Source organism: Arachis ipaensis, chromosome B2, assembly GCF_059453495.1.
Source record: "Arachis ipaensis isolate K30076 ecotype BB chromosome B2, ASM5945349v1, whole genome shotgun sequence".
NCBI classification, from domain to species: domain Eukaryota; kingdom Viridiplantae; phylum Streptophyta; class Magnoliopsida; order Fabales; family Fabaceae; genus Arachis; species Arachis ipaensis.
The window spans coordinates 28639243-28711331 of NC_142437.1; the positions used below are offsets into that span (position 1 = coordinate 28639243).

A 72089-nucleotide genomic window follows, 5' to 3' on the forward strand; every position below is an offset into this window, starting at 1 on the left:
TTCCTACTATCTTCATCCAATCATTCATACTCCTTTCCATGGCAAGCTGTATGTTGGGCATCACCGTTGTCAATGGCTACATCCCGTCCTCTCAGTGAAAATGGTCCAAATGCGCTGTCACTGCATGGCTAATCATCTGTCGGTTCTCGATCATGCTAGAATAGGATCCAGTAATCCTTTTGCGTCTGTCACTACGCCTAGCACTCGTGAGTTTGAAGCTCGTCACAGCCATCCCTTCCCAGATCCTACTCGGAATACAACAGACAAGGTTTAGACTTTCCGGATCTCAAGAATGGCCGCTAATAATTCTAGCCTATACCACGAAGACTCTGATCGTGAATCAGGAGGCTAAGAGATATGCATTCAAGCTTGTTTTCATGTAGAACGGAAGTGTTTGTCAGGCACGTGTTCATAAGTGAGAATGGTGATGAGCGTCACATAATCATCACATTCATCATGTTCTTGTGTACGAATGAATATCTTAGAGAAGAAATAGGCTTGAGCTGAATAGAAAAACAATAGTACTTTGCATTAATTCATGAGGAACAGCAGAGCTCCACACCTTAATCTATGGTGTGTAGAAACTCTACTGTTGAAAATACATAAGAGATAATGGTGTTCATTGGCTTCGGCCCCAAAGAGGGAACCAGAATGACCAATTCTTATAAGTGGTCCGAAGACTCTAAATACAATAGTAAAAAGTCCTATTTATACTAAACTAGTTACTAGGGTTTACAGAAATGAGTAAATGATGCAGAAATCCACTTCCGGGCCCACTTGGTGTGTGCTTGGGCTGAGCATTGAAGCTTTCACGTGTAGAGGTCTTCCTTGGAGTTGAACGCCAGTTTGTAACTTGTTTCTGGCATTTAACTCTGCTTTGCAACTTGTTTCTGGCGTCTAACGCCAGAATAGGACAGAAAGCTGGCGTTGAACGCTAGTTTGCGTCATCTAAACTCAGGCAAAGTATGGAATATTATATATTGCTGGAAAGCCCTGGATATCTACTTTCCAACGCAATTGAGAGCGTGCCATTTGGGTTTCTGTAGCTCCAGAAAATCCATTTCGAGTGCCGGGAGGTCAGAATCCAATAGCATCTGCAGTCCTTCTTCAGCCTCTAAATCAGATTTTTGCTCAAGTCCCTCAATTTCAGCCAGAAATTATCTAAAATCACAGAAAAACACACAAACTCATAGTAAAGTCCAGAAATGTGATTTTTATTAAAAAACTAATAAAAATATACTAAAAACTAACTAAATCATACTAAAAACTATGTAAAAACAATGCCAAAAAGCGTATAAATTATCCGTTCATCACAACACCAAACTTAAATTGTTGCTTGTCCCCAAGCAAATGAAAATCAAATAGGATAAAAAGAAGAGAATATACTATAAATTCCAAAATATAAATGAAACTTAGCTCCAATTAGATTAGCGGGACTAGTAGCTTTTTTTGCCTCTGAACAGTTTTGGCATCTCACTCTATCCTTTGAAGTTCAGAATGATTGGCATCTATAGGAACTCAGAATTTAGATAGTGTTATTGACTCTCCTAGTTTAGTATGTTGATTCTTGAATACAGCTACTTTATGAGTCTTGGCCGTGGCCCTAAGCACTTTGTTTTCCAGTATTACTACCGGATACATAAATGCCATAGACACATAACTGGGTGAACCTTTTCAGATTGTGACTCAGCTTTGCTAGAGTCCCCAATTAGAGGTGTCCAGGGTTCTTAAGCACACTCTTTTTTTTTGCTTTGGACCTCGACTTTAACCGCTCAGTCTCAAGTTTTCACTTGACACCTTCACGCCACAAGCATATGGTTAGGGACAACTTGGTTTAGCTGCTTAGGCCAGAATTTTATTCCTTTGGGCCCTCCTATCCACTGATACTCAAAGCCTTGGATCCTTTTTACCCTTGCCTTTTAGTTTAAAGGGTTACTGGCTTTTTGCTCTTGCCTCTTGGTTTAAAGAGCTCTTGGCTTTTTCTGCTTGCTTTTTCTTTTTCCTTCTTTTTTTTTTTGCCTTTTTTTTCTGCAAGCTTTTCTCTATTCACTGCTTTTTCTTGCTTCAAGGATCAATTTTATGATTTTTCAGATTATCAATAACATTTCTCCTTTTTCATCATTCTTTCAAGAGCCAACAATTTTAACATTCATAAACAACAAATTCAAAAGACATATGCACTGTTCAAGCATTCATTCAGAAAAACAAAAAGTATTGTCACCACATCAAAATAATTAAACTAATTTCAAAGATGAATTCAAAATCATGTACTTCTTATTCTTTTGTGATTAAAACATTTTTCATTTAAGAAAGGTGATGGATTCATAGGACATTCATAGCTTTAAGACATAGACACTTAAACACTAATGATCATGTAATAAAGACATAAACATAAATAAACATATACAGAAAAATAAGAACAAGGAGATTAAGGAACGAGTCCACCTTAGTGAGGGTAGCTAGTTCTTCCTCTTGAATATCTTATGGAGTGCTTTAGCTCCTCAATGTCTCTTTCTTGCCTTTGTTGCTCCTCCCTCATAGCTCTTTGATCTTCTCTAATTTCATGGAGAATGATGGAGTGCTCTTGGTGCTCCATCCTTAGTTGTCCCATGTTGGAGCTTAATTCTCCTAGGGAGGTGTTGATTTGCTCCTAATAGTTTTATGGAGGGAAGTGCATCCCTTGAGGCATCTCAGGGATTTCATGGTGAGGAATTTCCTCATGCTCCTGTTGAGGTCCGTGATCTCTTGTTTGCTCCATCCTTTTCTTGGTGATGGGCTTGTCCTCATCAATGAGGATGTCTCCCTCTATGTCAATCCCAGCCGAATTACAGAGGTGGTAGATGAGGTGAGGAAAGGCTAACCTTGCCAAAGTGGAGGACTTGTCAGCCACCTTGTAGAGTTCTTGAGGTATAATCTCATGAACTTCTACTTCCTCCCCAATCATGATACTATGGATCATGATGGCCCGATCCACAGTTACTTTGGATTGGTTGCTAGTGGGAATGATAGAGCGTTGGATGAACTCCAACCATCCTCTAGCCACAGGCTTAAGGTCCGGTCTTCTCAATTGAACCGGCTTGCCTCTTGAGTCACCTTTCCATTGAGCTCCTTCCACATATATGTCCATGAGGACTTGGTCTAACCTTTGATCAAAGTTGACCCTTCTAGTGTAAGGGCGTGCATTTTCTTGCATCATTGGCAAGTTGAACGCCAATCTTACGTTTTTCAGACTGAAATCTAAGTATTTCCCCCGAACCATTGTGAGCCAATTCTTTGGGTTTGGGTTCATACTTTTATCATGGTTCCTCGTGATCCATGCGTTTGCATAGAACTCTTGAACCATTAAGATCCCGACTTGTTGAATAGGATTAGAGAGAACTTCCCATCCTCTTCTTCTAATCTCTTGTCGGATCTCCGGATACTCGCTCTTTTTGAGCTTAAAAGAGACCTCAGGGATCACCTTTTTCTTGGCCACAACTTCATAGAAGTGGTCTTGATGGACCTTTGAGATGAATCTCTCCATCTCCCATGACTCAGAGGTGGAAGCAATTGCTTTCTCTTTCCTCTTTTTTGAGGTTTCTCTGGCCTTAGGTGCCATTGATGGTTATGGAAAACAAAAAGCAATGCTTTTACCACACCAAAATTAAAAGGTTTGCTCGTCCCCGAGCAAAAGAAGAAAGAAAGTAGTAGAAGAAGAAGAAAATGGAGGAGATGGAGGGAGAAGGTGTATTCGGCCAAGGGGGAGAAGTGGTGTTTGTGATGTGTGAAAATGGAGTAGTGTTAAGGGGTTTATATAGGGGTGGGGAGAGGTTAGGTTTCGGCCATTAGGTTTGGATTTGGGAGGGAAAGGATTTTGAATTTGGAGGTAGGTGGGGTTTATGGGGAAAAGGTATGGAGGTAATTGGTGAAGGGTATTTGGGGAAGAGTGTTATGAAAAAGTGTGAAGAAGAGAGAAGAAGATGTGGGGTAGGTGGGGATTCTGTGGGGTCCACAGATCCAGAGAGGTCAAGGACTTAGCATCCCTGCTCCATTTAGGCGTGCAAAACGCCCTTAGAATGCATGTCTGGCGTTAAACGCCAGCTTGCTGCTTGTTTCTGGCATTAAACGCCGATTCCATGCTCTGTTCTGGTGTTAAACGCCAGTCTGGTACTTGTTTCTGGCGTTTAACGCCAGCTTGATGCTTCTTTCTGGCGTTAATCACCAGTTTGATGCTTCTTACTGGCGTTTAAATGGCAGTAAGCTCTTCCTCCAGGGTGAGCTATTTTTAATATTGTTTTTCATTCTGTTTTTGATTTTTTAGTAGTTTTTGTGACTTCACATGATCATCAACCTAAAGAAAACATAAAATAGCAATGGAAAATAAATAGATATAATTAAATAACATTGGTTTGCCTCCCAACAAGCGCTTCTTTAATGTCAATAGCTTGACAGTGAGCTCTCATGGAGCCTCACAGAAAATCAGAGCAATGTTGGGGCCTCTTAACACCAAACTTAGAGTTTGGTTGTGGCCTCCCAACACCAAACTTAAAGTTTGAATGTGGGAGTTTTGTTTGACTCTGTATTGAGAGAAGCTTTTCATGCTTCCTCTCCATGGTTACAGAAGGAGAACCTTGAGTCTTAAATACAAGGTAGTCCTCATTCAACTGAAGGACCAACTCTTCTCTGTCAACATCAATCACAGCTTTTGCTGTGGCTAGGAAGGGTCTGCCAAGGATGATGGATTCATCCTCATCCTTCCCAGTGTCTAGGATTATGAAATCAGCAGGGATGTAAAGGCCTTCCACCTTTACTAACACGTCCTCTACTAGTCCATAAGCCTGTTTCATGGATTTGTCTGCCATCTCTAATGAGAATTTGGCAGCCTGTACCTCAAAGATTCCTAGTTTCTCCATTACAGAGAGTGGCATTAAGTTTATGCCTGACCCCAGGTCACACAGAGCCTTCTCAAAGGTCATGGTGCCTATGTTACAGGGAATTAGGAATTTACCAGGATCCTATTTCTTTTGAGGTAAAGTGTGCTGAACCCAGATATTCAGTTCATTAATGAGCAATGGAGGCTCATCCTCCCAAGTCTCATTACCAAATAGTTTGGCATTCAGCTTCATGATTGCTCCTAAATACTGGGCAACTTACCCTTGAACAATGTCTTCATCTTCTTCAGAAGATGAATAGTCATCAGAGCTCATGAATGGTAAAAGGAGGTTCAATGAAATCTCTATGATCTCTAGATGAGCCTCAGATTCCTTTGGTTCCTCAAAGGGAAACTCCTTATTGGTTAGTGAACGTCCAGGAGGTCTTCCTCACTAGGATTCACGTCCTCCTCCTCCTCTCTGGGTTCGGCCACACCAAGTAAGGTTATGGCCTTGCACTCTCTTTTTGGATTCTCTTCTGTATTGCTTGGGAGAGTACTAGGAGGAGTTTCAGTGATCTTCTTACTCAGCTGACCCACTTGTGTCTCTAAATTTCTAATGGAGGATCTTGTTTCATTCATGAAACTTAGTGTGGTCTTGGATAGATCAGAGACTATGGTTGCCAGGCCAGAATGGCTCTGTTCAGAATTCTCTGTCTGTTGCTGAGAAGATGATGGAAAAAGCTTGCTATTGCTAAACCAATTTCTTCCACCATTATTATTGAAGCCTTGTTGAAGCTTCTATTTGTCCTTCAATGAGAAATTTGGATTATTTCTCCATGAGGGATTATAGGTGTTTCCATAGGATTCTCCCATGTAATTCACCTCTGCTATTGCAGGGTTCTCAGGATCATAAGCTTCTTCTTCAGAAGATGCTTCTTTAGTACTGTTGGATGCAGCTTGCAATCCATTCAGACTCTGAGAAATCATATTGACTTGCTGAGTCAATATTTTATTCTGAGCCAATATGGCATTCAGAGTATCAATTTCAAGAACTCCCTTTTTCTGAAGCGTCCCATTGTTCACAGGATTCCTCTCAGAGGTGTACATGAACTGGTTATTTGCAACCATTTCAATGGGTTCCTGAGCTTCTACAGGGGTTTTCACGTGAAGAGATCCTCCTGTAGAATGGTCCAATGACATTTTTGACAACTCAGATAAACCATCATAGAATATACTTATGATGCTCCATTCTGGAAGCATGTCAGTAGGACACCTTTTGATCAGTTGCTTATATCTTTTCCAAGCTTCATAGAGGGATTCTCCTTCCTTCTGTCTGAAGGTTTGGATTTCTACTCTAAGCTTGCTCATCTTTTAAGGTGGAAAGAATTTGGCCAGGAAAGCACTGACCAGCTTATCCCAAGAGTTCAGGCTATCTTTAGGTTGTGAATCCAACCATGTTCTAGCTCTGTCTCTTACGGCAAAAGGGAAAAGCATAAACCTGTAGACCTCGGGATCAACTCCATTGGTCTTGACAGTGTCACAGATTTGCAAGAATTCAGCTAAAAATTGATGAGGATCTTCCATTGGAAGTCCATGAAACTTGCAATTCTGCTGCATTAGAGAAACTAATTGAGGCTTAAGCTCAAAGTTGTTTGCTCCAATTGTAGGAATTGAGATGCTTCTTCCATAGAAGTTAGAAGAGGGTGCAATAAAGTCACCAAGCATCTTCCTTGCATCTCCACCATTGTTATTATTTTCGGCCATGTCTCTTTCTTTTTCGAAAAGTTCTGTAAGGTTTTCTCCAAAGAGTTGTGCTTTAGCTTCCCTTAGCTTCCTCTTCAGAGTCCTTTCAGGTTCAGGGTTAGCTTCAACAAGAATATTCTTATCCTTGTTCCTGCTCATATGAAAAAGAAGAGAACAAAGAAAATATGAAATCATCTATGTCACAGTATAGAGATTCCTTATGTAAGTAGAAGAAGAGGAGAATAGAAGAAGGGGAAGAGAAATAAAACTCGAACACAGAGGAGAAGAGTGGGTTTGAATTATGAGTAAAAGAGAAGTGTTAGTAGATGAATAAATAAATAGAAGGAGATGAGAGAGGGAAGAATTTGAATTTAATTAAAATAAATTAAAAATATTTTTGTTTTTATTTTAAATATTAGTTGTAATTCGAAATTTAAGAAGGGGAATAAAATTAAATTAAAATTTAAAACAATTAGTTAATGAAAAGAAATTTTGAAAAAGAGGTTAGTGATTTTCGAAAATTAGAGAGAGAAAATTAGTTAGGTAGTTTTGAAAAAGATAAGAATCAAACAAAAAGATAAGATTAATTAAAAAAGATTTGAAAATCAAATTTGAAAAGATAAGAAGTTAGAAAAGATTTTGAAATTAAGTTTTGAAAAAGATATGATTGAAAATCAATTTAAAAAAAAAGATTTGAATTGAAAATTAAAAAGATTTGATTTTGAAAATTAAAGTTGATTACTTGACTAACAAGAAACTAAAAGATATGATTCTAAAATTTAAAGAATGAAGCTTTCTTAATAGGCAAGTAACAAACTGAAAAAAAAATTTTTTTGAATCAATCACATTAATTGTTAGTAAAGATTTTGAAATTATGAAATGAAATTAAGAAAAAGATTTTGAAAATCATTTTAAAAGTTTTCGAAAATATAAAAAAAAATATGAGAAAGATTTGATTTTTGAAAGGTTTTGAAAAGATAAGATTTTTAAATTGAAAATTTGACTTGACTCATAAGAAACAACTAGATTTTAAAATTTTTTGAAAAAGTCAACTCAAATATTCGAAATTTATGAGTAAAATAAAGAAAAGATAATTTTTTGATTTTTTGAATTTTTTAATGAAGAAAGAGAAAAACAACAAAAAGACTCAAAACATGAAAATTATGAATCAAAACATACAATACATGCAAGAACACTTTGAATGTTAAGATGAACACCAAGAACACTTTGAATGTCAAGATGAACACCAAGAACTATTTTTGAAAATTTTTAAGAAAAGAAAAACATGCAAGACACCAAACTTAGAAATTTTCAAACTTTAGACATTAACAAATTGAAAATGCATATGAAAAACAAGAAAAGACACCAACAAGAAAAATTTAAAGATCAAACAAAGAAATTCATCAAGAACAACTTGAAGATTATGAAGAACAAATGCATGAATTTTTGAAAATTTTAATGAAGAATTAAAAAGATGCAATTGACACCAAACTTAAAAATTGAAACTAGACTCAAACAAGAAACATCAAATTTTTGGTTTTTATGGTTTTATTAAATTTTTTTGTTTTTTTTTTCGAAAATTATTTTGGGAAAAACGAAAAAGAAGAATTTTTTTTTTATATTTTTCGAAAATAAGAAATAAAAAGCTTAAAATTAAAATAAAATTACCTAATCTGGGCAACAAGATGAACCGTCAGTTGTCCAAACTCGAACAATCCCTGGCAACGGCGCCAAAAACTTGGTGCACGAAATCGTGATTGTTCATTGATGAGCGGATAATTTATACACTTTTTGGCAGTGTTTTTACATAGTTTTTAGTATAATTTAGTTAATTTTTAGTATATTTTTGTTAGTTTTTAAATAAAAATCACATTTCTGGACTTTACTATGAGTTTGTGTGTTTTTCTGTGATTTCAAGTAATTTCTGGCTGAAATTGAGGGACTTGAGCAAAAATCATATTCAGAGGTTGAAGAAGGACTGCAGATGCTGTTGGATTCTGATCTCCCTGCACTCAAAGTGGATTTTCTGGAGCTACAGAAGTCCAAATAGCATGCTCTCAATTGCGTTGCAAAGTAGACATCTAGAGCTTTCCAGCAATATATAATAGTCCATACTTTGCCCGAGTTTAGATGACGCAAACTGGCGTTCAACGCCAGCTCTCTGCCCTATTCTGGAGTTAAACGCCAGAAATAGGTTGCGAAGCAGAGTTAAACGCCAGAAACAGGTTACAAACTGGTGTTTAACTCCAAGAAAGACCTCTGCACATGAAAGCTTCAATGCTCAGCCCAAACACACACCAAGTGGGCCCGGAAGTGGATTTCTGCATCATTTACTCATTTCTGTAAACCCTAGTAATTAGTTTAGTATAAATAGGACTTTTTACTATTGTATTTACATCTTTGGAACACATTATGTAACTTTTACGTTCTGAGACCTCCATGAGAGGCTGGCCACTCGGCCATGTCTACCCTATTTTCACTTATGTATTTTCAACGGTAGAGTTTCTACACACCATAGATTAAGGTGTGGAGCTCTGCTGTTCCTCATGAATTAATGCAAAGTACTATTGTTTTTCTATTCAATTCAAGCCTATTTCTTCTCTAAGATATTCATTCGCACACAAGAACATGATGAATGTGATGATTATGTGACGCTCATCATCATTCTCACTTATGAACGCGTGCCTGACAAACACTTCCGTTCTACATGAAAGCAAGCTTGAATGCATATCTCTTAGCCTTCTGATCTACGATCAGAGTCTTCGTGGTATAGGCTAGAATTATTGGTGGCCATTCTTGAGATCCGGAAAGTCTAAACCTTGTCTGTGGTATTCCGAGTAGGATCTAGGAAGGGATGGCTGTGACGAGCTTCAAACTCGCGAGTGCTAGGCGTAGTGACAGACGCAAAAGGATTACTGAATCCTATTCTAGTATGATCGAGAACCGACAGATGATTAGCCTTGCAGTGACAGCGCATTTTGGACCATTTTCACTGAGAGGACGAGATTTAGCCATTGACAACGGTGATGCCCAACATACAGCTTGCCATGGAAAGGAGTATGAAGGATTGGATGATAGCAGTAGGAAAGCGGAGATTCAGAAGGAACTAAGCATCTCTATACGCTTATCTGAAATTTTCACCAATGAATTACATAAGTATCTCTATCTTTATTTTACGTTTTATTTATCTTTTGATTATTAAAACTCTATAACCATTTGAATCCTCCTGACTGAGATTTACAAGGTGACCATAGCTTGCTTCAAGCCGACAATCTCCGTGGGATCGACCCTTACTCACGTAAGGTTTATTACTTGGATGACCTAGTGTACTTGCTGGTTAGTTGTGCGAAGTTGTGACAAAGAATTAAGATTATGAACGTGCGTATAAAGTTTTGACGCCGTTACCAAGGAATGAACGATCACGATTTCGTGCACCATTCATTCCTTAGTAACGGCGCTAAAAACTTGGTACGCACGTTCATAATCTTAGTTCTTTTTCACAATTCTGATACAACTAACCAGCAAGTGCACTGGGTCGTCCAAGTAATAAACCTTACGCGAGTAAGGGTTGATCCCACGGAGATTGTCGGCTTGAAGCAAGCTATGGTCACCTTGTAAATCTCAGTCAGGCAGATTCAAATGGTTATGGAGATTTGATAATTAAAATATAATTAAAATATAAAATAGGATAGAAATACTTATGTAGTTCATTGGTAGGAATTTCAGATAAGCGTCTGGAGGTGCTTTTATTCCTTCTGAACCCCTACTTTCCTACTGTCTTGATCCAATCATTCATACTCGTTTCCATGGCAAGCTGTATGTTGGGCATCACCATTGTCAATGGCTACATCCCGTCCTCTCAGTGAAAATGGTCCAAATGCACTGTCACCGCATGGCTAATCATCTGTCGGTTCTCGATCATGCTAGAATAGGATCCAGTAATCCTTTTGCGTCTGTCACTACGCCTAGCACTCGTGAGTTTGAAGCTCGTCACAGCCATCCCTTCCCAGATTCTACTCGGAATACAACAGACAAGGTTTAGACTTTCCGGATCTCAAGAATGGCCGCTAATAATTCTAGCCTATACCACGAAGACTCTGATCGTGAATCAGGAGGCTAAGAGATATGCATTCAAGCTTGTTTTCATGTAGAACGGAAGTGTTTGTCAGGCACGTGTTCATAAGTGAGAATGGTGATGAGCGTCACATAATCATCACATTCATCATGTTCTTGTGTACGAATGAATATCTTAGAGAAGAAATAGGCTTGAGCTGAATAGAAAAACAATAGTACTTTGCATTAATTCATGAGGAACAGCAGAGCTCCACACCTTAATCTATGGTGTGTAGAAACTCTACCGTTGAAAATACATAAGTAATAATGGTGTTCATTGGCTTCGGCCCCAGAGAAAGAACCAGAATGACCAATTCTTAAAAGTGGTCCGAAGACTCTAAATACAATAGTAAAAAGTCCAATTTATACTAAACTAGTTACTAGGGTTTACAGAAATAAGTAAATGATGCAGAAATCCACTTCCGGGCCCATTTGGTGTGTGCTTAGGCTGAGCATTGAAGCTTTCACGTGTAGAGGTCTTCCTTGGAGTTGAACGCCAGTTTGTAACTTATTTTTGGCGTTTAACTCTGCTTTGCAACTTGTTTCTGGTGTTTAACGCCAGAATAGGGCAGAAAGCTGGCGTTGAACGCCAGTTTGAGTCATTTAAACTCGGACAAAGTATGGACTATTATATATTGCTGGAAAGCCCTGGATGTCTACTTTCTAATGTAATTGAGAGCGTGCCATTTGGGTTTCTGTAACTCCAGAAAATCTATTTCGAGTGCAGGGAGGTCAGAATCCAACAGCATCTGCAGTCCTTCTTCAGCCTCTGAATCAGATTTTTGCTCAAGTTCCTCAATTTCAGCCAGAAATTACCTGAAATCACAGAAAAACACACAAACTCATAGTAAAGTCCAGAAATGTGATTTTTATTTAAAAACTAATAAAAATATACTAAAAACTAACTAAATCATACTAAAAACTATGTAAAAATAATGCCAAAAAGCGTATAAATTATCCGCTCATCAGGCATCTAGTGGAATCAAAGGTGAATCAAAATTAGCAAATTAAGGCCTAAAAAGCATGTTTTCACTCTTAAGCACAAATTAGGAGAAAATCATGAAATCATGCCATTTCATTGAATAAATGTGGGAAAAAGTGATAAAATCCTCCAAATTAAGTACAAAATAAATCCTAAAAATGGGGTTTATCACTCATACTCAGTTCACACCTTCACACACCACACAAAATGAATATTTAAATTCACAAATTAATTCTTCGCATACTGTAAGAACTACAACTAATCAACCGGTTAATTAAGTGATTATATTGTCCAAATTAGATTCCGAAAAATTAGAGTGAAATTTGAGGATTTAAATATAATTTTTTGACTCAGTAGGTCTTTTTGAGTTAGAAAATGTGTTTCTGCGAAAAATCGTGAAAAACTGTGAATCGGTAGTTGAACCGGTTCAACCAGTTCAAGTCTGCCCGGTACCACACGAGAAAAGTGAAAACCATCAAAAACCTTAGAAAAATATTAGAAGTTGAAAACTGGACGTTAATTTTAAAGGTTTGGCTCGAAGTTGGGCCAAACGGGCTAAAAACGCTAACGGGTTGGACCGGGCCCAAGTTGGACTCAAGCCCAACATATAAAAGAGTTCATAAGTGAACCCATTTCAGCATAACACACATAAACACAACACCACACCAGCTGAGAGGAAGAAGGAGAGAACCTCCATTTTCACTATTCATTTCAATCTTCCGAAGCTCATATCTTGAGTTAGAGAGCTCCGATCGCCATACCGTTTGCGACTACGCGTTTCTTGTGAAGAGCTCTACAAAACACATACAAGAAACTGGAGAGGTAACCACGAAATCTTTTCTATTCTTCTCTCCAAAATTTCGGTTCATAAGGTTTGTGATTAAGTGAGTTTTTGTGATTTTGAATGTTTAGGTTCACTCTAATCCTTGCTTAGCATTGGATTTTGACATTCAAATCTGTTGAAAAAGGTAAGAGCCATTAAACCCTTGTGAAATTTCAAGTTTGATAAACCCTAGGTTGATTTGTGGTGATTTATATGTATATAGCTTGATTATTGTGAGTTTGGAGCTTGTTGGTGCTTGTTGGAGTTACATTGGTGGTTGGATTTTGGTTGAAAGCTCATTTGGTGCTCAATTTTGAGTTAAGGGCATATTGAAAATCGGCCAAGGTATGGTTTTGGTTTCCTCTATGTAGTATATAATATTCATGGACACTTAGGCTAGTGACCTATAGGATAGGTTGGATTTATATGGTTGTTGATGATAGTTGGTTGAAGTTGTATGCTAAATTGATGTTTTGTTGGGAAATGATGATGTTGAGTTATGATGTTGGATGATTTGAATGATTGTATGTGGTGGGATATTGATATAAGTATGAATGAAATTGATGATGAGAATTGATAGGAATAAATTGATGGTTGGTAAGTGTGTTGGTGGAACAATTGAGTTTAGTGTCACATATTTGGTGTTTGATGATTGAGAATGATGCAATGTGATTTAAAAGAGTAGATTATGCTAGAAATGGAAGTTTGGTATTGATCTAGTTGGATGTGGCTTGTGAATTTGGTAAATTTGGGTACATGTGAAAATTGGGTAAAAAGGGAATTTTGGTGAACTTTGTTCAATCATAACTTTTGCCTCGGTTTTCGAAATTGATTGAAATTTAATTAGAATTAAAGATCTCTGAAAACCCTTTAAATTGATATAAAGTTTGTGAAAATTGGAATTTCATAGAGGAAGTTATGATCATTCAAAGTTGTTGTTAAAAATCTGAAATTCTGCAAAGTTGCAGAATTTTATGATTTCTGATATGGGCGCACGCACAGCCTTGTGCGGATGCACAACCTGTGAAAATTTTGATCTGTGCAGACGCACACACCTGTGCACACGTACAGGCAGGGAAATGCGTTCTGTTTGCAGCACTAGCACAGCTTGTGCGCGCACATATCTAAGGAAGAATTTCAACCTGTGCGGATGCACACGTTGGGAAGGCCAGTCTGTTGGGGGTGCTGGCACAGGTTGTGCGAGTGAATAGATTATGTAAGTTTTGACACATGTTCATACGCACACCTCTGTGTGGACATACACCCTTGTGGAGACGCACACATTTTAAAACTCTCAGGAGCGTGCACGCGCACACCCCTGTGCAGCCGCACACGCCCTGTTTCTCAAATTTTTTCTTTGTTTTCAACTATTCTACCTTCCCAGCAAGGTTGTAAGCTTCTTTAACACTATTCTTAGACTCTTGGGCCTAGTTTTAGACTTTTAAAACATTGGAAAAGAATGTAGGGATATTAGATGACATTATTTGTAAAACTTAGAAAATGGAGGCCTAGGTTTCTGGCGTGCTGAGGAATGATGAACTGTTGATGTGTGGAAACTGAGATAGGAATGGACAGTGGTTGAGATGAGTTGGGGACTCGGATTGAGATGATGGATCCATGTATACTGAAAATATTTTCTTAAAACCATTGATATATTGTTTTTACTGAGATTATGAGACGCTATACGCCTGGCAGGGACGGCGGTTGGATCCCGCCTGTCGAGGTAGCGGCGGCGGCGTAAGGGCGGTGGTTCGTCCCGCTTGCGTTGAGATGTGAGGTCTGTGGCAAGAGTATCCTGCTTGCATCCCTTCGGATCTATAGAGCGTGCAGGCGCCGGTACCTGGACAGTGATCCGAGCACTATATCTCGAGGGTTCCCATATGAGAATTCCGAAGGGCGACGTCTCCATGTTGATGTGTCGGGTTGGCAGTTGAACCGACAATGTGATATCACAGCCAGCAGGGCAGGCATTCATCATATGTATTTTCTATCTGTTTGCATGCTTTGTCTACTTGTAATGGCTTGCCTATTTATATAACATGCCTAATTGCTATTTAAATTAATTGCCTTATATGTCAATACTTGTGTTTTACTTGCATTGTATATTATCTGTGTTTTCTACTGGGATTGAGGAGGTTCGGAAGGCGGTGGTGATGGGATCGCATGGAGGATAGGTTGGTGAAAGCTGTGGGACAACGGTGTTTGGTTAGAGTAGAAATCCCTAAGATAGATTACCCGGTTTATTTAAGTTAATGTTGTTATAATTGTGCTTATTTGTTTTAGAATGCTTTAAGTTTGGAAATCTTGTGATGGATATGGAGCTTAGGATTGCCTTTGGCGTCCCGGGGTCTTATATCCTACATCACTGGGCACTATTACCATACTAAGAACCTCCGGTTCTCATACCATATTTCTGTTGTGTTTTTCATATGCAGGTCGCAACCCACCTCGCTGAGTTGCTTTGGATGGTGACAGAAGCGGAGGATCTTGGATTCTTTTAGAGTCTTTTTAGTTTATCTTGTTTATACATCTCTCCTTTTGTATTTTGTCTTTGCCTAGAGGCTTGTACTATAAGAGAAAAACTTGTATAAGCTATTTTTACTGTCTGGTTCTTTTTGGTCTGTATCTGGTTAGCCGGCTTAAACTCCGTGAGCCATGGCTAGTTTCTTATGATATTACACTATTATATTTTGATATATCTTATCTATATCTTGTGCCTTAAGTTAGAAGCTTCGTTAGTACGTTTGTGCTTTTGAAATCCTGCTTTAAGCTATATTCTTCATTGGGCTTCTAGATTATACTATTCTTTATATATATATATATATATATATATATATATATATATATATGAGCTTAGAACTGTCGTAATCTCTGATTAACCTTTACTTTACGACGCGAGATAAGGCTTAGGCTAATTAGGGTGTTACACATACAAATGAAAGTGCTGAGGCAGTCTCTACTTCCCTTCTTCATGATCTTGAACCTGTTGTGCAAAGAAGGTCCACAAGAATCAGGAGTCGTCCTTCATATTTTTAAGACTATTAGTGCCTAAATGTCACTTTCAATCTTGGCCATTCCACACAGTCTCAGTATAAGTATCCCTATCAAACTTTCTGTCATATAACAAACTTTCACCATCACATAGAGCATTTTCGATTGCATTATCCACAATTATTGAACCCAAGCACTATGAAGAGGCAATATCTCAACCTTGTTGGAAAAAGGCTATCCAATCTGAAATTGATTCTCTAAATGAAAGCAAAACCTGGAAGCTCACTACTCTACCAGTCGGTAAGAAGGCCATAGGGTGCAGGTTGGTTTTTAAGGTCAAATACAACCCTGATGGTAGTGTTGAGAGACATAAGGCACACCTAGTGGCAAAGGGATATACTCAGGTCCCTGGAATTGACTATCGAGACACCTTCAATCCGGTTCTCAAGCTAACAAGTGTTCGCATTGTTCTTGCTTTGGCAGCAGCTAATAACTGATTTTTGAAAAAAATAGATGTGAACACCGCATTCTTTCATGGAGACCTAGATGAAGAAGTCTATATGACACCTCCACCAGGGCTCTGTGTTGATAAAGGTCAAGTTTGCAAATTGAAAACGTCATTGTATGGGCTGAAGCAAGCTAGCAGGCTGTGGAACAATAAACTCAAGTCAGTCCTGATTGAGCTTGGATACAAACAATGCCGATCCAATTATAGCTTATTCACCAAGCATTCTGATCATGGTTTCACAGCAATCTTGGTCTATGTGGATGATCTAGTGTTGGCTGGGAATGATATGCGTGAAATTAACATCATCAAAAGGGTGTTGCATGATCGATTTCGCATAAAGGATATTGGGGACCTAAAATTTTTCCTTGGATTTGAGGTGGCCCAATCAAACAGAGGAATTGCACTATATCAGAGGAAATATGTAGTTGATATACTCACAGATTTTGGGTTTATTAATTGTAAGCCAATCTCCACCTCCATGGATTACAGTGCCAAGTTGAGACAGGATAGTGGCACATTACTCCCACATGCTACAAGATATTGCAAATTAGTTGGGAAGCTACTATACTTGAAAAATACTCGTCCAGACATTAGTTTTGCAATTAGTAGACTTAGTCAGTTTTTTGACAAGCCTACCAATGTACATCTTCATGCAGCTCATAGGATTCTGAGGTACCTAAAGTCTGCTCCAGCACAGGGCCTCTTCTTCCCTACCTCCTCTGACCTGTGCATCACTGGCTTCTCAGATTTAGACTGGGCTACAAGTCCGGATACCAGGCGTTCTACTTCAGCCTACTATTTCTATCTTGGCTCATCTTTGATTTCTTGGAAGAGCAAAAATCAATGTATTATTTCGTGTAGTTCATCAGAAGCCGAGTATCGTGTATTGGCTGCAGCAACCACAGAAGCTATTTGGCTGGGGTATCTCATGAAGGATCTAGGAATGCCACTGACGAAGCTGATTAGCCTTTTCTGTGATAGTTAATCGACCATTCATATTTCTTCGAATCCTGTGCTCCATGAAAGGACCAAGCATATTGAAGTCGATTGCCATATGGTTAGAGATAAGTTTATAGAGGGATACATCCATTTGTTGCCGATTTCTACCACTAATCAAGTTGCTGACCTACTCACTAAGCCTCTATCTCTGGTGACCTTCTCCACCCTTCATCGCAAGTTGGGTTTGTTAGACATCTACACTCCCAACTTGAGGGAGTGTGTTACTTGAAAAGAAAGCTCTCACTCACCTTAACTTACTATGCAGCTTGTGTAGCTAAGTATAGCTCTCATACCTACACAATTGGTGTGACTAAATTATGCAGATTAGTTAGCTAGAATAGTTTAGCTACTCTTTACTGGTATATAAGGGACTCTACCCCCACTTGTATAGTTTAAGATCTTTCATTGTAATTGAGTATTTCATCAATTCCATTTCTTCTCCCAATTCTCCTTCTCTGTTTTGTGCTCTTAGTGCTTCACCAACCACACTTCAACACTTATAATAAAAATAAATTAGACTTCAAATCCAAGATATGTGTGTTTTTAGGCTATGACACTAACCACCATTGCTATAAGTGTCTTAGTATAAGGAAGGCAAATTAGTTTAATTACTTTGTTGGTCCCTATAATTTTGTGAAATTTTTAATTAGGTCCCTATACTTGTTTTCCTTTTAATTGAGTCCTTGCACTATTTTTCTTTGAATTGGGTCCCTATACTTTTTTTTCTTTTAATTGGGTCTCTGAACCAATTTTTTTTAATTGGGTCCTATAAAATTAAACCAATTACTGGCAAGAGGGACCTAATTGAAAAAAAGATTTAGTGCAAGAACCCAATTAAAAGGGAAAAAAAGTATAGGGACCTAATTGAAAATTTCGCGAAACTATAAGGACCAACAGAGTAATTAAACCAAATTTATTTAGCAAGAAATGTAGTGTTTAATGAGAGACTATTTTCCTATTAATAATAATACTAACTGTTCCACATCCACTAACGAATTAACTACATCTACTTCTAATGTTTATGCCTACTAACAATAATAAAGCAGACTTAATTTTGCCACAATCATCCACAAATCCTTGCTCCTCTAATCAAATTACAATCCCACCACCATCTGATTATACCTCTACTACTACAAACAATATGTTAGACACTCCAAATCATTCCACCTCTGTTCCAAATCAACAATGTAAAAGCTGAACTTCAAATGGTCTTATAAACCAGCTACCATCAAATCAAACTCAAATTTCAGGAATAGAGGCCCCTTTACCACCTCTTTCTTCCTCAAAAAAGACCCCTCAACCTAATACCAGCAGTACACACCCTATGGTGACTCATTCCAAAGCTAGAATCACCAAGCCTGAGACCTACATCAACACCAAAAATACTAATATTGATCTTGTCAATCACACACCAACTTCAATTCAACAAGCCATGTCATGCCAGCATTGGAAGAGAGCTTTGGATCATGAAATCAATACCTTACAATTGTGGAATGCAAGTGAGTCTTTGCTGTGAAAAGGAGCCCAACCGGAGAAATTTTGAGGCACAAAGCCTGGCTTGTGGCTAAGGGTTTCCATAAAATTGAAGGCAGAGATTATGAAGAGATTTATAGCTCAGTTATTAAACCTACTTCGAGTTATCATCATTATAGCATAACACAAGGATGGAAGATGTGACAATTTGACTTTGACAATGTTTTTTTAATGGACATCTCTTTGACCAAGTCTACATAAAGCAACCACTCGGGTATAATTCAACAGTCCTCATAAGGTGTGCCAATTATATAAGGCCATCTATGGCCTCAAACAAACCCCAAGAGCTTGGTACAACACTTTATCAAACACATTGAGAAGGTTTAGTTTCCAAAACACTACCTCAGATGTTGCTTTTTTTTATAAAGAAAACACCTACATAGTGGTTACTGGTTCAAGCAATGCTGAGATAGAACACATTATACATCAACTTAATGAAAATTTCCCCTAAAAGATCTTGGTCTCTTTAACTATTTCTTGGGGTTAGAAGTAAATTATTTGCAAGATGAAAGACTTTTTTTGTTTCAATCGAAGTACATAATAGACTTGCTCACACGGACATGCATGGATCAATCAAAATCAATACCAACCCCAATGATGTCTTCCCTCAAACTTCACATTCATGACTCAGAAAAATTTAAAGATCCAAAGAAGTATAGAAGCATAGTTGGGATACTATAATACTTAACAATAACTGGCCTAGACATAGAATATTCAGTGAACAAATGCTTCCAATTTATGCACTATCCGAGCTTTGAGCAGTGGAAGGCAATAAAGAGGATATTGTGATATCTTCAAGTTACAGTGAACCAAGGAGGTCTTTTCAACAAATGTTCTAACTATAGGATCTTATGTTTTGCAGATGCAGATTGGGATTCAGACATGGACGATAGGAAGTCAATAAGTAGATACTGCGTTTACTTAAGGATGAATCTAGTGTCAAGAAAATGCGGCAAGCAAACAAAGGTCGCAAGTCAACTACGGAAGCTGAGTATAGGGCTATTGGGAGTGCTCAAACTGAAGTCATGTCGATTCAATAGCTGCTGCGAGAGCTACAAGTACCACAACAAGTTCCCCCAACCTTGTATTGTGACAACCAGAGCACTTGCTTGCTGGCTGCCAACCCTGTCATGCACTCGTAGTGTAAAACACTTGAAAATGGACCTTCACTTTATTAGAGACCTAGTGAATCAAAAATAGATCTATGTGGTGCATATTTCTGTCATAGATCAGGTGGCAAATATTCTCACGAAGCCATTATCAATGAAGCTCTTTGAAAGGTTTAGGTCAAGCTTTGTCTAGGAGATAAACTCTCAGAAAACTTGAGGAGGGTGTTGAGGAAGAGAGTAATAATATAAGAATTAGTGACGTGAAAATTAAGTAACTAATTCTTATTATAGAGTAGTTGCTTTCAATTGCGTTCTGTTTTGGTGAGAAGAGCTTATGGATATTGTATATATAAGCCTTTTTCTATCGGTGTGAAAATACTAATCATTCATTTTAGGAAAACTATAGGAACTAAGAATGAATCTGCCAACTATTGACAATAATAATTATTTATTGTTTTTAAATTAAAATTAGGAAGGTATTGATATCAATTAATTAGAAATTTGAAAATTAGGATTGTAACCACTGGAAGTGTTTGCAACGTGAAGCAACAAGAGTCACGCTACCCCCAATCCTCTATTATCTTCTCCAATCATCAACAGCGTCCTTGAACTTACGCCGTCACCGGAACGTCGGGCACACCGTTCGACGCACTATCGTCTTCGTCATCACGTTGTTCCTCCTTCATCACCATCATCTTCACCGCCACGCGGAACCCCCTCCCCGTGGAGCTGCCGCTACTACGTCGCATCGTTAGTTGCACTACTCAGAATGCGGGCGGTGATTTGTGTCTGCACCACCACCACGGCCTCCACCCCAATGATCCTCTGAGCAGTGTCAGTGCCCTCCGCAACCAATTCCTGTCGCCGCAATGCGTGCTTTGCAAGCGCCATTTTCTCCTCTATAGGACCACCGCGGCACCCACCTCCTCGCGATCTGCATTGTCGCCGTCCATCGCAGTGCGCTCCTTCTATCTCGTTTCCACCTTTTCAATTCGATCAAAGACACATCCACTAAAAGACACATGCATAAGGAGACACATCTACAAAGACAACTCCAATATAAAAGACACATCCATAAAAAAGACACATGCCCAATAAAAAAATACTTCCATTAGAAGTCCGATGCAGCGATAATGGTGACCTTCGTGTGGAGCTACAATGGTGGCACTGAGGAAAGCGGTGGTAAAAAAAAAGTAGGAGAAAGTGGTAAAATATAATTCTAAAATATAGTAAATTTGAATAATTGAGGTGTATTTTTTTTTATGGGCTTTGAAGTCCAACCAACAAAAGTTAGCTAGAGTTGGTAGAATCCTTCTTGGTTACGTATCAGGATTGTTCTTTTTATTACTCTTGTTCTCTGTTTTTGTTTCTAAGAGCAAAGCTCTTTTCCTTGATTTCAATTCAATACATTCACAACAATAAAATTATTTTTCGAGAAAAAGATAAATAGATTCCTAACCTTTTAATTTGCAGACACATAAGTTCTTGACTAATTAAAAATAAAAAAAACATCCTTGACTTTCTAAAATATGAGACATTTAAGTACCTCTGTCCAAAATATATAAGGACAGATTGGTCCCCAAAGAGATTTAGATATCTCATGTTTTAGAAAATGAGAGACATTTTTGTATTTTTAATTAGTTGAGAACTTATTTATCTTCGAGATAAAAAGTCAGGGACCTATTTGTCGTTTACTCTTATTTTTTTCTCATTTTGCTAATAGTAGTTATAAAATTGAGATATAATATATAAAAATATAATTTTTTCTATTATTGTTTGAATTGAAAAATATAAATATGTATTGTTGTAAAATAAATAAATAAATAAGAAAAAAATAAATTTAACATAAAAAGTATAAATAGAATACTCTAGTATTAATATTCACCAATATTATTATTATTATCTCAATATATATATATATATATATATACACACACACACACTAATTATGTTGCATCTTAAAGAGAAAGAGAGGAGTGTTTGTTATGTATTGTTGTTATATAAAATGTCAGAGGCCTTGTCCCTATTTATACACGTACTAAACTCATATTTTCAAACTTTATTAATTTGATTTATTTGAAAACTTTAACCTTTCTTCTTCTTGAGAAAATGAGCTGCCCAAATATTGATAGGCATCTATATTCATCCTTGTCACAACACTCCCTCTTGGATGTCCATTAAGAATTATGTCTCGTTAAAACCTTACTAAAAAAAATCCAATGGAAAAAAACTTTAGTAAAGTAAAAAGAGTACAATATCCTTTATGATGAGAACTGCCTCGTTAAATACCTTGTCAAGAAAAACTCAATAGGGAGAAAAACCTAACCAAGGAAAAAAAGAGTACAGCCTCCCTCTCTTGTCGACATTATTTAATATTTCGAAATCGGCTCATCCTAATTTGATGTATCAATCTTTCAAAGGAGGATTCTGGAAGTGACTTTGTAAATAAATCTTCCAGATTATCGCTTGAATGGATTTGTTGGACATCAATTATTCCTTGATTTTGAAGGTCATGAGTGAAGAAGAATTTGAGAAAAATATACTTTATTCTATCACCTTTAATGTATCTACCCTTAAGTTGAGCAATGCATGTTGTATTATCTTCAAATAGAACAGCTGGAGCTATTTTTCTATCAGTCAGTCCACATGATGATAGAATATATTGGATTACACTCCTGAGCTAAAAACACTCGCAACTTGCTTCATGCATCGCTAGTATTTCAGCATGATTAGAGGATGTTGCTGCTATCGTCTGTTTCGTGGACCTCCATGATATAACTGTACTACCCAATGTTCTGAAAACCGAACTGGATCGGCCAGTTCGATCGGGTTAATTGAGAACTGGTCATTTGGTCAGTTCGGTTGAGATGTTAAATCATTCAGCAAAAACCCGGGTTAGGTTTTAGATGTAGTTTTCTATAGAGAGAGGCTCTCTCCTCTATCTAGGTTTTAAGGTTTTTAGGTTTATCTCTTCTCAATTTTAGATTTCTACCTTGGTTTAATTTAGGTTTCTTCTATTTTGATTAGTTCTATTGCTTTAGTTTATCTACGTCTTTTGTTGATTTCCTTATGCTATTAATTTAGTTTATGAATTCTTCTTGTTTCCTTTGTTTCATATTAATGCAATTTATATTTCATGTTTCTTATTGTTCAATTGCTTTGTTAATTTTATTTCTTTGCTTTGGTTAGTTTCGATTTTGCTATGTCTTGTTAGTTTTCCATGTTTTTATTTTGTGCCTTCCAAGTGTTTGAATGAAATGCTCGGGAGGATTTTAATTTAGATTTTTATGTTCTTAACTTGGATTGATTATTTAGAGACTCTTGAGTTATCAAAAGTATTTTGTTGATTGGTAATTGAGACTTGCTAGTTGGCTTAGGCTTCAATAAATCTAGTCTTTGATTAGGACTTGTGAACCTAAGATGATTTTGCTCACTTGACTTTCCTTCATTGTTAGAGATTAACTAAGTGAAAGGAAAAGGCAATTACCATCACAATTGATAATGATAATTAGAATAGGACTTCTAATTCTCTTTCCTTGCTAAGAGCTTACTTAATTATTAGTTTATTCTTCTTGCAATTTATATTTTCTTGTTCCTTATTTCAAAAACCCAAAAATATACCTTTTCATAACCAATAATAAATACACTTCCCTGCAATTCCTTGAGAGACGACCCGAGGTTTAATACTTCGGTTAATTTTATTGGGTTTGCTTAAGTAACAAACATTTTAAATTTGATTGAGGTTGATTTGTCGGTTTAGAACTATACTTGCAACGTGATTATTTTAGTGAAATTTTTTACCGACATTTTTCTTCCATTAAAACCCTAAACCCAGCCACCATCACTATCCTACCGTCACACTCTTCTCATCGTTCTTCTCCTTGTCGCCCTCAGTCGGTCGTCTCTTTGGATCGTTACTCTTCTCGTCACCGTTGGCCGGTCATCGTCTCTTTGGATCTCTCTCTTTGTTGCTCTCTTTGAGGTCAACATCTGTTACCATCACTTCTCCTCGACGTCGAGTCTGAGCTGTTGGCATCGCCACTGTGAAGGACTGCTCTGCTGTAATACCCTAATTAGCCTAAGCCTTACCTCGCGTCGTAAAGCGAAGGTTAATCAGAGATTACGACAGTTCTAAGCTCATATATATATATATATATATATATATATATATATATATATATATATATATATATATATATATATATATATATATATATATAATAGTATAATCTAGAAGCCCGATAAAGGATATAGCTCAAAGTTTGGATTTGAAAAGCGCAAGACGTACTAACGAAGCTACCAGCTTAAAACACAAGGTACGGATAAGATATATCAAAAGATAGTAGTATAATATCATATGAAACTAGCCTCGACTTGCGGAGTTTAAGCCGGCTAGCCATATACAAGTATACAGAACCATACAGAAACCTGACAGTTTAAAAACAGCTTATACAAGTTTTTCTCTCATAATACAAGCCTCTAGGCAAAGACAAAGTACAAAAGGAGAGATTTATAAACAAGATAAACCAAAAAGACTCCAAAAGAATCCAAGATCCTCTGCTTCTGTCACCATCCAAAGCAACTCACCGAGGTGGGTTGCGACCTGCATCTGAAAAAAAACACAACAGAAATATGGTTTGAGAACCGGAGGTTCTCAATATGGTAACAGTGCCCAGTGATGTAGGATATAAGACCCCAGGACTCCAAAGGCAATCCTAGCTCCATATCCATCACAAGATCAAATCTTAAAACATTCTAAAACAAATAAGCATAATTATATATCCTTAACATAAATAAACCGGGTAATCTATCTTAAGGGATTTCTATTCTAACCAAACACCGCTGTCCTACAACCTTCACCAACCTATCCTCCATGCGATCCCATTGCCACCGCCTTCCGAACCTCCTCAATCCCAGTAGAAAACACAGGTAATATACAATGCAAGTAAAACACAAGTAGAAGCATATAAGGCAAATAATTCAATTAGCAAATAGGCATGTTATACAAATAGGCAATCCATTTCAAGTAGTCAAATCATACAAACAGATAGAAAATGCATATGATGAATGCCTGTCTTACTGGCTATGATATCACATTGTCGGTTCAACTGCCAACCCGACACATCTCCATGGAGACGTCGCCCTTCGGAATCCTCATATGGGAACCCCTGAGATATAGTGCTCGGATCACTGTCTAGGTACCGGCGCCTACACGCTCTATTAATCTAAAGGGACGCGAGCGGGATACTCTTGCCACAGACCTCACATCTCAACGCAAGCGGGACGAACCGCCGCCCTTACGCCGCCGCCACTACCTCGACAGGCGGGATCCAACCACCGTCCCTGCTGGGGGCATAGCGTCTCATAATCTCAGTAAAAATAATATATCAGTGATTTTCAGAAAACATTTTCAGTATACATGAATCCATCATCTCATTCAGAGTCCCCGACTCATCTCAACCACTGTCCATTCATATCTCAGTTTCCAAACATCAACAGTTCATCATTCCTCAATCTCATATATCAATCATCCTTCACATAACATCAAACCTTCCTCAGCACGCCAGAAACCTAGGCCTCCATTTTCTAAATTTTCCGAATAATATCATCTAAAGCCATTAAATTCTTTCCCAATATTTCAAATGTCTAAAACTTGGCCCAAGAGTCCTAAAATGGTGTTAGAGAGGCTTACAACCTTGTTGGGAAGGTAGAATAGTTGAAAACAAGTAAAAATTGAGAAACATGACGTGTGCGGCCGCACAGGGGTGTGTGCGTGCGCACGCCCAGGAAATTTTAAAATGTGTGCATACGCACAGGGGTGTGCGTACGCACAGGTGGCAAAACTTACAGAATCTGTTCACTCGCACAACTTGTGCCAGCGCCCCTAACAGACTGGCGTTCCCGACGTGTGCGTCAGCACAGGTTGAAATTCTTCCTTAGATATGTGCGCGCACAAGCTGTGCTAGCGCTGCAAACAGAACGCATTTCCCTACCTGTGCGTGTGCACAGGTGTGTGCGTCCGCACAGGTCAAAATTTTCGCAGGGTGTACGTCCGCATAAGGGTGTGCGCTCGCGCATATCAGTAATCATGAAATTCTGCAACTTTGCAGAATTTCATATTTTTAACACCAACTTTGAATGATCATAACTCCCTCTACAAATTTCAAATTTTTACAAACTTTATATTGATTTAAAGGGTTTTCAAAGATCTTTAATTCTAAATAAATTTCAATCAATTTTGAAAACCGAGACAAAAGTTATGATCGGACAAAGTTCACCAAAAATCCACTTTCACCAATTGTTCCCAAATTACTAATTTTTCCAACTTTCATATCTGAAACCAACCAAAACAATACCAAACCATTCCAAACTCTAATTTTTACCAATTATCATCCTTTATATCACCATACACCAAACTTACCACATTTCCATTCACATGTCATTATCTTCAACATCAATACCAATATATCACATTTTTACAATCACAATACCAAATCATCAATTCCCATATCACTTATCATCATCATGCCTTTTCAATTTACACAATCAATCATCCTTATCATATTACCATCATTCATCATACTCAAACTCAACAATCATTAATTCATCATAAATCACCACAAACCATCATTTAACAACTCAACAACCATTTAAATTCAAACCTATCCTATGGGTCACTAGCCTAAGTGTCCATGAATATTATATACTACATAGAGAAAACCGAAACCATACCTTGACCGATCCTCAATATGCAAGAAAATCCCCAAATTAGCACAAGCAAGCTTCCAATCACAATCTAAGCCACCAAGAATCTCCAACAAGCATCAACAATCACCACAAGCTCCAATACTCAAGCTAATATCACATATAATTTACAATAATTCAACCTAGGGTTTCATATATACAAAAAATCACAAGAGATCAATTAGGCTCACCTTACCCAATGATGATTGGGACAAAATCCAATAATAATCAAGTGCTAGAGTGTATCTAAATAATCAAAATCACAAGAACCATTCATTCACCCTAGCCAAAAACTGAATCTCCCTAGCCAAAAACTGAATCTGTAATGGAAGGAAAAACTGGGCAAGAAATTGGAAATCCCTTACCATTTTGTTTAGATGGAATTGAAGAGCTCGACAAGAGCTTCGCGTAGTAACTGACGGCACGCGAATTGGAGCTTCGTAGCTCAAGTTATAAGAAAAAGAAGGAGAAGATGAATAGTGAATGAAACCCTCACCTCTCCTCTCTTCTATTTCACGTTGCTGCTGCTAGAAAGGGGTGAAAATGGCTGAGTTTGCCACTTAAGTGGCTTTATATATGTTGGGCTTGGGCCCGGTCCAACCCGTTAGCGTTTTTAACCCGTTTGGCCTAACTTTGGGCCAAACTTTCAACATTAACGCCTGGTTTTTGACTTCTAATATTTTTCTAAGGTTTGACTTTTTAAAATTTTTCTCACACAGTACCGGATAGACTTGAACCGGCTCAACCGCCGGTTCGCGATTTTTTGCGGTTTTTTGCAGAAAACACATTTTCTTACTCAGAAAAACCTACTGAGTCCAAAAACCATATTTAAATCCTCAAATTCTCACTCTAATTTCTCGAAACCTAATTTGGGAAATATTAATTACTTAATTAAACAGGTAATTTGTTGCGGTTCTTACATTTTCCCCACCAAATAAGAAATTTTGCCCTCAAAATTTGGCTTACCATCATTATCCTTAAACGTTCCCTCAACTTAAACCTACCTCTCACTATTCATCGTTTCATTTCTCCATGTCAGATCAAATTCCTATTTACATCCTTCGTTTCTTATTTATAGTGCCAAATCTTAACCGAATTCAAGCCTATATTGTACTCATCCTTTTTACTCTTAGATTCCCTCAACTCAACTTCCATATTACATTAGCACTTCAATTCGGTGCTCTCCAAATCTATCCTTCGAATAAATCAGTTCCTATTTCAATCTAAGTCCAAAGAGATCATGATCAAATATCGCAATCCTTACCTTTCAAACTCGACAATTGCACTCACGTGCCATCCAATATCCAAATTAGTCATCTACCCTCATGTTCACAACCTATCCTAATTCCTTCTAACCTTACAACTGCAATCAAACTTAGTTCTTAGAAACCTTTACTTACATTAACCGACTAAACTCTTCAAGTATTCAAGCCTAAGATACGCTTAGTCTTCGTCCTACGACCTCTACTCACAACTATCATGTGCTATTGCATTCCGCAAGCTTCTGCTGCACCACTTTGATTTTCAGCCACTAATTAAATAACTAATCCAAATGCTCAATCAAGTCATACATCATTTATCGTATTACAAACCTAGGCGTACTTCTGAACCTTATCAACTTGACCTGAATAGGATCTACACTCACCCTAAGATTGATTCATAACTTAATGCCTCATAGCATCTCTATACCTAATTTTTTAATCTTAAACAATTTTCTACAGCTCCAAGTATAATATCCTTCAATTTCAAACGACTCAACACTTTCAAAGCCTAACAACAGTTCTTCTACTAACCACAATTTCAATACCATCCACTCAATCATACTCAATCATTCCAATCACCTAAAATATTTTATTTTCCATTTTCTTTACTCATTTGCCAAAATCTCAAGGTCCACAATACCACCCCATCGTTTATTTCGCATCTAATTATCCAATTCGTTCACAATATTACCAATGTATATAATTCAACCTCCGTTAGACATACTAACAACCAATAAACTTCTACTTATCATAACTAATATCAATTGCCACTCAATGTCAAACCTAATCAAAATTCAATCAAAAATTCATGCCCTCTTATTTTTCTCCTTTTCTACTTGTTTTTGCACTTAAACAACTCACCAGGTACTAAATGTTAGATCAATTGTCATGACGCATAAATCACTACCTCCTAATATTACATTAGAACGTACTCTAAGATTTTCAATGAAGTGTCATTGTATATCCCGACTGGTTCATGGAGTTCCAGCAATATCAACTTGGCTCTGTAGTCAATCTTTCTTTTAAGTTCTTGAGAAATTTCTCCACAATTTGACGTCCGTAACAACGGGGCACCCTTGTGTGTCAATTTAATTATAGTTAACATCATTTGTAAAAGTAAAGCTTCACCACTCCTCACGATGTTGCACGCTCGCAAGTTTTCGTTCTTTAGATTTATAATTCGTGCCCTATGAAACTAACATATCGATGATTGTGTCTAAGGATTGCATGTGATGTTAAAATGAATTCAAATTATCTAAAAGAATACCAGCTTAAAAGAGAACAAATAACTTTGAAGGGTATTCGTAAGGAGTTGAAAAGATGCATTGTACTGTGATCAGATAGGGTTGTAGAAATGAGAAAATGCACCAAAAATAGAACTAGAGTGCACCTCAGGAAAAGGAATTCCAAATAAAAAATCTTTGAAAGAAATAATAAGACACATTGAATAATATGTCTCTGTTGATGATTTATCCGAACAGCAATCTCCCTCACACTTGATTGGGTCAAAGCAGATTTAGTCTCAGGTCAAGGAGTACGAGTTCCGTGAAAGAATACATGCAAGCAGGGTTTGATTTTGGAAACGTCCAATTTAATTATCAAGAAAGGTCACAGAATAAGGTTCTTCAACGCGGATTACAAAAGAAAGATAGATCGAATCATAAGCATCTGTTGATAATCTTTCTTGCGTTTGGTCTCCCATTACTATCCTCCTTCACTCCGGCTCCTCGCGACTGATCCATTAAGTTATCTATCCTCAGCAGCGGATACTGGCTCTTCACAGTCACTTTGTTCAACCGTCGGTAATCCCCGTAGAGTTGCATTCACCACCAAGCGTATATAACCCTTAGCTACACTGTCCCTCTTTCCATGAAGTGTTTTGCTACTTAATATCGCAAATCCTAACTCAAGTCGTTACAGCATTTCACCTTTCGTAATTCTACCGTGTCAATGCTTCCTCACGCCTTCCGCAGTGTCACTCTATTTGTTTGTCACTAATAACTCAAATTGCTTGGTTGAGCCCACCAGACTTATCCTTTCCCATTAGTTCTTCTGACGCTAAGTTTGACCACCTTTAACGGCAACGTCCCATAAAATAAAACTAAGCTAAACTCTGGTCCTAAGCCTGACGTTTAATCTAATCTTCCTAGTTCCAAATCCTTGTCTCCGTCATAAGTTATTAAGAAAAGTCAAATTACAACCCACTATAACGTGATTAAAATTCGGTTACCCATTTATCGTTACCTCAAGTTGGAGATCCTTAACCCTGTCACTGGGACCGGTCTGCACCTTGGTCCTTTTTGTAAGGACAACGCCTAGAGATATGCCCTGACAATCCGCAGTGGTAACATCCACTGAACCCATCCATGCACGACTTTTTCGGATGATATCTTCCACATCTCGGGCACCTTAAGTCCTCTTGTTGATCCCATGCCTGCTTACCTCCTCCTCTCATTCGGTGATACTGGTCGTGGTTAATACCTCCGATATGTCCTTGAACTTGGGATTGCTGAGGGGCATGTCTACCGTTCTTGAAGTTCTGGCCTCTTGATGGAACATACTTCCCACGACCCCTGCTACTAGTACCACCACGCTCATCTCTCATCAAAGTCGCCTCCTTGGCATAATCTTCAACAATTGTTGCCTTGTCCACTAATTCAGAAAATATACTAATCTCTAATGGAGTCACAGCATTCATAATATTTTCACTCAGACCTCCTTGGTACCTTTCACACTTCCAACCCTCATAGAACTCAGGGGCTCCTCGACATACCCTTGAGAACCTACAAAGCTCCTCGAACTTACTCGTATACTCAGCCATAGACATTGAACCTTGCTTCAGCTGCATAAGCTCTAACTCTCTGGCCTCCCTTACTAATTCAGAAAAATACTTCTTGTAGAAGGCAGTCCAAAACAGCTCCCACAGAATATTCATATTTTGTAGTTGCAAAAATCGACACTCTCTTTTCCACCAATGCTGAGCTTCTTCTACTAATTGATAAGCCGCATACCACGAACCGATTATTCAGGACTTGCTGAGTCTATAATGCACCCTCCACATCTTTGAACCAGTTGTCTGCTTCAGTAGGATTTTTCGATCCCTTAAAAGTCGGCGGGTCAACTTTCAGAAAAGCAGCTAGAGTTTTCGGAACACCACCTAAGCTGTCCTCCGCACCTTCTACATTTTTGTTTTCAACTGATGGCCTTATCCGCCGCAAAGCATGAGTAGCCATAGCAGTGCCCGCTTGAATTGTGTTAGACAAGTTAGTCATCGCCGCCACGAGTTCAGTGTGATTATCCATCGACGGGTTAACCTCATAATCTCTCCGTATACGTGACCGACCTTGTCCGCGAGTAGTCATTAGGGTTCCTGTCTACACCAAATAATTGATATCAAGGTGATCAGTCTCAATATCAAAAGTCTAGTGCTTCAATTATCCCAAATAGGCACTCACAAACAATCATGCCATGCATATATCAAGTAGATAACCTAATAGCATCAAGGAAAAAGACACACAGAGTATGCAAAGAAGCATAATCGGTCCATCCCTCAGGCTCACGAGGACGAATCGCTCTGATACCACTAAATGTAACACCCTAATTAGCCTAAGTCTTACCTCGCGTCGTAAAGCGAAGGTTAATCAGAGATTACGATAGTTCTAAGCTCATACATAATATATATATATATATATAGAGAGAGAGAGAGAGAGAGAGAGAGAAAGAATAGTATAATCTAGAAGCCCGATGAAGGATATAGCTCAAAGTTTGGATTTGAAAAGCGTAAGACGTACTAACGAAGCTACTAGCTTAAAACACAAGGTACGGATAAGATATATCAAAAGATAGTAGTATAATATCATAGGAAACTAGCCTCGACTCGCGGAGTTTAAGCCGGCTAGCCATATATAAGTATACAGAACCATACAGAAATCTAACAGTTTAAAAATAGCTTATACAAGTTTTTCTCTCATAATACAAGCCTCTAGGCAAAGACAAAGTACAAAAGGAGAGATGTATAAACAAGATAAACCAAAAAGACTTCAAAAGAATCCAAGATCCTCCACTTCTGTCACCATCCAAGATATTTTTTAATAAGTGTTTATTCACTTTTTTAGTATTATGCATAACAATGATATTGTCTTTTCTATCAAAACATGTATAATTAGCATGCTATTGATTCGGCTTCAAATGTGGCTTCTATTGAAGGCCCTGTTTTACATGTTTTCGGTTCAGTATTACCTGCTGTAAGTTTTCATCTCTATGTTGTATTTCCGACCATTATTCCTTGATATCGCGTTTTTGTAGAATTGGTTCTTTATTGCTTAAGTATTTCTTCTTTTATTAAATTTTAGTAAATTTAACAGATTTCATTTTTGTTGTCTTATTTCTTAGTACAAATCTGTCCGTGTGGTGAATGAAATTGTTTGCAACTAGAGATTGGCATCCCCATACCGTGATGTACTAAGATCTACAAAGCAAAAACTTGAAGATGCCTTTTCTAGGAGTATAGATGAAACTTGGAATGATAATGAGGAGGCATCATCATCTATGAATATTTAGGATCAGATTCAGTTGTTGCTAATGTGATTTTCCTAGAATGTTCAGTTACAATGTGTGATTTAGTTTCTTTATGTTAAAGATATGGTATTGTAGTTTTCTTGAATTAGGTTGTTGTAAGTTGGCTGGACTTAGACATTCTGTTAACATTTTACTTGTTGAACTTCTAGATTCAGATGTTTCCTTTTACTTGAGTAACCTACAATTTCAGTTGTAACTTTATTAATAAAGAGTGGAGTTTATGTTCTAATTGAGAATTTTTAGCATATGACTTGCGGAATTGATGCATGCATTTCTAACAGATGGTTTGGGAGAAGCAGCTCTCCCAAAGAATTAAGGTAAATATTTTGTCCCATTCCTTTGGTCTTATATCAACTATATCTTATCATTTGTACATATGGTATTGTAGTTTTCTTGAATTGGGTTGTTGTAAGTTGGCTGGACTTAGACATTCTGTTAACATTTTACTTGTTGAACTTCTAGATTCAGATGTTTCCTTTTACTTGAGTAACCTACAATTTCAGTTGTAACTTTATTAGTAAAGAGTGGAGTTTATGTTCTAATTAAGAATTTTTAGCATATGACTTGCGGAATTGATGCATGCATTTCTAACAGATGGTTTGGGAGAAGCAGCTCTCCCAAAGAATTAAGGTAAATATTTTGTCCTATTCCTTTGGTCTTATATCAACTATATCTTATAATTTGTACATATGGTATTGTAGTTTTCTTGAATTGGGTTGTTGCAAGTTGGCTGGACTAGACATTCTGTTAACATTTTACTTGTTGAACTTCTAAATTCAGATGTTTCCTTTTACTTGAGTAACCTACAATTTCAGTTGTAACTTTATTAGTAAAGAGTGAAGTGTATGTTCTAATTAAGAATTTTCAGCATATGACTTGTGGAATTGATGCATGCATTTCTAACAGATGGTTTGGGAGAAGCAGCTCTTCCAAAGAATTAAGGTAAATATTCTGTCCTATTTCTTTGGTCTTATATCAACTATATCTTATCATTTGTAATTTATTAGAATTTTTTTGGATATCTTTCTTGTATATATGAATTAACTGTTCTTTTTTCCTTTTTATATCGGTATCCGAGTACACTGATTTCAAAGTGCTGTTTACGGTGGAGTTACTGAAATTCATAGAGTTGGTTGTGTTAGGAGAATTACTTGCATTTGAGATCTTAGGTCAATAAATTTGCGACTTGCGTATGTGTATGAAATTTTTTTTAAAGTTGATATTATTTGTTTATCTTAAACTAATAACTAATATGAATTTTTTTTGTTATTATTATGTCTTATTGATAACATTTTTAATTTATTAGGAAACCAGATATTTCTTTTAGGTTCAAGTATGAAACTAAAGTAATTTTTACTCTTTCGATTACTGATGTGATTTTTCTCAATTTTGACTCTTATTTATCTCAATGTTAGAAGATCTAATTTTATGCATTTGAATAATAATATACTTTTATTGTAATACGTGAAAAAACCTATAAAATCCTATATGGTTCAATTTCAATTGCTACCTTCCTTAAATTTTAATGCGATGAAAGAATTTTTTTTATATACATAAATTATATTGGTTTTGGTTATTATTTATATTTATCTTCTTAATTGTGTTGTTTATATTTTTAAGTTGTATTTGTTGTTGCATAATTTATGAATTTGAACAAGATACAATGTTCTGTGAAACATGATTTCTATAGCCAATTCTAAGACGTGCTCATCAAAATTAATGTTTGAAAAGCAACAATACTTATGCACACTATGAAGAGTTAGGAAAAAATACTTATGTATTGAGTAGTGATAGAGTAAATAAATCTGTTACATTTAGTTAAGAATTGAACAACAAAAATACTTTTTATTAACATAAAGAGTGACAATCCAAGAACACTGGAAAAACAAATCCAAAAGAAGGAACATAAATTTTCAACCCGTGCGTTGCATGGGTCTTCGCTAGTAAAAGTACATGTATAGTAAAATTGTATTCCTGATTGAAATTATTTTTCTAAGAAACATTGTACATAAAAATAATGTCATATACTTAAAATTTTATTATTATTACTATTATTATTATTTTAGATCTTGACACCTTTAGTGATTTTGAAATTCTTAAACATAAACATAAATATTTTATTAAAAATTATTTATATACATCGTACTTGAAATTTAAGTGCATAGGAAATAAAACTTAACAAGAAGTTTTCTTACATTATTTATTTACATAAGTATTTAACGAAACCAAATATTACACTTTTCATCATTGATTAAATGACCAATATTTCCTTCAGAATCCTCAAAGAGATTAGATACTTTATAATGAGTGGTGTAATTTTCAGGGATATCTTTTGAAACAAAATTTGTCTCTCTTCTTTTATCATCCTTTTTCAAGAATGCTTGATAAAGATTAACTAAGTGCCTTGGAGTACGATAGGTATAAGACCAATGGCTCTTTCCACCACAACAAAATATTTATCCTCTATTGATTTATTTTGCCAATTATTTCTTTCGTTATCCCACTTTTGGTGAGATCCTTTTTTGTGAATATAATTTTTCTTTCTTTCAGATTTTTTTTTGTTGTCAGAACCTTACTATTTACCTTTTCTGGGGTTTAGGGTTTAGGATTTAAAAGCAGTTCATTATTACGTTCAGCAACAAGAAGATAAGAAATTAGCTCAAAATATTTTTTAAATTCTTTTTCTCGATACTACTGCTGCAAGAGCACATTCGAGACATAGAAGATCGAGAAAGTTTTCTCTAACATATCATTATCAGTTATCTTTACTTCACATAATTTCATTCGTGAGGTAATTCGAAATATTGCTGAATTGTATTTATTTATGGATTTAAAATCTTGTACACGCAAATGTGTCCACTCATATTAGATTTGAGGAATTATCACTGTCTTTTGATGATTTTACCTTTTTTCAAGGTTCTTCCACACAGGATCTTTTAATATGAGTTATTTATTTTTCAATCCTTTATTAAGATGAACACGAAGGAAGATCATGATTTGAATTTATCCTTCTAAAATGCTTTATTTTTATCTTTAATGGTATCTCTAAGATCTATTGAATCAAGATGAATTTTAGCATCTAATATCTATGATAAGTAATTATTTCTAGATATATCAAGAACATCAAATTCAAAATGAGAGAGTTTTGACATAATAAAAATTTATTACTTGAGTCTTTCTAAATTTTGATCAAAGTCTCGTGCTGATAATGTGTTATAAAATAAATAAATAAAGAAAAAGAAATAAATATAAAGTAAAGTAGTATAAACAGAATATTTTAGTATTAATATTCACCAATATTATTATCTCAATATAATGGAAATGATCCACATATATATATGTTTACTAATTATGTTGCAATTTAAAAAGAAAGAGATAAGTATTGTTTTAGTCCCTCATGTTGAGGGTCAGAATCAAAATCGTCTCGGGTGTATATTTTGATTTAAAATCATCCTTTAAAGTTGTATTTGAATTTAAAATCGTCCCTTACGAAGTAAATTTTTTGTAAATAACGACGATACCCTTCTGAAGTTAATGTGTTTCGCGCGAAACACTTCACCCATTCATATGCTTGTAAACCCTCAACGTAAACCCCAACATTAATAAGAACGCTTCACTTCACCAATGTAGTTGCAGCGTGCCCTAAGTAAGAATCAGAAACGACAGGAGGTGTTCTTGAAGGCAGGGTCGTGCACAGTCCGTCAGGTATGTTTCGCTATTTACTGAGATTAGGGATAAACATCAATGTGGGGTTTCTTTTTTAATTTTTTCTTCTATTTATGTGATATGGCAATGTGTATAGGTTGTTGGAGAAGACAATGGTGTACTTTAAAGTGAAAGTCTACCATGGGGTGTGCTAAGGCTACTCACTGGAGGGACTGGAAGAGGAACATGGCCGAACTGAAAGCTATGAATCAGGAAGCCTTTAGGTACCTAAATGCTATCCCTCCTAGGTATTGGTCTAGATCTAGGTTCACATATAATTCTAAGGTAGATACACTGGTTAACAATATGTCTGAGAGCTTTAATGTTGCCATAGTTGATGCTAGAGAGAAACCTATAGTTATAATGTTAGAGGAGATCAGGGTTAAACTAATGACTAGGTGGGCAGAGAATAGGGATCTAGCTCAGAAATATTCAGAGACAATCTTATCTAGGATTAGAATCAAGTTGGAGAGGAGGTCTAGATCTGCTGGAGAATGGCGGCCATATTGGTCTGCAGCTCAGAAATATGAGGTTGTGAATGGGTTAGATAAGTTTGCTGTTGACTTAGGATCCTATAAGTGCTCATGTAGAAGGTGGCAGTTGAGTGGAATACCTTGTGTCCATGCGATTAGTTGCATCAAGTTCAAGGGGCTTGGCTTGGAACCTTATGTGGCTGATTGCTACAAGAGAGAAGCATACTTGAGGTGCTACGAGGCAGTAATTCACCCATTGAACGGACCTGATCTATGGGAGATTACACCTCATCCTGATGTAATGCCTCCCCTATACAGAAGGCCTAGTCACAGGCCAGTCAAAAAAAGGAAACCATCTGTTGGAGATGAAGAACAGAGCAGCCACACTCACATGTCAAGGAAGGGGGAGAAACAAAGGTGCTCTATATGTAGTTCAGTTGGACATAATAAAAGCAGATGCCCTAAACCTATTGAGAATAAGGTATGTTGATTAATTTTTCACATTGCTTGTCTGGAATTTTTTCATAAGCCTTATGTTCATCTCTATTGACTACAACTGTTTCATAGGCCCAAAATTCCAAGAAATTAAGCAAAGGCAAGCAAAACAGGGGAAGCAACAACTTACAGCCTCCAGCTGCTAAGGGAGGAAAGAAGACTGCATCTACACAGCCCACTCCAAAGCTCACTGTCAAGAGAAAAGTTGCTTCAGCAACACAGCCACCAAATTCAGCCCAGTCTAACTCTGCAACACAGCAAAAAAGGCCTAGAGGCAGGCCCAAGGGGACCACTAAGTCCACATCTTCAGCCCAACATGATCCACAACCCAAGAGGATTTCCAGCCCAAAAAGCTCAGCACCTTCTACATCCTCATCACAGCCAAAAATCACAAGTCTTCCAGTATCTCAGCCATCCCTTACCACAGCTTCAAGCCAACCCACTGGGCACTTCTCTGTCAGCCTTTCTGGAGGACCTCACCTTTCTCCAAGGAAACTGAAGTTAATGGCAAAGTTGCTTCCAAAAAAATGGGGATTGCTTTAGGGAAATGACAAAACTTAGCATCAAATTGTCATAGTTCTATATCAGGCATGTTGGTTTATTTTGTTTTAAGTTTGTGTTAAGGTTCTGGTTAAACAGTGTGGACTTGTTGGTTATTTTTTGTTGCTTATATTTTGCCTTTGTGCTACTGACTGTTGTACTAAATTATTGGCTTGTTCGCAGCCAATCCTTTTGATGGTTACTTTATTTTGAGTTAAGTTTCTTTTAAGGTTCTGGGAATGTGAAACACTATGCTTATTATGTATTTAGACGTTTACCATTTTAATGACACTGTTATATTATTGTTCAGTAATGGAACTCATGTATTTGCCAAGCAAAAGCTTCACTCTCATTTCATTATCCAACCATGCTTATAAACAGTCACATATGTGTGTGTGTGTGTGTGAAATAGATTCAACAGAACAGATTCAAGACCCCCCTACTAGATAAACCCTAGCCCAATTCACCACCAACAACAACAACAGCAGAATACACCTACACATGTTTCATATAAGGTTTAACGGAATTACACACTGTTGCATTGCTTTAGACCAATTCTGCAATAGCAAACATACAAACCCAACCCACCCAAAAAATCCTAAAACAACAACGACCTTCAGCTTCCACTCTGCCGCTTTGGTTCTTGATTTCATTATCGAAACCTACTTCCTTATTCTAGCAATTTATGAATGTTCCACCTCTGAATCTGGATCTGCCCAACGAAAGAGATTGCAGCCTTGTTGCACCTGCACATGCCCACCGTGAGGGATCTCCATTCCATCACCCAAACGACCCAATTCAGAGGAAAAGTAAAAAAACAAACCTTCCCAAAATCTGCGACCTGGGTTCTCCTTGGTCCTCGAGATTCGCAACACCGGGCTTCTCACCATGGGAACAAAGTAGCAGCCTACCATGTGACCAAGATTTGTGGTGCACGAAATTGGAAATCACAATTCTTCACAAATTCGCACAACTAACCAGCAAGTGCACTGGGTCGTCCAAGTAATACCTTACGTGAGTAAGGGTCGATCCCACGGAGATTATTGGCTTGAAGCAATCTATGGTTATCTTGTAACTCTTAGTCAGGAAGACAATAAAGTAATTCACTTATCAAATTTGATTGCAAGGAATAAAAGGGCAGAACACAAATTATACTTGTATGCAATGATGGAGAATATGTTGGAGTTTTGGAGATGCTTTGTCTTCTGAAATTCTGCTTTCCTCTGTTTCTGATTCACGCACGCACGTCCTCCTATGGCAAGCTGTGTGTTGGTGGATCACCGTTGTCAATGGCTACCATCCATCCTTCCAGTGAAAAGGGTCCAGGTGCGCTGTCACCGCACGGCTAATCATCTGCAGGTTCTCAATCATACCGGAATAGGATTTACTATCCTTTTGCGTCTGTCACTACGCCCAGCACTCGCAAGTTTGAAGCTCGTCACAGTCATTCAATCCCTGAATCCTACTCGGAATACCACAGACAAGGTTTAGACTTTCCGGATTCTCTTGAATGCTGCCATCAATCTAGCTTATGCCACGAAGATTCCGATTAAGAGATCTAAGAGATATTCATTCATTCTAATGTGAAACGTAAGTGGTTGTCAGGCACGCGTTCGTGGAGGAATGATGATGATTGTCACGTTCATCACATTCATATTGAAGTGCGAATGGATATCTTAGATAGGAACACGCATGTTTGAATGGAAAACAGAAATACTTGCATTAATTCATCGAGACACAGCAGAGCTCCTCACCCCCAACAATGGAGTTTAGAGACTCATGCCGTCAAAAGGTACAAAGTTCAGATCTAAAATGTTATGAGATACAAAATAAATCTCTAAAAGTTGTTTAAATACTAAACTAGTAACCTAGGTTTACAGAAAATGAGTAAACTATGATAGATGGTGCAGAAATCCACTTCTGGGGCCCATTTGGTGTGTGCTGGGGCTGAGACTTAAGCTTCACACGTGCATGGGCTGTTTTGGGCGTTCAATGCCAGGTTGTAACCTATTTCTGGCGTTGAACTCCAACTTGTAACTTGTTTCTAGCGCTGGACGCCAGACTGCAACATGGAACTGGCGTTGAACGCCAGTGTACGTCATCTATCCTTGAGCAAGGTATGGACTATTATATATTGCTGGAAAGTCCTGGATGTCTACTTTCCAACGCAATTGGAAGTGCGCCATTTGGACTCTTGTAGCTCCAGAAATTCCATTCCGAGTGCAGAGAGGTCAGACTCCAACAGCATCAGTAGTCCTTTTTCAGCCTGAATCAGATTTTTGCTCAGCTCCCTCAATTTCAGCCAGAAAATACCTGAAATTACAGAAAAACACACAAACTCATAGTAAAGTCCAGAAATATAAATTTTGCCTAGAAACTAATGAAAATAAACTAAAAACTAACTAAAACATACTAAAAACTATATGAAATTAACCCCAAAAAGCGTATAAAATATCCGCTCATCAATTTGCTTCGAGACGAGGTTGAGCTTTGTGCAGCCATGGCGTTCTCCCTCTAGCAGGTCCTCGACATTGAACTCTGCAACAGTGGCTTTTACGCTGCATTACCCTTTCTTTCTTTCTCATCAATGTATTGAAACTTTTCCATTTATTTAATTATATATATAAATAATTGTTTTCGGTGGTCATACTGCCTCATAACGACGAAAGGCTATTTACGTCCAAAAAAAATTATAAAAGACGATTTTAAATTCAAATACAACTTTAAGGATGATTTTAAATTAAAATATACACCAAAGACGGTTTCAATTCTGATCCTCAAGTGAGGGATCAAAATAATATTTATTCCTATTTGTTATGTATTATTGTTATATAAAATGTCAGAGACTTTTTTTCTATTTATACACGTATTAAATTCAAATTTTGTTAATTTGATTCATATAAAATAATAAAAACTTGATTTTTTTTTTGAAATAAACCGTTTAAATATTAATAGGCATCTACATTCATCTTTGTCGCAACATGCATAACATATTTCTTTTTAAAAAAATAAACTTTCATTTATAGAAAATCGTCAAACCGCATTTACATAGAGAATATGCAGGGCACATTAATTATATAAATTGGTACACTAATATTCAAGTTCAATGATTGTTTATGAAAAAGACATATGCTTCAACAATCAACAGTTTTTTTGTTGTCGTGGAGAGCAGCTAGCGATGCAATTAAAGGGATAAAAGAATATCATATGGAGTCGCGTTGGATTGACGCAGGCAAAGAATCTAAGAGGGGCCCAAGTCTAAGGGAGAGCCATTACCATCCAATGTTAATCCAACTTTCCTCATTCATGCATTCATATGCTTTTCATGAAAACTGTCCAATTTCCTAACACATAAAATGCCGTATTTGTGAAATGTTAATAGTCAACTGCATACAAATTCAATGTCTTTAATTTAGCACTTTATTATTAAGCCAGCTGAACCATGAGCTAGCCACCAGACCACAGCCGAATTTCCACATTTTGCACTCATTTCTCTTTCAAGGGGTAGGCTCCTTGCCTGGCTTTGATGTCACTTCCTTTTCAGAGATTTGGTAAAAGAAAATTTTAAACGTTATAAATGAACAACCAATTTAATTATAACATATTTTATATATCATTACAATTAACCACTTAAATAATCAAACATTTCATAAATTAAAAAAACAATTTTTTCGTAAAATACTTTTTTAAGTTTTTGTATTTTTAAGATTTAAAAAAAAGTATTTTGATATTTTATCAATAAAAGTAATTTGATGTTTTCGTATTCATACATGATATGGGTAGCTGCTTAATAAATAATTTTATCAATGTAGTGTATTTGAAAAATTTATCCTATAAAATAATTATATTAACTTTTATAAATTTTTTATAATTATTTTATAAAATGAAGATGTCAATTCAACAGTAAAATTAATTAAGCTATAATTTATATAAAATGTTTATAATTTTATGAAAAACCGAAAATAGTTAAATCATGATTTCTTTTTTTATTTTAACTTCACAAATGTCAATGTTAAGGTATTAAAAAAAAAAGAAGTGTGATGTTTTTTAAATTTTTAAATTTAAATTTTAAATTTTAAATTTTAAATTAGAAAAGTATAGATAGACAACGAAAATATTAAATAGTAAACAATGGATATGCCAATGCTCAATTCAATAGATATGCGAATGTTAGGTTTTTTGGGTGGAATATTTTTTTACTTTATTAGATCAATTTTAGATCACATTATTCACATTATTCACAAAAGTCATTGTCTACCTAATAAAATCCTTTTAAATTTTAAACTCTAAATTATAAATCTTAAATTTTAAATTCTAAAGTTTAAATATTAAATTTTAAATTATAAACTCTAAATTTAAATTATTAATATAATAAAATATAATAAATTAAAAATTAAAATTTATTTAATTAACAAAAAATATAGAACTTGTTATTCAGTAAAAAACGTTTGAAGATAAACTCTTCTTAAAAACCTAATATTCTGTGTTCTTTATGTTTAGAAACTGTTTTTTGCAATTTTCAATTTAAATTTTGCAGGCAAAAGAAGGGAAAGGTTGAATAACACAATCCAAGCCAGCCACGTAAAGAAACAGCTACAGCCTACAGTTAGTGCTTTTCCAACACGTATTCTGCACCAAGCACCGTTGGTGGTCCATTTTCAAAGTAAATATTATACGCTCTTCTCTTTCCCCCTTTCCCCTTTCACCCCTTCGCCCCCTCACCTTATATATACTCACAACAATTAAACAACCCAAATCATACTCTCTTCTCTTCTCTTCTTCCACTTCCCTTATATATCGAACCACTCACAAATACAAACCTTTCCTATATCTCTTCTCTCTCCATCGCACTCGTCGATATCAAAATATGGTTAGTAACTTACTATTTTCTTTCACTTTCTATTTTTATGCCTATTTTTGTTTAGTTTATTTTTTATATACTGTTCTATGTAACTGTTACTCCTCTGAAAATGATGAAGATTTATTGATACTACCGAACACTGAAGTTCTTATCAGAGATTTCGATTTTTGAAATTTAGGAGTATTCGTTCAATTTTCTAGATTGATATCTTTTCTTTCTGGCCTATTTGAGTTTGATTCGTGGTCGATCTGATCACCGATTGTACACTGAACAGCGTAGAAATCGAAGGATTGTTCATTGAATTGTTGTTCACTTTGTGGTTTTGGCTTAATAGATCTGATTTTGATGTCATTGTCAGTGTCTAATCTGGTAATTGCATTTTAGTTGTAACCGATCAGTTTAACCAGGTATAGGCATTGAACAGTGTAGAATTCAAAGATTATTCATTAGCTTTAACAGATCTGGTTTTGATTTCAATTCCAGTGTTTTAATCTGATATCACATTTAAGCGTAATGATTAGTTTAATGGCATAATTTGACTGATTTGATAGTGCTATGGATCTACTTCTATCTTTGGCCAACAATTTTGGTAGTCATGTATTATAGTTCCACCGTTTCCTCTTATCTGTCTCTATCACTCTCTGGCAGGTGGTAAGTCCTTTAATTTATTTGGATATAAGAGTAATAGGACAAGTAGGTCCAAAGAAAGCTGGTTGGGAAAAAAAAGTACCAGGTCCTTGAAGAAAAAAATTATGATTAGGTATCTAAGGAAAAGAGTACCAAATAAATCTCTCAAGAATTACAGTGCTGTATTTATAGGTCCTTAGTGGGGAATGGACTGGGAGACTGACAGAGGGTGAAACTTGTCTAATGTTAAAATTTTCAAGTATCTATAAGTACAATATTGCAATCATTCAGAAACTTTTAGGTACTTTTTTCTTTTTCTTATGGACCTATAATTCCGTCATAAAATTTTGAGAGTCTTTTTGGTACTTTACTTTCTCTAGGCTGGGATCTACTTGTCCTTCTCCTATTACTATGATTATAATTTGTATCTGAATGCATGAATTGAATGATCTACCAAAAACTGATAGTGGAAGGAAACCGAGATATTTTACTTATGATTGACATAGCTTGTGGTTTGTTTCCTTGGATTGTTTTCTTTATTTTCTGTTCTAAGTTACATATTTTTGTTTTTAATTGTTCCTTGTTTTCATGTAAGGCTGCAAAATTAGTGTGCATTGATTTCGTTTTTCTCTTGAGCAATAAATTAAGAGGCGAAAGCATTAGTTTCTCTGCATCATGCATGACACTGGCTTGCTGCCTTGGATACAATTATTTTGAAATTCGATTTTTGGTAGAACTAAATGCATGTGCTGATGCATAGATAAGAACTAAGATGTAGGGGATCCAGTTGGTGGGGTAAAATTTGGCTGTTCTTCTTGTTGATGTTATGATAATGATCATCCCCGGTTTGTTTTGTTTGTAAAGAGAAATTTTGTTGTGTGTAACTTTGTATTGTACAATAGGACACTACAAGATAGGTTGATTTTTGCATTTTGCAGCCATTCCACTAAATGGAAAAAACTTCCTGGTGATGGTTGTAGCTCTAGTTACTTTCGTTTTTATTTTTATTTATTATTTTTTTTAATGTTTCTGTTGTTTGTGAAATATTACAGGCAAATGCAGCATCAGGTATGGCAGTCCATGATGACTGCAAGCTAAAGTTCTTAGAACTCAAGGCCAAGAGGACTTATAGGTTTATCGTTTTCAAGATTGAGGAGAAGCAGAAGCAAGTTGTTGTCGAGAAGCTTGGTGAGCCAGCACAAGGATATGATGATTTCACTGCCAGTCTCCCTGCTGATGAGTGCCGATATGCTGTCTATGATTTTGATTTTGTCACTGAAGAGCTTTGCCAGAAAAGCAGGATTTTCTTCATTGCTTGGTAATGATTCCATAAGTTCTTTGCCGAACAAAGTTGTTAACTATTAACGTTAAACACTTCTTATAATTAACTTCTATCTATAATTTATTCTGTTGCTTCTGTTTGAAGGTCCCCAGATACAGCTAGGGTTAGGAGCAAGATGATTTATGCTAGCTCCAAAGAGAGATTCAAGAGGGAACTTGATGGAATTCAAGTAGAGTTGCAGGCAACTGATCCTACTGAGATGGGTCTTGATGTCTTCAGAAGCCGCACCAATTAAACTATTGTAAACTATTGTGATTAGGAATAGAAGGAGTTATCATGAAAGACTCTTTATGGAGATGTATGTCTATATACACAATTTGTGGAATGGTCAACTTGGGTAATTATGGACTCCATTGTTCCAGGTTTTGACATGAAGTCTATTACACCTTCAAAACAAGCTTCTTTTGTTCCAGTGTATCTTGTGGTTTGTGATTCTTACGGAATCTGATCTGTATCTGAGTGGCATTGATTTAATATGGGCACTTGTCATTTAATATTTTTACTGATGACTATTGACTTGTATTAATTCGGTTCCCTATAAACTGATATTTTGAAGAATGAATGTTGGGGGCAAGAATGATTTTATAATTCGGTTCCCTAAGTCAAACATTGAAAAGTCGAGGTTTCGGCTTCGTCAATGCGGTAGTGGATGCATTTACTTGGAATTTTCAATATTCCAGTTTCAGTAATAGAATGGGGACAAGTGAAATGCAGAAACATAAGAAATTTTAGATTTTAGTTTACGGTTAAGTATGATTTTGATGGTTAAGTATGATTTTGATTTTTAAGGTAGAGGACGAAAATTTTTCGTCGTGAACTTTTTTTTGCGTACAAAATCATTTCTAAAATTTAACTTGATTTTAAAATTGTCCTTACCATAGGGATTAAAATTGTATTCTTTTTCTTTCCTTTTCCTTTCTTCTTCTTTCCTTCTCCCTTTGCAAGAGTAAAAATACTCTCTTTTTTTTTAATTTTTTTTTTTTTATTTTATAATTTTTTTGTTATGGATAATTTGGTCCAAAATTTTAATATTTAAATAAAAAAGACGATTTCAAAATTTGGTTTTAAACTTTAGGGACGATTTTGTATACAAAAAAGATTGAGGACGAAAAAAAATTATGTTTAACTACTATATGTTTTGTTTGCTGTAATTATATTCTACTTTTATTTTTTTTTTGTATGCATTATATGTCTATGCAACTGAGAGATTCTTTGTCTGGCGGAGGAGTGACGAGGGTTGTTCTATCGGAATTTTGGATGGTTGGAGAAAAGTGAGAGTTGAGGTGTTAAGTTGCAAGTGGATTAAAATCTAAGTACCTTAGTTTTCTTACCTTGTTTTTAGTTTGAATTATAAAAGTTTAAATCTAAGTGTCGGAGTTCTAGGATTGGCTTTCTCGAGACCTTATATAATATGTATGTTCGCACCCATGGTTCTGAAAACCGGACCGGACCGGCCGGTTCAACCGGAAAAACCGGGAACCGGTTACCTAGCCGGTCCGGGTAACCTAAAAAACCGAATGGCAAAAAACCGGTTAAAAAACCGGTCGAACCGGCGGTTAACCGGTAAACCGGAAGAACCGTCCGGTTTTTTGGCGGTTCAGTGGTTTGGAAATTCAAAAGCAAAACGACGTCGTTTTGGCTATTTTTTTTTAAAAAAAAAAAAAAAAAAGAGAAACTGGCGGAAGACCTAACCTAACCCTAATCACTCGACACTCACTCACTCAGCAACCCCAAGCTCCCAGCACCCAGCCTCCCCTTTCTTCCCCCCTCACCCACCATTCACCAAGGCCAGCAGCGCCACCGCCGACCAAGCTCCAGAGACCAGATTCCAGAGCGCTCCTCCGTCGCCACCCAGCAGCGCTCCTCAGTCGCCACTCGCCACCCAGCAGCGCTCGTCATTAGCCACCGAAACCACTGCACAGCAGCCGCGACCACCACCGCGTTGAGGCCGCCTCCTCCTCGCCCAGCTCGCCGAGCCCGCCTCTCATTCGCCGGTAAGACTGATTTTCTAAGCTCGCCTGTTCTGTTTGAACATGCTTCCTAGTTCCTCTGTTTTTGCTGCTTCATGAATCTTCAATCTGTTTTTGCTGCTTCTGTTTGCTGCTTCATGAATCTTCAATCTGTTTTTGCTGCTTCTGTGCTTCATGAATCTGTTTTTCAATCCAGTTTTGTTGCTTCTGTTTGCTTCAGTGACGAGTATAGGGGTAATTTATGATTCATCCATTGTTTGCTTCTATTTTTTTGCCATTTTGTTCTTATTGCTTCTTGCCTTTGGTGTTTGATTTGGATCTGATGCTTAGGTAATGTCATAACTCAAACAGTTTATTTTCACTTTATTTTTCACTTTCTCAGGTCTTCTAACAATATAGGTTTCTATCTGTGCAGGTTATGTATAATCTTCCTTACCTTCAGCTTTATCGGATATGCCATGCCCTTTATACTGTGTGCAACAATTTGCTGCTGCCTACCTTGCATAATTTCTGTCTTCGGCATTCCTGAGGATTTTTCACCAAACAGAGGAGCCTCAATAGAATCCATTAACGCTCTGCCAGTCTATAGTTTGTTCTACATTAGTTTAGTTGGATTTTTTATTTTCGTTAGTGGATTCTAGGTTGTTGGAATAAGGTAGTTCAGTTTGTAGATTCTAGGTTTGTTGCAAGTTTTGAGAATTGGAAATTTCTCGGTTGGCTGATGCTTTGCTTGCTTATATAAGCTTGGTTACTTCTATTTGTTGTTGTGTTTGGCTGTATTAAGTGTGGAAGTTGTTGAATGGATAAGCATTGTAGCTGAAGTTTGTTTGTTTATGCTAAATTTGTACATTGCGTGCTAGGTGTTCGATTAAATGCCTCTGTGATGCTTTGAGTTTGAATTATATGTTGTAGTTACCATATAGTTTGAACCACTCTTTGTTTAGGCAAATTGTTCAAGAATAATGCACTTTGGGTTGTCTCTTGATGCTTGTTTAAGTTATGAAACTCATGTTTATCCATTGCTCATGGTAGCTCTTCATGCTTGTGGTTGATGTTATTTTTGTTATGAAAACACCTAAATGAGTGAAATGCTCAAACTTCTTGCAATTTAGGTAATTTCATAGACAGAATGCTTTAATTTTGTGAAGTGATGGTGACTTTTAATGATAAATTATGAATAATTTATTTTGTGAAATTGTTAAATTTTGAATTTTATTAGTTTAGAAATGATTGAATTTAAATTTTTAAAATTATGTATTGAATTTTTTATGATTTTACTCTATATTTAATTAAACCGGTTCAACCACGGTTCAACCCCGGTTGAACCATTGAACCATTGAACCAGTAACTTGACCGGTTCGATGACCGGTCCGGTTCTCGCAACCTTGTTCGCACCATTACCATACTGAGAACCCACAGTTCTCATCCCATACATATGTTTCCTTTTTTAGATGCAGGTTGTGAGACACCTTGCTAAGCGTCTGGATTTTCTCTGCAAGCAAAGTAGGGATGTTGGATTTTGATGTTTTGACTATGTATATATATGTATTTAGACTTCTTCTTTATATATGCTTTAACTTTATACATTCTAGAGGCTTTATGGAGAACTAGAGATGTTTATTTTTGAGTGTTTTGGGAAACTTTGGGTTGTGTATATATATGTATGACATTCTCTGGCTGACCTTGGCTTCACAGGTCGAGCCTGGAGCTTGATACTTTGTATTTTGAACACTCTGCTCTATGTACATATACATGACTTTACTTTCCTTCCTGTTTAAGTTTCCGTTTATGCGAGCGATGCGCTTTTCTTTTTGCGACTTGTTGCTTAAGCTTTCTTTCAGGGCTCCTCGAATAATAAACTCTTTCAACTATTATTATGTATATATTTTATTTTAGAGGTCGTAATATCACACCACCTTTGTTTTACGGCTTAAGCGTAAAGCTCTGTGTGGTAGGGTGTTACACATGACCTTGTAACAGAATGCCCTTCCGGGTGTTATGAACGCCTTTTTTTCCTCGTAGGTCGGTGCATCAGGATCTGGTTGTACTCAAAATAGGCGTCCATAAAACTTAAGAACTTGTATCCGGCCGCCACATCCACCAAGGCATTGATGTTGGGAAAGGAGAATGAGTCTTTTAGGCATGCCTTGTTGAGATCTGAATAATCCACGCATTTTTTCCATTTTTTGTTTGCTTTTTTCACAAGAACTACATTTGATAACCATGTGGAATAATCGAGTTCTTTAATGAAGCCGACTTCCAACAAACTAACTGTTTGTTTGGCTACCTTGTTTGCCCTTTTCGAAGACATTTTCCTCCTCCTTTATGCAATAGGATGTGCTTCTGATCTCATGGCCGAATGGTGCGATATGAAGTCCAGGTCTATCCCTGGCACGTCGGATGGAGTCCAGGAAAAGAGATCTCCATTGGCACGAATGGCTTTAATTAGAGGTCCCTTCAATTCGTGGGGGAGATTACGGTTCACGAATGTGAACTTGTTCTCAATTTCCCCTACCCGAAACTTCTCCGAGTCGCCTTGTGGTTTGGGCCTCAAGTGCTCGTCAATCCTAGCATCCAGATCTACCAAAAACAGCTCGGCCACCTTCTTAGACCTCTTCCTCAAAGTTAAGCTGGCATTGTGACAAGCAACAACCATTTCCAGGTTTCCTCGGATCGTTCCCACCGACTCGTCGTCTGCCACGAACTATATTGTCAGGAACTTCATGCAAATGACCGCCCAACAGTTTGTTAATGGTTCTTCTTTCAAAGATGATGTTATACGCCATATAGTCTTTCAGGACCACAAACTCAGCCATTGCAGACTTCCTGCTCGCCCTCGAACCCATACAAATCGGTAGGACAACGGAACTGTCAGGCTTGATGCAGTGTTTCCCCAATCCTATGACTAAATTACAATGATACTTGAGGCCACTTTCTTTGAGATCCAGGGCGTCAAACACGTTTCCAAACATGATGTTTGAGTCGGCCCCTGTATCGACCAAGATTCGTTTGACTAGACTGGTCCCGATTCTTGCCGTAATCACCATTGGCGGGTCTTCCGAGAGGTCGTCACACCAGCGGTCTCTAGGACCAAATGATATTTCGGAAAGCTCCCTAGGAGGCAACTTGTTGCCTCCTGATGACACGACAAGAACCTTGACATCTTTCTTTGCTACAGATCTTGATTTTGGTAGGGCATTTCTACCGACCATCACATTAACCACCACATTTGGGGCTGTTGATGGGGAAAAATCGTCGGTAAAGAATTTCACAAAAATATTGTGTTGCAAGTATAGATCTAAACCGACAATTTATCCTCAATTAAATTTAATTTGTTTGTCACAAATACAAACCCAATAAAAGTAAACGGAAGTATTCAAACCTCGAGTTGTCTCTCAAGGAATCGCAGGGAAGTGTATTTATTATTGGTTATGAAAAAGTATCTTTTTGAATTTTTAAATGTTAAACAAGGAATGTAAAATGACAAGGAAGTAAACTAACAATTAAAAAAAGTCCCAGCAAGGGTTGAAAATTGAAATTCCTATCCTCATTATTAAGGACATTATTATTTTCCGCTTATAGTTAATGATGTGCTAAAATAAGGAACAAAAGGGGTGAAATAAGCTCAACATTGGTTTGCAAATTAAAGGATAATGAAAGGGTAAGGCCATATGGGTATGTAAGCTCAGTGAAACAAAGATCTCAATCACATAAGTGTATGCATACATTAAACAATGGAAATATAGAATCAAGCAAGACAAAGATCACAATTTTAGAGAGAACAACACACACCAAAACAGAATATTAGTTGATAAAATGCAACCAATCAAATAGGCTCAAAAAGCTCACTGGTTTTGTGTGTTCAAGCTCTAAAACATGTTCCAAATTAAATATCTTCAAGCAAGTTCAACAAAAATTTAATTCAAATTTGTGAAATGCTCTAAAATAGTTTCTTGGAAAAGAATTCATCACTTCAACCAAGTAGTGGTAGAATATGCACAAAATCTAACAAACATGCAATCAATCATGTAAATGCAACAATGAACTAATAAAGAAAATTAAACATTAGTGTTGGAAAGAGAAAAGTTACCCACGAAAGTCGGTATCGACCTCCCCACACTTAAAGATTGCACCGTCCTCGGTGCATGCAAAGATGTGCAAGTGGACAGGGGTTGTGAGTGACAGCTGCTGCGCTTTCTCCAAAGATTGGTCGGCTGGACTTGTTTGTCGCCCCATTAGAAGTTTTCTGTTTCCCTTCTTTGGTGGGCCATCCTGAAAGGAGAGAAAAAGAAAGAAGAATAACCCATGAACAAAGATATGTAAACAAATAAAATATGGGTGGGCTAATGCCAAATAATGATGAGGTTCTCAACTACATAGTAGCTACAACATGTAAGTGAGAAAACAATAGAAGCAAAGGGCATGTCAACTAAATAGCAAACAAGTCAAGAAGCACCAAAATAATACAAGAAAGATGCAACAGTTGAATAAGAACATTTAACACCAATGAAAAAATAATAACTTAGAAAAGAAAAGAAAAACCTGCACAAAGTTAAAATACAATGAATGACAGTATGTAAATGCAATGAAGAAAAGAAAATGAAAGAGAATAGGGAGGAGGAGAAAGTAAGAAAGGAGGGGGAGAGAATAGGAAATGAAAGAAGAAAGAAGAAGAAAGGAATCTGCGAAGTGATGCGTAGCATCGCTCACGCGTACGCGTGGGTTAGCAGAAGAAGAGGCGACGCGCAAGCGTCGCCCACGCTTACGCGTGGGTGAGAAGAAATCCATGTGACGCGCATCGACGCGTAAGCGTGGGTCACGCGTACGCGTCAGCGTGGGTCACACGTACGCGTCACACCCCTTTTTTTTTTAGACATACCAGCTATCAATTTAATACCAACCATGGTTAAACCAGTGAAACCAAATTTTAACTAAATAAACATAACTAAAAATAAAAAAAAATTAACTTATTACCAATATAAATAAAAGGAAAATTAGAAAGAAGTTACCATGGTGGGGTGTCTCCCACCTAGCACTTTTAGTTAAAGTCCTTAAGTTGGACATTTGGTGAGCTCCTTGTCATGGTGGCTTGTGCTTGAACTCATCTTGAAACTTCCACCAATGCTTGGACTTCCAATAAGCTTCAACATTTCCAAGTAAATTCACCAAGCCTTGATGAAGTTCTTCACAAGTCTTGAGCTCCCAAAGTTGATCTTCTTGTATGCCAGGATCCCAAACCTTGTTTTTACACCCGTCTTTAAGTGGATTATCATTGTTCCAATTGGGTGGCAAGCAATCCGAATTCTCAATGAAATACCAAACTCTTCTCTTAGACCCAACTAAGTGATCACCGGTCCAACCCTTTCATCTAGCTCTTGAAATTTCAACCTTGATGAGCCTTGATTTGCAACTCCAACCACTAAACATCCGTCTCTTACGCTTAATTCCACAAAGCCTCCTAAGTTGGCCATATATTTTAAGCATTCTATATTCAAGTGGGGCAAGAAAGTTAATGGAGATAAGTTTTACTCACTCAAATGAAGGAGTAGATGACCACCTAGGTAGAGAAGTCTCCAACGTTCTTGACAAAGCATATTCAACTCCCGTCCATCCTTTTCGAAGGACTTCCATCTCAATGTTGCTTTCAATTTCATCAGGAGAAGGTTAGCTTGATTAATGATCATTATCACTAAGGGAACTTGCTTCTTGATCTATCCCGTCCAATTTTTCATAAGGAACATGCCTTGGAGGTTGTGCACTAGCCTCCTCAACATCGATTTCAAGCTTCTTGGAGGAATACTCTACAACTCTAGATTCCCATGAAGGTTCCACATCTCCTAAATCTTCAACCATTTTTTCCTCTTCTTTGACAAGCATAGCTTCTTCCAATTGTTCTAACACAAAGCAACATCCCTCATTTTTCACCGGACTTTCCAATTTTTCTTTCATACTATGCTCTTCAATTTATTCTCCACATGTAGCCATAGGAGTTCCTTGAGTGTCCAAATGTTGGGAGGCTAATCGATTTATTACCTTGTCTAAGGTGGCCGTGAATTCTAGTACCTCCCTTTTCATCTCCTTTTGCCCTTGAAGAAGAACACCAAGAGTGTGATCCATTGAAGATTGGGGTGGATATGGGGGTTCATTGCTTGGGAGGAAAGGTTCATGACAAGAGAGTGGTTCATCATGATAAGGATATGGTGGTTCAACACACTCCATCTTTTCCACTTGTTGTACAACACCTTCAGTCCCTTGTTCTCAAGTTGAGATTCGTTAGCCATGAGAGCTTCATGTGCTTTTCAGCTTTCCTCTAGCTCCATTTGATGGATGGTTTCTTGAAGTCGATCCATTGCTTCCTTAAAATGATCATGTGGCTCTTGTTCTGCTTGGTTATCATAAGTATGATCATATTGCTCTTGGATTGATGGATATGAAAATGGTGTATAAGGAGGTGGTGTATATTGAGGTGGTGGTTCTTGGGAGTAATTGGGTTGAAATTCAGGTGGTTCTATATATGGTCCATATGGCTCATAAGGTGGTTGGTATGGTGGATATGGATTGGGGTCATACGAAGGTGTTTGGTAAAATGGGGCTTGTGAGTATGGTTGTGGGCTATATTGAGGAGGGGGTTCATAGGTATATTGTGGTGGGTGTTGATTATCACGAAGAGGTCCACCATAACCATTGTCTTGGTATGCATCATGGAATGGTTGTTGCTCATAGTACATTGGAGGGGGTTGTTGCCAAGAGGGTTGATCAAATCCTTGTGGCTCCTCCCATCTTTGATTGTCCCATCCTTGATGCAAGCCTTCATTGTAATCTCCATTTCCTACAACATAATTGTAACAACACTCATAGCCAAAGGGGTGAGAATTCATGGTAACAAAAGAAAATAAAAAAAAAACTAATAAGAAATAATGAAAATAAACTCTTAAAACTAAAAACAACTAACAAAGACACGAAAAGGTAAACATATTCACAGTATTCACAATAACCAATAATAAGGCACACATTTGCAACTCCCCAGCAACGACGCCAAAAATTGATGGGGGAAAAATCGTTGGTAAAGAATTTCACAAAAATATTGCGTTGCAAGTATAGATCTACACCGACAATTTATCCTCAATCAAATTTAATTTGTTTGTCACAAATACAAACCCAATAAAAGTAAACCGAAGTATTCAAATATCGGGTCGTCTCTCAAGGAATCGCAGGGAAGTGTATTTATTATTGGTTATGAAAAAGTATCTTTTTGAGTTTTTAAATGTTGAACAAAGAACGTAAAATGACAAGGAAGTAAACTAACAATTAATAAATGTCCCAGCAAGGGTTGAAAATCGGAATTCCTATCCTCATTATCATTGTCAATTGTGATGGTAATTGCAAATTGCTCTCACTTAGTTAACCTCTAACAATTGAAGGAAAGTCAAGTGAGCAATTCAACTTGAGTTCACAAGTCCTAATCAAAGATTAAAGTTAGTGAAGTTTAAGTCAAGTAGCAACTTTCAATTACCAATCATCAAGAGACTTTGACAACTCAATAGTCTCCAAATTATTCAATCCAAGCTAAGAACATAGAAAACTAAATTAAAATCCAACCAAGTGTTTTATCAAACACTTGGTGGGCGCAAAATAAAAGCATAGAAAATTAACAAGGAATAATAAAACCTAAGACTAACAATTGCAACAAATAAACAACCAACAATTAAATAAAAAAGTCATAAACATGAAACATAAAATTGCATTAAAAAGGGAATTGAAAGTAACACAAGAGTTCATAAACTAAATGGGCAAAATAAAGTAATCAATGATAGAAGTAGATAACTAAGGTGCTAGAATAAATAAAAGTAAAACCAAATAAAAGCAAGGTAGAAATCTGAATTTGAGAAAAGCTAAACCTAAAAACCTTAAAACTTAGAGAGAGAGGATGTTTTACGACAAGTCGACCGACCTCTTCAAGTCAGACTATCCGGCCTCTTAGAAGGTTGGCCCATGTCCGACCTCTTGGAAGGTTGGTCCATTACCGACCTCTTCTCAAAGAGCTCGGCCAAATCGCCATAAGAGGCCCAAGTAGGCCCAAACAAAGGGACACAGCCCAACCTAAAGGCAGCCAAAGCCTAGAAGGATAAAGGCGGTTCCCCAGAAGATAAGATGACCTCACTTAAAGATAAGATAAGATAAGATAACTATCTTATCTCCAGAAAAGTCACTCCACACCATTATAAATACACTGGAGCACCTAGGTATAACTCATACTCTGATTCTACTAAAAACCTGTTTAATACCCATGCTAACTTAAGTATCGGAGTCTCTTGCAGGTACACCCCACCCTCCGGTGACGTAGGATCAGCAGTGCAGCCAGTCCCACAAGTCGGACACAACAGCTCCGGCCGCCACTCACCATCCGGACACGTCAGCACCGACCAGTACAGAAGATCTCGTCCGAGATCGACCTCCAGTTTTAGGTAACCCTCGGAACATTGGCGCTGTTGCCGGGGAATCTGGAAGTCATCCCATCACCATGGCGGATGACCATGACAACGACCACGATTCGGATCTAGAAGATAGAACGCCACACAAGAACGCGGATACTACACCAAAAGATACTCCTCAACCTAACAAAAATAACGGTTCACCAAATGTGGGAGCCGTGGAGGCACTTCAAGATCGTTTAAAGAAACTCGAAAAAGAGGTGGAGCACCAACGAGAAGCTGAGAGAGATCTACGAAGGGAAGTTAGGCGACGTCGTGAGTTAGAGGACAAGCTCCTAAAACTCGAAGCAGATCTCAAGACCAAGACTACTCGATCCGGTCACGAGGCGACTCCCGTAAGGACCAAGACCCATTCACCAAAGAGATCATGAGGACCAAAATCCCAAAGGACTTCAAACTTCCCGACATGACTTGATACGATGGCACAGTAGATCCCGGCCATCATCTCAGTAACTTCAGAAGTAGAATGTACCTCACCGACGTCTCAGATGCAGTTCGATGCAAAGCCTTCCCGACTACTTTAACAAAGACAGCAATTAGACGGTTCGACAATCTACCTCCTAGGTCCATCTCAAGCTTTGACGACTTAGCCAAGAAGTTTCTAGCCAGATTCTCCATCCAAAAAGATAAGGCTAAGCACGCCCCAAGTCTATTAGGAATCAAGCAAGGAGATCGGGAAAGTCTCCGCAACTACATGGAAAGATTCAATAAAGCATGCCTGGATATACAAAGTCTACCAACAGAAGCAGCTATCAAGGGTCTCATCAATGGCCTAAGAAAAGGACCTTTCAGCCACGCAATATCCAAGAAATACCCAACATCTCTAAACGAGGTTCAAGAAAGGGCGGAAAAATATATCAATATGGAGGAGAACTCCCGATTGGGAGACAACTCAAAAACCAGATTCTCCTAACCCACTACGGGACAAGGATAAAGAGTCCAAGAAAAAAAAGAAGACAACCCACTGAGAAACCTATCTCCTGTGAATGTCTACCGAGAGATATACAACACTGAGAAGATCTTGCCGCCTTGCCCGATTAAACACAAAGGAGGAGGAAATCGGACAGAATACTGCGAGTACCACCGAATCTACGGACATCCTACCGACAAGTGCTTCGACCTAAAGAATGTCATAGAGAAATTGGCAAGAGAAGGGCTGAAGAGGTCGGACGAGTGGAACATCCACCTCTCACCAAAGAGGTCGGACGAGTTGAACATCCACATCACACCAAAGAGGTTGGGTGAGTTGAAAGTCCACCTCACACTGAAGAGGTCGGACGAGTTGAAGGTCCACCTCACATCAAAGAGGTCGAACGAGTTGGAAGTCCACCTCAGACCGAAAAGGTCGGACGAAGATCCACCTCACACCGAAGAGGTCAGACGAGTTGAAGCTCCACCTCACACTAAAGAGGCCGGACGAGTTGAAGGTCCACCTCACACCAAAGAGGTCGGACAAGTTGAAGGAAGAGGTCGGACGAGTACAACGTCCACCCCACACCGAAGAGGTCGGACGAGTTGAACATCCACCTCACACCCCTGAGAGGCATGTTCATATGATAAATGGAGGATTCACAGGAAGAGGGATCTCTAAATCATCTTGCAAAAGACACCTCAAAGAGGTATATTAAGGAAGGGAGAGAGGTTTGAAAAGGACAACGGAGTGCGAACAAGCCTTCCAATATTTCAAAAGTTCTTGGGGCAACCACCCATTCTTACCAGACCACGTGAAAGTGAAGAACTCATATTATACCTCGCAGTGGGAAGTCGGGCAATAGCCTCAACACTAGTCAGAGAAGATGAAAGTGGGCAACAACTCGTCTACTTCATCAGTAAAGCTCTACAAGGGGCCAAACTAAACTATCAAAAGATAGAAAAAGTTTGCCTACGCCCTCGTACTCACCTCTCAACGACTCCACCCATACTTTCAAAGCTCACACTATCAGAGTTCGGACCAACCAGCCCATAAAAGAAATCCTATAGAAAACAAACTTAGCTGGAAGAATCCTACAGTGGACTGTCGAGTTATCCCAATTCGATCTTCGATATGAAAGCTCGGACAGCCATCAAATCACAGTATCTGCCCGACTTCATTACAGAGTACACTGACACCCCGGGAACTCCTACAAAATGAAATTTCTACGTGAACGACTCTTCAAACAAAACCGACAGTGGTGCAGGTATAATTATAAAAAGCAATCAGAGAAGCCAAATCAAGCTAAATAACCAAGCTGAATACGATGCACTACTGGCTGGTTTAAGGCTGGCTAAGACGGTAGGAGCTTACCGAGTCCAGTGATTCACGAGTAGTCACCTCACAAATAGAAGGGAGCAACCAAGCTAAGGATCCCACCATGAAAAAGTACCTCGGGTAATTCGGGGGACCCTGGACAAAACCAGAGAACAGCTCGAACAATTCAGGGGACCCTGGACAAAAATAGAAAACAACTCGGACAACTCGGGGAATATGAGGTCCGCCACATACCCCGAGAACAGAATGCTCGAGCTGATGCGCTTTCAAAACCAGCCAGCACCAACAGCTCAGACAATTCGGGGAATATGAAGTCCGACACATACCTCGGGAGCAGAATGCCCGAGCTGATGTATTTTCAAAACTAGCCAACACCAAACAACTCAGGCAAATAAGGAAATAACTCGGACAATAATAGCAAAACATCAATTGACAGATATAGTAGTAAAAGAGAAACCCTAGGACTCACACGAAAGTCTAGGGGCACCCTTTGGAGGCAACAACAGGGCAAAAACACAAAGAAAAGAAGTCGACAATCTATACCTAAACAGTCCAAACACCACATTCTTCTCAAAGGCGAACGACAAAAGAAAAGCCACAACAAACGATCAAAGACGCAAACTTTTTACAGAAAGAACCAAAGTTCTTCAGAGCAAAAATCCAAATACAAAGTCAAAGCTTTACATCAAAAGCATGCCAACTTCCCTATAGCCCCACCAGAAGAGCTCCCACAAGCCCTATGAGCATATCGAACAATGCCACATTCCACCACAAAGGAATCACCCTTCTGATTAGCGTATGGAATGGATGCAATGATCCCAGTGGAGATTGAAGAAGGATCGCCCAGAGTGATCCACTACAGTGAAGAGGCCAACTCCCAACTTCAAAGGGAAGAGCTCGACCTACTTCCAGAAATCCGAGAAAGAGCTCGGATCAAGGAAGAGGTGTTAAAACGTCGAATGGCCTCAAGATACAATCAGAAGGTAGTATAGCGAAGCTTTGCCAGCAACGACCTCATCCTAATCCGAAATGATATCAGAACAAGTCGACTGGGAGAGGGGAAGCTAGCAGCTAACTGGAAAGGACCCTACCGAGTCACAGAGGTACTGGGAAAAGGCTACTACAGAGTATCCAACCTCGAGGGACAAGAGCTACCAAGGTCACGGCATGCCTGCAATCTAAAAAGGGCGCCAGGCCGAGATCCAAAAAGATTGCCCGACCTAGAAGGGTAAGTACTAACATGTACACACTCTTATCTTCATTTTATTGTTTAAAAGATTGCAGATTCCCTAAAAAGTTTCCTACCAAGATGCCCGATTACGGCAGGTCGGCAAGGTGAAAACCAAATTCACCGCCCGATCACGACAAAATCGTCAAGATGAAAACCAAATTCATTGTCCGATTACAAAGTGATAAGTCGGCAAGGTGAAAACCAACTTCACCGCCTGACCATGATGAAAACTGAATTTATCGTTTGATTTCGACAAAGGCCGACAAAGTGAAAACCAAATTCACTGCTCTACCAAGACGCATTAATCTGAGAGTAAAAATTCACTGCCCGATCACGACAAGGTCGGCGGGGTGAAAACCAAATTCACCGCCCGATCACGATAAAAGTCAGCAAAGATGAAAGTAGAATTCATCGCCCGATTTCGACAAGGTCGGCAAAAAAGTGAAAGCAAAATTCATCTCCCGATTATAAAGCTACAGATCGGCAAAAAGGGAAAATCAGATTCACTGCTCGATCACGATAAAGACCAACGAAGATGAAAACCAAATTCATCAAAAGGTTGTCCAAACGGGGATCAAACCCAATTTCTACAAAATCGGCAAAGATAAAAACAGAATAATGCAAGAAGTTATCGAAAGTGATCCATAGAAAGGACCTGACGAGGTCTTAATAAAAATGGATTGCTAAATAATAACTTAAAGACAGGCCGACGTAAAGAAGTCAGACCAGTAAATAACCCAAGTTATAAAAAGTAAATTCCTGGAAAAAGGTCTGGCCAGCCCTATAAAAGAGGATTACTATAACTTAAAAGGGCTCGACATGATGAAGTCAGCCCAGAACATAAATTTATAAAAGTAATCCCTGAAAGAGACCTGAACAAGGTCCAAAAAAGAGGATTACTAAAATAACTTTGAAGGGCCCGATATGATGAAGTCGGCTCAGAACAGAAAGTTATAAAAGTAATCCCTGAAAGAGACCTGAACAAGGTCCAAAAAAGAGGATTACTAAAATAACTTCGAAGGGCCCGACGTGATAAAGTCGGCCCAACAAAATCACAAAGTTATAAAAGTAATCCATAAAAAAGACCCGACAAAGGTCCAACTAAAAATGAATTACTAGAAATAACTTAGAAGGGACCGACATGACGAAGTCGGCCCGACAAGCTACAAAAGGTTATAAAAAGTAATCCATAAAAGGAGACCTAGCAAGGTCCAACTAAAAATGGATTACTAGAAATAACTTAGAAGAGGCCGACATGAAGAAGTCGGCCCGAGCCAATTAAAGCTACAGCTTGGACCGACAAGAAGAAGTCAGACCAACGAAAGCTATAGCTTGGACCGATAAGAAGAAGTCGGACTAACGAAAGCTACAGCTTGGACCGACAAGAGAAGTCGGACCAACGAAAGCTAAAGAAGGATCGACAAGAGAAGTCGGACCAACAAAAAAGCGTGCGCTAAAAAAGGGGACACAGCTCTACCCAAAAAGCCACGGCTCCACGACAAGGCTATCAAAGTTGTTCAGATTAACTAAAAAGGGTTCCACGAGAACGCTAAAAAGTTGTCGGACAAGTTAGCCCAGAGGTTATCTCGCCCAAACAGGAGACAGACAAAACAAGATCTGATCAAAAAGAGGTTGGACAGCAAAGTACTAACACTCTATAAACATCTCACAAAGGCCAAGGAAAGGTCAAAAGACCAAAGCCGGAAGTGCTTCATTGAAAAGTACGAAGTCTTGAAAAAAGACACTACCTAAAAAGCGAAAAGCACGACCTCAAAGACGGAGCTAAAAAGTCATCCAAACAAACTATAAAAAGGTTCTCCATCGAACACTACCTAAAAATTTGTTGGATTATGACTAAAAAGCCTGAGCAGTGAAGACAAGCAAGTCGAAAGAAGGCTGAAAAGACCTCTCAACAAACTAAAAAAGGGGCAATACCAGACTCGCACAAGGATAAACTACTCAAGATCGACCAAAGTCAGGCTGCTTGAGCACGACTTTCCCAAAAGAGATCAAAGCTCTGAAAGCACGATCTCACGGAAAGGTCCAAACTCAAGCAGGGGCAAAGTCGTACAGGTCGACGTCAGCTAAGAAGAGGCGCAAGAACGATCTCAAAAAAGAACAAGCCAAAAGATTGGGAAACAACTTAAGGCTCAAATGTGCTTAGCCAAAAAGGATACAACTCCGCTCAAAAAAGACACAATCTCAAACAGGGCTACGAACGTCATCCAAGACTAAAAAAGGTTCTATATGAAGAACACTAAAAAGTCATCAGACAAGTCACTAAAAGCCCGGATATCAAGCCGCAAGGATAACTTCGCCAAGGCAGAGGTTTGTCAACACAAACTTAAAGCAAGGCGTGATCCAAGGGTAGAAAACCCACACTACCACTCAAAAGAGGATGGACTGTGAAGTACCAAACCTCTAGAAAATCTGCAAGGATTGCAAAGCAATGAAGAAACAAGCCAGACGGATGCTTGAGCACGACTTCCCCAAAGAGATCGAAGCTCTGAAAGCACGATCTCACGAAAAGGTCCGAACTCAAGCAGGGGCACTGTTCATACCCTGGGTCGAGCTGTCCGACCCGGGATGTTTTACGACAAGTCAGCTGACCTCTTCAGGTCAGACTATCCGACCTCTTAGAAGGTTTGACGATCGGGTTTTTCTATTGGTAAAGAATGAAAGTAATTGCGTTGTAAGTATAGCTTCTAAACCAACAGAAAATCCTTTTCGTACAAACGTTTTGGTTGTCACAAGTAACAAACCCAATAAAATTTATAAACCGAAGTATTCAAACCTCGGGTCGTCTTCTCAAGGAACTGCAGGGAGGTGTTCTTATTATTAGTTATGGAAAACAGTGCTTTTGGGTTTTAAAAGGTTTGAACAAGAAAAAATAAATTGCAGGAATTAATAAATTAATATCTAATAGAACTCTTGGCAAGGTATGAAAATTCAGAAATCCTATCCTAGTTATCCTTATCGATGGTGATGAGAATTGAGTTTTAATCCCACTTAGTTAACCTTTACTAAAGTAAGGAAAAGTCAAGTGGACTAATTAGTTAGATCCTCAAGTCCTAGCCAACTCCTAAGAAGGGACTAGAGTTAGGGGGATTCAATTTAATTAGCAAAAATAACAATTAACAATCACGATAAGTTTGATAACTCAAGAGTCTCCAGTTATTCAATTAAAGCCAAGAATATAAAAAGCTAAATAAGAATCATAAATCTGAAATACCTCAATTTATTAAATAAAAGAAAATCAATCCAAACATAAAGAGTTCATAAGCTAATTTGGCAGCATAAGTAATTAAATAAAAGCATTAAAGTATCTGAAAGTAAAAGAGAAATATAAAGTAAAAGGAATATTGAACCTGAGAGGAAGTTGAAATCCTAAATCCTTTAAGAGGAATCCTAATCCTAAAACCTAAGAGAGAGGAAAGAACCTCTTTCTCTAAAAACTACATCTAAATTATGAAAAGTGATTAATAGAAGGTCTGTTCATGAATGGATGCGTTCTCCCACTTTATAACCTCTAATCTGTGTTTTCTGGACTTAGATCTGGGCCAAAAAGGGTCTCAGAAATCGCTGGGGGCGTTTTCTGCAGTTTCTGCATGTGGCGTTTTCTGGGAGTTTTCCTTGTCATGCGTTCGCTTTGGTCACGCGTACGCGTCATCTGCGTTCTACTCAAGGCGCGCGTCCGCGTCAGTCACACGTTCGCGTCGCTGCCTTTTCGCGCTAGGCACGCGGCTGCGTCGTCCATGCGTTCGCGTCGCTGCCCTTTTCTTCAAAACTCCATTTTTGTGCTTTCCTTCCATTTTTGTATGTTTCCTTTCTGTCCTCTAAGCCATTCCTGCCTTAGGAGACCTGAAAATACTTAACACACAAATCACGGCATCGAATGGTAATAAAGGGTAATTAAAATAAATATTTTTAAAGCAAAAGAAACATGTTTTTCACACATATCACATAATAAGGAAAGGAAAGTAAAACCATGCAATTTACATGAATAAGTAGGTGAAGGATTGAATAAATCACTTAAATTGAGCACAAAATACATCATAAAATATGGGTTTATCATTGGCCCATGTCCGACCTCTTGGAAGGTTGGCCCATTACCGACCTCTTCTCAAAGAGCTCGGCCAAATCACCATAAGAGGCCCAAGCAGGCCCAAACAAAGGGACACAGCCCAACCTAAAGGCAGCCAAAGCCTAGAAGGATAAAGGCGGTTCCCCAGAAGATAAGATGACCTCACTTAAAGATAAGATAAGATAAGATAACTATCTTATCTCCAGAAAGGTCACTCCACACCATTATAAATACACTGGAGCACCCAGGTATAACTCATACTCTGATTCTACTAAAAACCTGTTTAATACCCATGCTAACTTAAGCATCGGAGTCTCTTGCAGGTACCCCCCACCCTCCGGTGACGTAGGATCAGCAGTGCAGCCAGTCCCACAAGTCGGACACAACAGCTCCGGCCGCCACTCACCAGCCGGACACGTCAGCACCGACCAGTACAGAAGATCTCGTCCGAGATCGACCTCCAGTTTCAGGTAACCCTCGGAACACTAACTAATGTGTAAAGTGAATGAATGATTCCTCCTGCCAGCTCCACTCTGCAGCCTCTAATAAGTTTTTTCGGGCCTGAAATTGGGTCCAAAGCAGCCCAGAAATCGCCCCCAGCGAATTCTGATATCTGCAACACGTGATGATTTGTCACACGTATGCGTCAACCATGCATACGCGTCGCTTTGACAATTCTCTGGCCACGCATACGCGTCATCCATGCATATGCGTCGTTGGATGCTTCACTGGTCACGCGTACGCCTCGTCCACGCGTATGCGTGATGAGCGGATAATTTATACGCTTTTTGGCATTGTTTTTAGTATGTTTTTAGTAGGATCTAGTTACTTTTAGGGATGTTTTCATTAGTTTTTATGTTAAATTCACATTTCTGGACTTTACTATGAGTTTGTGTGTTTTTCTGTGATTTCAGGTATTTTTTGGCTGAAATTGAGGGACTTGAGCAAAAATCAGATTCAGAGGTTGAAGAAGGACTGCTGATGCTGTTGGATTCTGACCTCCCTGCACTCAAAATGGATTTTCTGGAGCTACAGAACTTAAAATGGCGCGCTTCTAAATGCGTTGGAAAGTAGACATCCAGGGCTTTCCAGCAATATATAATAGTCCATACTTTGCCCAAGTTTAGACGACGCAAACTGGCGTTCAACGCCAGTTCTCTGCCCAATTCTGGCGTCCGGCGCCAGAAACAAGTTGCAAAGTGGAGTTCAACGCCCAAAATGGCACAAAAACTGGCGTTCAACTCCAAGAATGACCTCTCCACGTGTAGACTTCAAGCTTAGCCCAAGCACACACCAAGTGGGCCCCGGAAGTGGATTTATGCATCAATTACTTACTTCTGTAAACCCTAGTGACTAGTTTATTATAAATAGAACTTTTTATCATTGTATTAGTAGTCTTGGTTACTCCGGTTCCCCTCTGGGGCCGAGACCAATGAACTCCATTATCACTTATGTATTTTCAACGGTAGAGTTTCTACACTCCATAGATTAAGGTGTGGAGCTCTGCTGTTCCTCAAAGATTAATGCAAAGCACTACTATTTTTCTATTCAATTCTTCTTATTTCGCTTCTAAGATATTCGTTTGCACTTCAACCTGAATGTGATGAACGTAACAATCATCACCATTCCCTATGAATGCGTGCCTGACAACCACTTCCGTTCTACCTTAGATTGAATGATTATCTCTTGGATCTCTTAATCAGAATCTTCGTGGTGTAAGCTAGATTGATGGCGGCATTCATGAGAGTCCGGAAAGTCTAAACCTTGTCTGTGGTATTCCAAGTAGGACTCTGGGATTGAATGACTGTGACGAACTTCAAACTCGCACGTGCTGGGCGTAGTGACAGACGCAAAAGGATAGTAAATTCTATTCCAGTATGATCGAGAACCTCCAAGATGATTAGCCATGCAGTGATAGCGCATCGGACCATTTTCACAGAGAGGAATAGGATGCAGCCATCGACAAGGGTGATGCCTCCAGATGATTAGCTGTGCCGTGACAGAGCATTTGGACCATTTTCCTGAGAGGATTGAAAGTAGCCATTGGCACCGGTGACATCCTTACAAAAAGCCAGCCATAGAAAGGAGTAAGACTGATTGGATGAAGACAGCAGGAAAGCAGAGGTTCAAAGGAACGAAAGCATCTCTATGCGCTTATCTGAAATTCTCACCAATGATTTACATAAGTATTTCTATCCTTATTATATTATCTATTTTCGAAAACTCCATAACTATTTTATATCCGCCTGACTGAGATTTACAAGGTGACCATAGCTTGCTACATACCAACAATCTCTGTGGGATCGACCCTTACTCACGTAAGGTTTATTACTTGGACGACCCAGTGCACTTGCTGGTTAGTTATGCGAAGTTGTGAAGATATGTTTAGACCATGGTTCTGTGCATCCTTTTTTGGTGCCATTGCCAGGGAATCAATTTCGAACAACAATTCACAACCTGAGTAACAATTTCGCATACCAAGTTTTTGGCACCGTTGCCGGGGATTGTTTGAGTTTGGACAACTGACGGTTCATCTTGTTGCTCAGATTAGGTAATTTTTATTTTGTTTTCTTTTCAAAATTTTTTTTTAAAAAAATCTTTCAAAAAATTTCTCCTTTGTTTTCGATAAAATTTTTAAATAAAAATGTTTTCAAAAATATATTTTTCTTCAAAATTTTTAAGAATGAATTCTAGTGTTTCATGAAGCATGTTGAAGCCTGGTTGACTGTAGGGAATGTTAGGCGTGTCATGTCTGAGTTACATACTAAAGCTTGGCTGGCTATTAAGCCATGCCTGACCCTTTGATTGGAGCTTTAGAGCATAAGATTCCTGGAATTCATATTAAAAATTTTGAATCCTTATTTTTCTTTTTTTTCAAAATGATTTTCGAAAAAAATTAAAAAAAAATACAAAAAAATCATAAAATCATAAAAATCAAAAATATTTTGTGTCTCTTGTTTGAGTCTTGAGTCAAGTTATAAGTTTGGTGTCTATTGCATATTCATATTGCATTTTTCGAAAATTCATGCATTCATAGTGTTCTTCATGATCTTCAAGTTGTTCTTGGTAAGTCTTCTTGTTTGATCTTTGCATTTGCATGTTTTGTGTCTTTTCTTGTTTTTCATATGCATTCTTGAATTTTTAGTGCCTAAGCATTAAAGATTTCTAAGTTTGGTGTCTTGCATGTTTTCCTTGCATTAAAAATTTTTCAAAAATAAGTCTTGATGTTCATCTTGACATTCATAGTGTTCTTGGTGTTCATCTTGACATTCATAGCATTCTTGCATGCATTCATTGTTTTGATCTAAAAATTTTCATGCATTGCATCATGTTCATGTTTTTCTCTCTCATCATAAAAATTTCAAAAATAAAAAAATATCTTTCCCTTTTTCTCTCTTAAAATTTCAAAAATTAGATTTGACTTTTTCAAAAATTTTTAAAATCTAGTTCTTTTTATGAGTCAAATCAAAATTTCAATTTGAAAATCTTATCTTTTTCAAAAATCTTTTTCAAAAATCAAATCTTTTTCATTTTTCTTAGTTATTTTTGAAAATTCTAAAAATATTTTTCAAAAATCTTTTTCTTATCTTTTTTTTTTGAAATAAATAGCTCAACACACAGGGTGGAGCATACAGAATTCAGAAGCCATAAGTACAAATAAAGATAAAGATAAAGATTACTAATAACTGAAGCAGGTAGCGCAGCCCTGAGTCATCTTCGGCATTGCCATCAACAACCAAAGGAAGCCCCACCAATCCACTCGTCGGAAAACGCGAAGGATCTATTAGTGATGTCTTGAACTGCTGATCCTTTATTCTGGAACACCCGATTATTTCTTTCTAACCAAATTGTCCAGATCACAGCAAAGAATCCAATCAACCACCTCTTCCTCTCATCCTTTCGTGGTGCAGCAGTCGTCCAGCTCTCAAAATGTTGCTTTAGTGTACCTGGGACAGACCATTCTCGTCCAAGAGCATAAAGCCAAGCACCCCACACCTGCCATGTGACCTCACACCCAAGAAACAGATGAAAAGTAGACTCAACAAACTTACCGCATAAGGAACATAGATTATCAAGCGGGTTAATGACCCCTAATCTGCACAGTCGATCTTTGGTATTCACCCTCTCAATCAGAACAAACCAAGAAAATAATTCGACCCTTGGTGGGACGAAACCCCTCCAAATAGCACTAGTGAAGCTATAGCTTGTTACTTCCTCCGGAAGGACTGCCTCCTGCATGACTTGCACAAAGGATTTAGTAGAGAAGATACCAGTTCTATCAAATTTCCAAACCACCCTATCCTCTCGCTCTGCTACTAGCTTAACTGAACGCAGTCTCTCATGGAGTTGGTTCAAGAGTTCCAACTCCCATTGGAACAACTGCCTCCTCCACTGAAAGCTCCATATCCACTCTAACCCATCCCAGAATCCGCAGTCACCTATAACAGATCCTTTAAGGTTTGAAACCGAGAAGAGTCTAGGGAACAAATCCTTCAAGACACCACCATTTAGCCAGTCATCTTCCCAGAACCTGATCGTTCTACCGTTTCCCACGTCCATTGACAAGCCTCTAATCATCTGCTCTCTGATTTGTGGCTCTCGAATTTGTAGCTGACAAATATCCCTCCACGGACCCCCTCTTGAAGGAATAGGTTGACCATGTAGCATCTCAGATGGATTCATGTTATTACAAGAGCACACTACTTTTTTCCATAAGGGACATTCCTCCTTCGAGAACCTCCACCACCATTTGAAAAGAAGAGCTGTATTTCGAACCACCGCATCTCCCACTCCCAACCCACCCGCTTTTTTGGGGGCCATCACTACATCCCATCTCACTAGTGGTATCCCGCTCCCCCCATCCTCTGTACTCCACAAGAATCGTCTTTGTAAGGAAATCAACTTCTCTGCTACTGCCTTTGGCATCTTGTACAAACTGAGATAGTAAACAGGCAGGCTATTAAGAACCGATTTAATGAGCACCAACTTACCCGATTTATTAAGGGTTTTTGCTCGCCACAGACTCAGCTTCTCTTCCACCTTATCAATCACTGGCTTCCACGTCTTAACTAGTCTCGGGTTTGCTCCCAAAGAGATGCCAAGGTACCGGATAGGGAGTGAGGCCTCCTTACACCCCACCAAGATACACATCTTTTGCACCCACCTTTGTTCACAGTTTATCGGAATGAAGCTAGACTTGTCAAAATTAATGCTCAAACCAGACATCAGCTCGAAGCAACGCAGAAGTCGCTTGTAGTTCCGTATAGTTTCTTCTTCTGGCGGGCAGAAAAGTATCGTGTCATCCGCAAACTGTAAGTGTGATAACGCAATGTTATCCCTGCCAACCATGAGCGAGGCTATGCGCCCATTCCTCACCGCCTCCCCGATCATTCTATGGAGTACATCAACAACTAGTACAAACAGAAAGGGGGATAAAGGGTCCCCTTGACGCATGCCCCTTTCCATTTTGAACGGCTTAGAGGGAGACCCATTAATGAGCACTGACATAGACGCTGAACAAATACATTCCTTAATCCACCCCCGCCACCTATGTCCAAAGCCCATCCTTTGCAGCACTAAATCCACAAAGCTCCATTTGACCCTATCATAAGCCTTCTGAAAATCCAGTTTAATTATCGCTGAGCTTCTTTTCCTTGACCTTAGCCAGTGCACTGTTTCACAAGCAATCAAAGCCCCATCATGAATTTTCCTACCCTGTACAAAAGCAGTCTGAGTCTCGCCTACCAGATCCGGCATCACCTTCCGCATCCTTCGAACCAGCACCTTAGAGATGACCTTATAAACACAACCCACCATACTGATCGGTCGGAGATCCTTTATTTCTGTAGCTCCAACAAATTTTGGTGCCAGCGCCACCCACGTGACATTTGACCCCGCCGGTAGTACTGCTGAATGGAAGAACCCCAACACTGCATCCGTGAATTCCCTCCCAACTTCTGCCCAACACCTCTTAATAAAGTTCATGTTATAACCATCGCATCCTGGAGCTTTTGTTGACTCACAGTACCACACTGCAGATTTTACTTCTTCCGCACTCGGTATCTGTTCCAGTTCTGTTGCCTCGTCCCCATTTATTCTCCTTACCAGGCCTTCCCGAAATCCAATATTTGGTGACTTCTCCTGGTGATACAGCTCCTTATAGAAGTCCCGTATAGCAATCTTGATTCGAGCTGGATTCCGCACTAAGCGTCCATGGATTCTTAAGGCATCAATCCGATTACTCCTTCTCCGAGCCGAGGCTAAGTTGTGGAAGTATCTAGTATTTTTATCCATCTCCTTAGCATGCCTGGATCGTGACATCTGCTTCCAATGCATTTCCTTCCTGACATACCATACTTTGCAAGCGCTCACAAGTGCCTTTCTTCTAGCCTCCATGGTACCATCATGAACTCCAATGCTCACCAAATCATCAACTTTCCGGATCTCCTCCTCAAAATTATTTATCCTCCTATCCAAATTGCCAAAGTTCTCTCTATGCCACCTGCCCAGTGGACGCGCCAATGCCTTCAACTTGTCCATCAACTGCATCTCCCCTAGGCATCTCCACTCCTCCTTTACCATTCTCAAAAATCCCTCATGAGTAAACCACGCATCCAGGCTTCGAAAAGGTCTTGGCCCCCATCCCAATCTTGTTACATTCATAATTATAGGGCAATGGTCTGACAAACCTCTTGGGCCTCCTCGTAATCTTGTTTCAGGAAACTCTTCTAACCACTCCAGACTAACCAGGACTCTATCAAGTCTACTACATGACTGACCTCTGAACCAAGTAAACTGACGATCAGATAAAGCTAGGTCCACGAGCTCCATATCGTGAATCCAAGACTTAAACTCTACTGCAGATCTCGGCAACGACATAGATCCTCGCCTTTCCTCCACTTGAACAATCTCATTAAAGTCACCCAAAAAACAAAGAGGGACTTGGCATAAGCCTGACAAGAAACTCAACTCTTCCCACATGACGAGCTTACTCTCTCGATCATGCTCACCATACACTAAGCAAAACGCACACCGAAAATTATTTTTTAACATCACTCCATCCACACATAACCATCTACCACCCTTATAACAGTTACTTAATTTAAACACTGTCGTATCCCACATCAACAACAACCCTCCAGACGCCCCTTCCGCTTCCACAAACTCCCACCCGGCCCCATCATTACCCCACAGCTGCATAACATCAAATCTATTTACCATCTCTTTTTTTGTCTCTACCAACCCAAGCATATGCAAATTGAACTTCTTCCTAAAGGCTTTAATCATACTTAACTTGCCAATCCCCGCCAACCCCCTAACATTCCATGATGCAAAACTCATTTGAAACTTGATGTACACACCTTTTTCTTATTTTTCGGACGACTCCTTCTAGCTTTCTCTTTTAGTTTAGCCTGCTTTTTCTTCCGTGCTATTTCTTCATTCTGAGCTTGAAGGATTGCCATGATATCCTCTTCCTCATCGTATAACTCAGCTCCAGATTCCATAGCTAGGTCCCATGTTTTCTTGTTTTCTTTCACTGCTTCCATCCTTTCAATTTCAGACGTTTCAGACCCAGCGTCACTTCCACCCTTAGTTTGCTCCTCCCCTATACCATCTACCGCTTTCCCATACCCACTTTTCCCCTCCACCGATTGCTGATTATTACCGTCAGCTTCCCCTTCCATGGGATTACTGTCAGCTGTGTCAATTGGTACACAAACTTGGTCCTGGTAACAAGAATCATCGCATCCTGGTGTCGCACAGAATCCCAGCTTCGTTCCACTGCTACTACCTGCCTCCACCTGGTCACCCCCACCTACCCCACCTGTTTGCTGCAAATCTGCTTCATTCCCACAGTCAGCCAGCATCAAGCAATCTCCCCGTCTCTGGCTCCCCATCGCCACTCCCCCAGCCACTAACATGTCTGTCCCCGATCCACCACCGCCACCTACCCGACCATCCTCGTCAGCCATAGCCACCCTTGTCGCTGCGCTTCCAGGAGACCACAAGCCTCCCGCCCTTGGTCGACCCTTCCTTCCATCGCCAACCCAGCCAGATGAGATCCCAGCCTCATCAACGGACAGCGCCCTGGTACCAGACCGGCCTCCCTCATCTGTGACCGCGGTCTCAGCGCCTGCCTCCAATCCAAGTCCTGTCCGGGCCGCCGTTCTCTTCACACAACCGGTGGTGTCCGCGCCGTCTTGGAGTCCCGCCGATCTCTTCATGCAGCTGGTGGTGTCCGCGCCGGCTTGGAGGAACGCGTTACCATCAACCCTATCTCCAGGAGTGAGTCCCTCACCAGACCCGACCCGGTCCAGGCCCCGCTCCAACGGGACATATCCCTGGTCCATCTCATGTCCCTTTCCATTCTTTTCATGTGGGCTGCACGTTTTAAGGCCCAATGCACTATTCTTAGGCTCAGTCAATAATGTTTGGGCCATGAATCCATTCAGAACAACAGCATTATCACTCGGACCCACACACCTACTAACACTAGTAATATCATACGTAATACCTGCACCCCTAACCAGATCACAGGACACAGTCCTCTCCGAATCCTCCGCCCCTTCTTGCTCCAGAGCTCTCGTAGGTACAGCCTTCTTCATATTGGGAGCCAATTCCTTAAACATAGTCCTTCCCAATTTCAAATTCAAATGTTTGTTACTCCACTCATTTAATTCTTCAGGGGAAATGACACCTATACCCTTTATCTGTTCTTTCTCCCTCACCGGTAACGTCATCATCTCCGCCACTGCGCCCCCACTATTCAGCTGCCTATGACCACCCCCACCATCCGCCGGACTTGCATTGCTCCCGTGAACGCAGCCTTCTCCGATAGAACGGCCCGGGTTACCTCTCTCTTCAGCATTCCTCCCACAATTCAGCAAAGCCCACTCCCCCTTCCCCGTCTCAGTTACAAACACATCAAACATAGCCGTGCCGACAGCAATGCACACTTTTTCACGTATAACCTCATAAATGCACGTATCAATCAACACCCGGCCTACACTAAATGAGGAGCATGAAGTAGTTGCAGGATCACAAGCCACCACCTCTCCCCATTGTTCACCGATCAAGCGAAACGTAGCCTCAGACCATACATGTACAGGAACACCGATACACTCGAGCCATAGACGTCTCTTATCACCCCGATCATTCTCATTCCATCTCCCAACTCGATAGAAGAACTTCAAAAGGCCGTTCATGCCAAACATGAGAGCATCGGCCGCTGACTGATCAGTATCAAAGACCAGCAAAGCCTTGTAGGCTCCTAATTCGCAGACCTTCACTACATGAGGCCATTCTGTTCGTGCTACCGCGTGCAATACCCGAAAGTCAATAGCTTTCAGAGTACTACCGACAATGCTCCTCTTCAGCCAGCCCAAATTATTCTCTGCCATCAAAGCCTCAATTACCCTTACCTTCGGTCCCTCCTTATCCTTCGGTTCACACCTCCGCTCGGGATCAGACCGATGGTCCAGCCGCTCCCTACCATCCCGGCAGTCCATGCTCAGAGTGGGATTCAAACCGCAGACACCCACTCTAGCCATCACATGATCACCATCCTTGTTAGGATTATTTTCATGATCACCCAATCTAGGGACTACACCCCTCCTTGAGTCGTCATTATGCAGGACCGTCTCCCGCTTAGAGACATTCCTCCTGAACTTAGCCTCTCCAACGAACATCTCCCTTCCTCTTAAGCACATGCGATTCATCTCTGCGATTGCCTTCAAGGCACCACCCTTTGTAGTATATCGGATAAACGCGAACAAGTAAACCC

At 38.6% G+C, this 72089-nt stretch overlaps 1 protein-coding gene across 1 annotated transcript; it reads left to right on the forward strand.

Annotated features, from left to right (window-relative positions):
- The first annotated feature begins 42101 nt into the window (after nt 1-42101).
- Nucleotides 42102-44838, forward strand: LOC107625169 (actin-depolymerizing factor 2). Its single transcript, XM_016327746.2, has 3 exons — nt 42102-42320; nt 43991-44256; nt 44365-44838. Exons 1-3 carry the CDS (start codon nt 42318-42320, stop codon nt 44513-44515), a joined length of 420 nt encoding a protein of 139 aa, XP_016183232.1. The 5' UTR covers nt 42102-42317; the 3' UTR covers nt 44516-44838.
- The last annotated feature ends 27251 nt before the right edge of the window (nt 44839-72089 follow it).

Bases quoted from the DNA above. Each gene is read 5' to 3' on its own strand.
- LOC107625169 (XM_016327746.2), top strand. The intron at 44,257-44,364 runs GTAATGATTCCA...TTCTGTTTGAAG, and splicing joins AGGATTTTCTTCATTGCTTG to GTCCCCAGATACAGCTAGGG.